Source organism: Benincasa hispida, chromosome 9, assembly GCF_027475165.1.
Source record: "Benincasa hispida cultivar pf3 chromosome 9, pf3_genome.v1.1, whole genome shotgun sequence".
NCBI lineage: Eukaryota > Viridiplantae > Streptophyta > Magnoliopsida > Cucurbitales > Cucurbitaceae > Benincasa > Benincasa hispida.
Genome location: NC_143486.1, coordinates 56,659,009 through 56,723,095, shown reverse-complemented (window position 1 = coordinate 56,723,095; position 64,087 = coordinate 56,659,009). Strand labels below are relative to the sequence as shown.

The following is a 64,087-nucleotide window of genomic DNA, read 5'->3' as shown; positions in this document are numbered from 1 at the left end:
GCTATTTACTCGAACTTGATCCATTTTTGTGCCTTTATATAAAGTTCAAGTATTTATGTAATAGCCATGGATCTTAGTTTATTGGATTTAGACTATACGAATGCAATTTAAAGATTCAATAACAACTTTATCGAAGAAATTTTGAATAACATCTTTATTGATAATATAATGTATTTAACTTTACAAACTACGAGTTTTAGGATACACAACCCAACAATACTTCGATTTGGACGAAAACTCCAGTGGATAAATATATACATATATATACAATGTTGAGTTACACTGAAAGAATAAAAAGTATAAATACAATAAAATAGGGCATCAGATACCCAAAAATTCTTCCACTTGCCCTAGTTACAAATATCTTGTAGACCTAGTCCTACTAGGTGACCCTCGAACACTTTAGCCGAGAGGGCCTTCGTAAATGGATCAGCTAAGTTGTCTTGTGAAGTTATCTGTGTGATGATCACGTCTCCTCTGTGTATAATCTCCCTAATGAGATTGTACTTCCGCTCGATGTGCTTTCCACATTTATAGATTCGAGGTTCCTTTGAATTTTCAACTGTTCCACTATTATCATAATACAGAGTGACGGACAGGTGTATATTTGGAACCACTTCCAAATCATTGAGGAACTTTCTAAGTTATACTGCTTTTTTTGCTGCTTCACTTGCAACTACATACTCAGCTTCCATTGTGGAGTCAACAATACAACTTTGCTTGATGCTTCTCCACACAACTGCTCCTCTATTCAGAGTGAATACTTACCCTGAAATTGACTTCCTTGAATTAATATCGGTTTGGAAGTCCAAATCAGTGTATTTAGTAAGGTTCAAATCTTCAGCACCATACACGAGCATATAATTTCTCGTTCTTCGAAGATACTTAAGAATCTTCTTAATGACAGTCCAATGATCATATCCAGGATTGAACTGAAACCTGTTGACTATTCCAACTGCATAGCATATATTAGGATGTGTACACATGGCATGCATTAAACTCCCTACTGTTGATGCATATAGAATTCGTTTCATATCCTCAACCTCTTGAGGTGTCTTAGGACTTTGTTTTTTAGACAGATGAATTCCATGTCTGAAAGGCAACGTTCCTTTCTTAGAATTTTGCATTTTATATCTAGACAACATTTTGTTTATATAAGATGCTTGAGATAGTTCTAAAGTTCTGTTCTTGCGGTTTCGAACTATTTAGATTCCGAGAACATACTGTGATTCTTCCAAATCTTTCATTTAGAATTGCGTAGCCAGCCAATTCTTAATGTTAGCTAGAAATTCTACTTCATTTTCAATGAGTAGAATATCATCAACATACAACACCAGAAAAGCGATAGTTTTGTTAACAATTTTCTTGTAAACACAAGGTTCGTCAACATTTTATTCAAAGCCATAAGATTTGATCGCAGTTTCAATCTCATATTCTATTGTTTCAACCTATAAATGGATCGATTAAGCTTACAAACCTTTTGTTCTTGACCTTGTTCGAAAAACCCTTCTGGTTGAGACATATAGATACTCTTATCAAGATAGCCATTCAGAAGTGTTGTCTTGACATCTAGTTGCCATATTTTATAATCATAAAATGTAGCAATGGACAAGAGTATTCTTATTGACTTAAGATTATAATCCACTAAATGATGTTAATACAACATCGCACAGCTCAGAAGTACTTCTACTCTTCACTCATATCTAACTCTTGAAGTACTTTGACTCATAGTACGAAGAGAAAAATAGATATATTGATCTTGACTCTTGTTTATAGTAATTATGCACACGAAAACAATAAGGTCTAATGTAACTTCTTTTGCCACAATCATGATAGATTGATGACTTTCTGAGCTTGCTATCATTTCTTAAAATATATTAGGAATTACAAAATTTAGATTAATAATCTTAAGGGGTTCACGTTCTTTGACAAACTCAATTTGTTTTCCTTTACCTGAGGCTTGACTGTCAATATTGTTTTTTGAACCAAAGAAACCAATACCACACATATCTTTCGAGGGCTTACTTTTAGACACAATTCGCTCAAGACTAACAGTACCAAAATTCAACATCCTTACCAATTTGCACATAGAGTCTTTCTCTACCTTGACTTAGTTCAATTCACGTTTAAGATTAGAAGTGACAGTCATGAGCCTGACATTGTCTGCAATGAGAGTCTCTATTCTAGTCTTTTGAGCATCTAGGACTTTAACATCTTCACACAATTGTTTGTAAAGGTCGATATGCTACTGCAACAAAAGAATTTTAGGCCTCTTTAATCACCACTAAATTCAGGAAAATTATGTTCTTGAAGTTTGTATTTTGAGCTATCGAAAAAATGCAGCTGACAAGAGCTCGAATACCCTTTTTAGATTCACTGCTTTTATCTGACTCTTCATCAGACAGAGTCAAGATATAGCTCTTGTTTTAACATTTGAGAAAGTTTGGACATTCAGATTGGTAGTAACAAAAACTTTCACATTCTCCGCATCGAAACAACTTATCTTTATTTTGAACACTTCCTTTGATTTATCCATGTCTTTCTTTAAAAAGTGGGATTTTTGCATGTTAAATAGTCAACTACCACTTGTATTAGGAATTCGAAGAGAGTAAACACCAGGTCTTCTCTCAAAGCATTTGAATACACGAGAAAATTGTTTGGGCAATAGGGAAATTGCATCAGTAAGGCTATCCTCGGAATCTTCAACATTTTCAGAGGATTGGACATCAATAGCAAATTGTAGTGTAATTTCTTTATTCTTCTTGTCAAACTTGTCATTAAGAGACATTTCAAAGGTAAATAGAGATCCAAAGAGATCATCTACTTTCATGGTGGTGATGTCCTGAGCTTCTTAAATAACATTCACTTTCACATCGAACTTCTTAGGCTGATCTAAGAATTTTTCTTACAAGTTTTTCCTCGAAAATCTTTCCTCCAAGAGTAAAATATTCATTGACTATGTCAAGTAAAAGCACGTTAAACTCGAAAATGATTAATCCTTAAGAATTTTAAAATTTTCAAACTATGCGGTTAATAATTGGAGTCTTGACAAATTGATTTTTGAGGTTCCTTCATGAGCTAGGATGTTCCAGGCTTCTTTGGCTAACACACATGTATTAATCAGACAAAATATGTTTTTGTCCACACTATTAAATATGGCATTAAGAGCACGAGTTTCCAAGAGAGGCTTTGTTTGGGCTAAAATAGGTGTCGTTAATTCAACTTAACCCAAGACAAATGAAATTTATAATGCTCAAACAACAACTAAAACTAACACATAGTTATAGCGGAGTAAGAGGCCGATCCACGAGGAACCTCTATTAATTGGCAAGATTGTGATTATTGAATTCCAAAATATTACAAATGGGGGGTTTGTTTGTTTTGAAGAAACTAAGTACAATTAAAGTAAAAGCAATTGTAACAAAAACTCTCTTTTTTTTTTAGTAAAGAATTAATAGAGAGAGATTCTTGAGAAATCTTTATTAACTATGTTAATTCTATCATTGATCTTGAACAATTACATGAAAATTCAACATCCCTAATCCAATAGAGTAAAAATTCTAAAGACCCGATTAGCTAATTAACATGTGCCATACCACTTAGCCCTAATCTAAGTAAGAAACACTTTGATTCAACAAATTCATGTTCTTTTTTTAGATTTCTTTAGAAACTAGGATTTTTATGATTATGACATTCAAGAAACACATTAAAGTAAATTTAAAAAACGATTGTTTGAATGCTCTAAATTAAGAAGTTCAAGAATTAATTTCCGAAAGAAGGTCCTAATTAAACCAAGAAATCTTAATTTTTGCAACCTATCTTACTATTATGCAACAGTGCCAATCAAGATTTGCATACAAGAAATTAATAGAATCAAGGCGTCAACTTTTTTTCATTAATTTCTATTCAAATTCAATACAAGAACGTTCAAGAATGTAGAAAATTCAAGAAAATACACAAAAGATCTCAAGAACTTAAACCTAGACTAAAGATTTTCCAAGAAATTTACTTATCTAGTCATAATTTTGAGAAGACTTGAAGGAATTCATTGAAGAAATGATGAAATACATGAAGAAATTCACAAAAAGACTTGTGAATTTACATAAAATTCGTCAAGACAAAAGTAAAATTGTTGTTATTCTCTCTAATTTTGATATGAAATTTCCCTCTCTATCAAAAAAATGAAATCTGCTTCCTCTTGAAAATCTGGAAAATTGAAGCTTTTAACTTATGAGGGTCACAGCATTGCAACCCTAGGCTGACGCTGGATCCAACGCTTGGTTGTGCAAAGGCGTGCACGCATTTTACTTTTTTCCGTCAACTTCCAGAGTGTTACAATGCTAGGTATATCGTTGCGACACTATGCTGTTTTTTGCAACTACTGTCTTCCAACATTGAGGTAGCATTAGACTTAGTTTTATTGGGAATGATGCGACACTCCGAGAATTGTTTGAGGCATGTAGATTTGAATCATTTGAGGGTAAAATGATAATTTGCCATTGTCTCTTCTTCATAGTTGTTTTTTTGTCTAATTTGACTCCATTTAGCTCTAAACTTCTCGTAATGACTCCAAATGTATTGAGGTTGGATTTTACCTACAAAATAGACATTTTAAGCAAACAATTAACATAGAATTGAAGGATTTAACACTACGAACATAGCTCTTTTCAAGACCTATCAAAATACCCCCAACTTAGCTATTGGTCGTCCCGAGCAAGTTGAAAACTAAAATCATTCAAGCAAAATGTGAATTTGTTTATTGTTTATTGAGATTATTCAAACTTCCATTCATTTATTCAAATTGTTCATATGCTCAATTGACTTACAAAAAGATTTGATTCTCATCTCTTTTCTCAAGAATTAAGGAAGTAATGATACAAGCATGCATTTAGAAATTTTAAAATTTTGCTAACAAAAAGTTGAAACTTATTTTTGAAAAGAAAAGGTATTTTTCTTGCAAAGTCATAAAAGAAAAGACTACAAAATTTAGTTTATTTAAAGGCCAAACCTAGGGAAAGGTGACATTTAACTCTCAATTCTTTTTTGCCCTACACTGGTTCAGTCGGTCTAAGATATACCTAAATTGCATTGGCGAGAGGAAATTTGAAGGCAAGTATGCCTTTTTAAAACTCACGCACATAAAACTTAATTGGCAATTCTTTTACCTAGAAGGATAGCTTTCACCCTCACACCATCGGGAACCTATCACTCTTTTCTCGCGGGCCCTAACAAGACATGATGGAGGTAGCACTTTTCACCTCTATCCATGCACACACATACACATTAGTGAAAATCATGTTATTTTGATTTTGCAAGCTTGCTTAATTTTTTCTTTTAATGCTAGCAACTTTTTTCTCTTTTTTTTTAGAAGGCCCTATTTTATCCTCTTTGTCTAGACTTGCTACTCTAACAAAGTGGTTGTTCTTAGACCAAAAGTTGTCCTATCGAGGTGACAAAAAAAATTAAGTAGACATGATATTTCTAAAAGTTTTAAGATTCTAAATAAATCTAAAAGCTAGGTATCGATTTTTTATGAAATTAAAAGGAAAATAATTTTTCTTTTGAAAAATGTTTCAAATTTTAAGAGGTCTAAAATTTTATTTGTATCTTTATTAAGAAGAGTGCATCATCAAAATTTCATTGATAAGAGTCAAGAAATTGTGTAAAAATCTAATGAGAATATAAAAAATGAATATGATTCTTTTATTGTATCTTTTTATGCATTCATTCATTCATGCATTTATTCATTTATAGCAAAATGAGTAAAGAGTCATTTTAAGAATCAAGAAATCATGGAGTATGCACAAAGAATATGAAAAATCATTCTTGATATGGAAAACATATTTCATTGGGAAGTAAAATGTAACATCCCGCACATTTTTTTTTAGTAATAATGTAATTTCAGTAACTTTATTATTTGGAATTTCAGTAATTGTTATTAGTTAGAGAACATTTTTGGAATTTTGAACTTCAAGTGTAAGTGCGGGAATTTAATTGTAAAATTATTCAAATTAGAAATTGATGGCAGGAATTAATTTTCTTTTGAAATGGAAAGAAATTTAATAGTATAAAACGGAAAGGAATTAAATGTAATTATATTTATTTCCTTTATTATTATTATTATTATTATTTTATAAAAAGTCAAACCCCACCCACCTTTTCTTCCTCACGTTCGTGAGCTCGTCCGACGCCGCCCAAAGCCGCCGCGTTAGTTTCTTCACGATGACCTTCGTCCACCACTACTCAAACGTCGTTCGCTTTTGCCGTCACTGGATCTATCTATTTGGATAAGATTTCTGCCGTTTGGGTTTGTTTTCGACTGATTCTTGAATACCCATTTACTTTTGACATCAATTGGTTGATACCCATTGTGTTTCAACTTTGAATTCAAGTTTGTGAAGGTATTGAGGTGTTGTTCAGTGAAGTTGGAGTTTTTTTAATGAGTTTTGGTAAGTTTTATGCTTTGATTACCCTCTTGTGGATTAATTTTGGTTGTTGAGAAGTTTTGGTAAAGTCATTTGGAAGTGATTTTTTTGACGAAGCTACATATGGATAATTTATTTGAGACATTGGTAGTGAAGTATGTATTTGATTCAAGCTTTAATCATGTAAGCCTAATTTCAAATTATGATTAGGGGCTTGATTCAAAAATTTCATTCAAGATGAAGAAGAATTTGGTTTGCTAATTATTTGGGCTTAAAATTGGAGGTTTGGAAGGTAAATTCGAATTAGACCACACCTTAGGTAAGGTTATTTGAAAATATTTTGTAATATTTGGGTGTTTGGAATTTGGCCTTAACTATTAATTTTAAAGCTTGGTTTATGTTTAGGCTTGATTAAGGATTCAAGAATTTCACAAAGATTCAATTGCTTTTTGGTTCGACCTAATATCAAGGTAAGTAATCTTACTACTGGAACTGCCCATGGGCCAGGCAATAGATGTATGCTAGCATGTTAAATGAAGGTTATGACAGAATGACAGCATGAAAGATTGATAGTATAACATGATTAAAGTATATTCCGTTACAAGATCTAAATTATTTATTTATGCACATAGACATTTAAATGCTAGTATGAGATGGTATGTGCTTCCATGGTTGTATTTGATCTTGAGGTATACATGTATATTGTAGAACCATGATGTTGAGGTATATGTGTATGTTGTAGAGCCATGATGTTGAGGTTTATATGTAAGTTATAGATTCGTACAGTGATGATTATGATGTTGAGACTGTGCAAATGTTCTTACTGATTAGTTAGATGCCCATTAGATTTTGTGTCTCCTTCGAGATTCACCAGTTTGTGTCTCCTTCGGGATTCATCAGAGGTAGTAGGCATACTTAACTACAGTAGGATAAGACTTAGTCTCCTTCTTGTTTCATGTGCATATGTATCCCATGAGGACTAGAGCAGTTTATATGTTTCACCAGAGGTAGGTATCTAGAGGACATAGATGCCTAGCTTGACCCCAGTGGTGGAGTTACTTATTGAGTATTTTATATTCATTCTTTCTCATGTTGTTGTTTGAGGTAAGAGTAGGGACGCGCCGACGAATGACAAGCGGAATCTTTGATCGAGCCATTGGGACCAGTTTTTATGCTTCCGCTCATAAGACTTAGATTTCCTTCATGTTCTTGCTAAACTTTCAGTTTTGATAGTTGAAACTTATTATTAACAATTGTTTTTCATACTTATTTATTAACCTTTATGATTTATAGGTACCCTATTATTGTTTTTAATATTTGCATTTAATAAAGAACTTTTAAACTCCCCTTATCTATTTAGCATTTATTTCATCATAAAGAGTGTCGTTTTAAGTTCCATGTATGTTTGTATTTTAGAACGACCTAACTTAAGTCCTAGGGGGTCGGTTCGTTACAGTTGATATCAAAGCCCATGTTTTGGGTTCTGTAGACTGACTTACTATGTAAGTCTAGATTGTCTTTGAGGCCCATGAACAGATTCCTCGTCATCGCCAGGTACGTCTTATCAATTACAAGTTTTATGATAGTTGTGCATTAAAATATTTGTTTAGTTTAAATGCACTAGTTATGTTCTAATGCTAGGGCAGTGACTCGTTAGAAGTTATTATAAGAGGATTATCAGATACGACATTACAAAAGGAGAAAAATAAAATAGAGTAAATTATGAGGTCACTTGGCACTAGTTAATCTCATGGAAATTATGTTAGAAACGAACAAATATATACCTCAGTTCAGCAATGTTAAAGGTTGATGAAACTATGTAGAGTTATGACAATTTAGGAATGAAGGTATTTAAATGTTTAAGCCAAAGAATAAAATTGTCGACACAAGAATTGATCAAGGACTAGTGTTATGTTTTGTGTTGGATAGTGCAATCGGTGGTAGTATAAATACACAGGCCAGTGCTCAAGTATAAGGTTAAAAGTTGTTTTATGAATAAGGAGGAAAAGAAGAAATAGTCTATAGATTTATTAAAGGTTTTGAGATATTAAATACCCAACATTTTGAGAAGAATTTTAGAAAGGATTCATAAGTCATAATCATTTGGGTAATACTACGACTTGATGAACTAGGTAAAGTATGTGTAATGATATAAAGAATTCTTTTGGAATATCTAGCTAGGTAAATGTCATTAAAGGAAGCTGAAATAGTTGGACATGACCTTGGACTTAAAGGGGTTAAAGCAAGGTGTTATTTGTTTAAGTTGAAGGATTATTTTAGTATACCTAGTAAACCCAGAGCCTTATTGTATTAAGGAGATCGAAGTTAGACAGACTTGAAGAAACAAAAGTCTTTTGGAGTTTAAATGTATGCAAATTGGTAAAGAGAAATTCTACAAGATGGAAATTCTTAGTGAGAGAGATAAGATTTATGGAGGAGTTAAGTAAAATATAATTTAGTAAAGAGATTATGTTCCACATGGAAAGTGGGAAAAAAAAGGGAGGCGTCTCGAATTTAGTGATTGTATCAGAGATAAGTGTGAATGAGAGAAAAGTATCCAAGAAAGTTTACTCTTTTGGAAAGAGAGAGAAATTTAATGTGTTCGAAACTCCTAGTTAAGCATGGTTTGAAGGCTTGATAAGAGGGGTTACAAGGTATTTGTTTTGGTGTAAAAGAAGAATACCTCATTATCATGTGGAACTTTAGGACAATATATGTTAGATGGAAAGATAGCTTATGTAGGTGATTGGTATGGAATTTTGTTTTAACACAAGAATCTGTTACCGAAATAGAAGGTTGAGAAGGGATAAGTTAATGTTCGAGAACTATTGATATGGTATGTTGAGGCTTCATTAGTTAAGACGTAAAACATTGATGGCATTAGTAAGATTTAAGGGATTTTGACTTTGTGTGCAAGTGTTGGAAACATGAACTAGCAAAACCATCAATTTGATTGAGAAAAGAAAATAATCCAACTCGAGGTAGACAATAATGGTATATGTACAAAAGTAAGTAAGTTGGATCTTCCAATATAACCATTGGTATAAGGGATAGACTTGGCAATAAAGTTGAGTTGATAGGAAGAAGTTACTAAAAGTGGATTTGGAGCATTACAAGATAGTATGTATTCTCTTGCATGGGCAATGAGTTAACTAGCTTTAGGGAGTACGAGTAATCCAAGCTAGGACTTATGAATCAAGAAGGTTTTATCGTTAAAAAAAAAATGACTTCAATGATCAATTACGGTTATTATGAGATTATGAAAATGTGTTATCAATTGACTTATGCTTTAGCATCCAGGGACTTCAAAACCTCATTTTTGGGGGGAATTCTGGACTCGTTCGCAGCGGGGTCTAAGTAATGATATGTGATTGTTTCAAGCCTAAAGAATAATATGAGGATGGCTCAAGCAAGTTTTATAGCTCATGATAGCATGAACCTCATGATGAGTTTCTCATGAATGTGAGACTTAATTAGACAGAGTTATTCTCAGACATGTAAACCCTAGGAAAGACATCACAGTTGGCGCTTCTAGAGTAGAAGCAGTTTTCAGTTGACTAGATTTGTTCTGGTACGTATCTTCAAATGACGTAATATATAGTATGACCAGTTTCTTCACTGCACATATGAAGTTTTCCTTGTGACATGGTAGGCTCAGATATATGTTTTTAGTATATAAGACTTTTTTAACTTCATGACCGTTTTCACAGTTCTCAGCTCGGATGTGTAGAAGTGTTGCTAATTTTCAACATCTTAATGTTGGATTTTATGTCCTAAAACTCGTAGTTTGTAAATTAATAAATATATTATGTTTTTTTTTTCGATAAAGTTGTTATTGAAATTGTAATCTTGAATCCAATAAACTAAGGTTCCGAGGCTATTTAATGTAATTTGAACTTTATGTAGTGACATAAATGTGGATCAAGTTCAAATATATAGCCAAAATGGTCTATAGTATATGAATAAGGTTAGGCGCCTTATTCTGGGGATACTATGGATGCGGCCCACTTTGTAGATAGTACAAACGATATGATTCTGAATCGTTCATATAGAGATATGTGAGTGGGGGTATCCTATGTAAAGAGTTTACATAAGATTGAACCATGAAATAGTCACTTTTTACATTCTAAATACCGTTTTATGTATAAAACTGACTATTTCGTTAATTGATGACCTAGGTAACTTAATCTTAATCCTGAGCTAACTATGAACTCCTGTTCACTCAGAATTATCCTTAGATCTGCATAGGTGAGGGCAGCTCAATATCGCTGGCTCAATAAGCCTCCCATTTCAGGGGTAAGATCGAGCGGATAGCTGGGAACATAGGGTGCAAGACGGAATTCACTCCTACCCATTATAGGGACAGTAGATAGGTTGTTCCCTTTAGTACTGAATCCAGGTCTTGAACAAGGGGCCCCACCCTCTCCTTGGCCCGAGAGGGATTCGGTTTATAGGTTGGACCTTAAACCAATTGTTCATTAGAGGATCAGTGGAACTTAAGAAACAAGATGTAATCTTGGGGGTAAAATGGTTTTTATGACCCAGCCGAGATTACGAACAACCTGTGAAGAATTAACTTACTCATCATGGTTATATCAAATGGACACAAATATATCTATAGTGAGGGGAGTGCAACTACGGGACTTTAGTGGAATGACCCGTTAGTTAACGAATGTTGATTAACTCCGTCTAAAGAGTTTAGCTCGCTAATCTTGGATCGTTGGAGTCCATAATCTATAGGTCCATTAGGTTCCCCTACTAGCTCATATGGAATAAACTTAGAATAGTATGATAGAATAATTTGAATTGTTCGAATTAGGTGGAGAGAGAGAAACCGACAAGTATATGTGATATAGTGGTCGGGTCTTTTTTAGCTTAGAGATACAACTTTAATATTTAAATGTGATTTAAATATCAAGAATATGAATACGTTCATATTCGGAAGCTCGAAAATGATGGAAATGGTCAAAGTTGTAAAAAGTCAAAAAGTTGACTTTTGACTTTGAAAAGTCAAAACTTTGACGACCTTATACTCAAATGTGATTTGAATTTCAAGAAAATGAATGCGGATTCATGCTCGGGAGGTCAAAATTAGTCAACATGGAAAAAATCATAAAAAGTCAAAATGTTGACTTTTTGGTCAAAGTTTGACTTTGACCAAATGACTATTTTGCCCTTTGACTATAGTTAGTGGGAAAAACCAAACTTTTATTGGATAATTCCACTAACAAAATAGTGGGCTAGATGTTGGCTTATAGTGGAGACATTAAGCCCACTAAGTGGGTGGATTCTAGATGTTGGGTTTTTGTGAAGATTTTTCACACAATTGTTGTATGCCTTTTTTCTATAAATTAGGCTCTTCTTAGTTAAAAGACTTTTGCCATTTTAGAAAAAGGGTGCTCTAAATTTGGGCTGTAAAATCCTATGTTCTTTGAGTGAAATAAAAACCCAAACTCAAATTCATCTTATTTTCCATCTCTTTTCTCTCTCTCGGTTCTCTTCATCCACCGGGTCCCACAACTCGGTTCTGAGTCCAGAGGATAGTAGGTCAACTCTAGTGGTGGTCTGAAAAAGTTCGGATCGAGATTCAACGAGGAGAAACGGTTTTCGGGGGCTTCAAAGATAGTATCCTACACTTTTTAATCCACTGTTTTTTCCTTCATGATGCATGCTTATTTCCTTTAATTTAAGTGCAATTAGAGTGTAATTAGATCCTAATTCCGCTGCGTATGTCTCGAGTTCCATCACGTGGTATCAGAGCATGTTAGAATTACTCTCAAATGCTTTTGGTGGGTGTTTTTTTTCCTATCTATTCAAGTGTTGAATGAAATGGGGACTAAAGTGGATTTATTATGATTTTGGCATTTTTTCTCTTTAAATTTCTTATGAAAATTTGTAATTGTTCACTTTTTTATGAGCATTAATGTGTAAAAAAGGGTCTGTAAATTTTTTGGAGTCATTAGAGTTGAAATTAGGCTATAATTTCTTGATTCCGGGAGAGAGAACAACATCAAAATTGAAGAGGAAAAAACTTACAGACTCGAATTAGCTTCCAGACCCGAGAATGACTCCCAGACCCGACTCGCAGCCCGGTCCGGTTCGGAGAAGACTCGCGGCCACCAGCTGTCAACAAGTTTCCGACCCGTCCAGCGACCTGCTCGTCCGGTCACACGCGCCTGCTTTGCACGCCTGCCCCGCCCCGGATCCGATCCGTTCGCTCACTCCGCTTCGTGCAGCCTCGCACGCCCGTTCACCCGCCTGCCCGAGACCCGATCCGCGACCCGCGCCTCTGTTGACCGCCAGCGAGAGTTGACCAGCCGGTCTGACCGGCCCATTTGACCTGGTTGAGTCGGTTTGACCGGTTCAGCTTGGTTTTTGGTGTTTTCGGGCCGGTTCGAGTGATTTCTGAGCGGTTCCTGAGGGTTCAAAGTATTTGAAGCCGGTTCAGGGAAGCTGGTTGCTGAATTTTGTAATAAATTAGTTATTTTTTTGTTTTTAATGCTAAAAATGGGTCCAGTTTAGTGTTGTTTACTTATTATGCATGTGATGTATAATGTTGTTTGATTATGTGTGCATATAGTATGCCATATAGTTTTAAAAACCTACCATAGGAAAAACATGTGACATGCATTTGTTATATCTTATAAGTGTTATAAAATATATACTATGCATGCTTAGTTTTAATATAAGTGTTATATTAAAGCATGTTTGATTGAAGGAAGCATGTTATAGATGAATGCTCTAGGGTTATAATTGTTATAAAATAACCTAGACCTCTAAAATCTATAATAAAGATAAGATGCATGCTCATTTAGGGTTAACCATCGAGCAATCCCAATTTTCATAGAAAATAGGTCGATTTCTTATAAAACCAAAGTTACAAGAAAACTCACCCGGAAAGATCTTGGCAAAAAGTTAGATAAGATGACTAAGGTTGAAGGTTTTTAAGTTGATGGTTTACAAAACACCTACTACCTGGAGATCAAGCCGGCGTCTGAGTTAGGTTAAACCGGTTTTATGAGCATGCGTGAGCGGTGTGAGGTAATAAAATTTGTTTATCACCTAGACATCGTAGGTTAAAAATCCAGTATAAAAGATATACTCGGATGAATCACCTAGACTTAGGATATGTTTTAGTTAGCCGAAATGTATCGCTACCCTAACCGTCTAGAACACTTCAGTTGGAGAGAAGTAATGTACTTTTAGCTTTAGCATCCCTAAGAGTTCACACTGTGAGATTCATGCTTGGCTTTGGGCCGCCCTGGGAGCGGACTCCATTTGGAGAGTGTTTGCATGAGTCAATACCAAGGTGAATAGGGGAAGTTGTTTATAGTAAGTGGGAGAAGGAAGTGTGTCAACATATCCTACGGTCTCTTCCATTAGGTCGCACCGTGAGATTCCTATAATGCGCCTGCATGTCTGCCCTGGAGCGACCTTACCAATCGGAGGGCTGTATTATAGGATTCGGAACTCCGCGAACTCTAGAAATAGATAGGGTCTCTCAGGTCCATTTTCATTCTTGTCTTTCCAACTTTGGGAGCATAATGATTTCGATCTTTGAGGTCTGAAAATGGAGGGTCACACTTACGAGAATTACTAAGTGTTAATAAATTCTTGACCAAAGTAGCGATAACTAAGTTACTATAGGAATAAGAGTTATTCTGGTGATAGTATCTAGTCAAGATAGTCTTGGTTCAACGGAGGAATAGTCGATCACCCCTCGGTGGAGATTATTCTAAACCATTGAAATATCGTTGCAAAATATAATAATGAAGGGTACATTATTAGTTTTTTTTGCTAAACTTGATTGGATTTAACAGATTAATATTTTTACTAAAAATGATATGTTTTTCTTTTCAGCATGACTAGCTCTTTAGATCAACTCTTAGCTTCTGAGAAACTAAACGGCGATAATTACTCAACATAGAAAAACAATATGAATTCAATACTAGTAATAGATGACTTGAGATTTGTCTTAACTGAGGAATGTCCTCAGGCCCCTACCTCGAAAGAAGCACAAGGTAAATATGATTTACTAGTTGCTAAGACGTGTTTAGTGGAGGATGATACCTCAACCTGGATATTAGATTCAAGAGCCTTTACAAGCTTTATAATAAAATGTATGAACATATATTAAAAAATTCCCAACTCTGAATTTGAACATTTCAAATTCAATTTAATGGAAAATTACCTCATTACCCTTTACAAGCTAGGAAGGGAACTTCATAGACCTACAGATCAGAAGCTTCGGCGACGTGAGATTAATTGACTAAAATCATTAACCAAATTAATCAATATTCGTTAACTGTGGGTACACTCCACTAAAGGCCTATAGCTGCACTCTTCTCACTACAGATATGTTTCTGTGTCCATGAATATAGACCAATAATAGCAAGTTAGTCCTTCACGAGTGTTCGTAACACCAGCTTGGTCAAATTACCATTTTACCCTTGGGTTACCTCTACATCTTTAAGTACTAGTGCTCCTCTAATGAACAACCTGTTTATGGTCCAACCATTAAACAGAAACACATCTCGGGCCAGTGAGAGGGTAGGGCCTTTTGTTCAAGTCCCGGAGACACCATTTAAGGAAACACTCATCTATGTACCCTGAAGTCAGAAGGAGTGAAATCCATATTGTATGATTATGTTCCCAGCTACCTACTCGATCTTATCCCCAAAATGGTAGGCATATTGAGTCAACGAATTGACCACTCTCACCTACAAATGAAAGGACAATCCCTCGTGAACAGGAGTTCATAATGTACTTAGGAGTAAAACTAAGTTGCCTAGGTTATCTTATTGAAATAGAAATCTAACTAGTCAATGAAGTTACATCTAATGGTTACTATTTCGTGGTCTGGTCTTATGCAAATTCATTGCACAAGATACCCCCACTCACGTGTCTTCTACACAAATGCATTGAATCACTGCGTTTGTATCGAATATAAAGTGAATCGTATATATAAAGTAGATCGTATCCATAATGTTACCAGGATAAGGTACCCAACCATATCCCTATACTATAAACTTTTTAGGCTGTATCTTGAACATTGATCCTTATATGTCTCTATATACAGTTCAAGACTCATTAGACAACCTAGGATGTTAGTTTATTGGATTTTGGGGTTAATAAGACAAAATTAAATAAAACATCAGTAACACTTATTGATAAAAATATTAATAACTGTTTATTAATGACGGTCATTTAATTACATTCACTATCTACAAGTTTTAGGATATAAAACCCAACACACAGAATATTAGAACAGTAACAAACAATCAAATAATAAAGACATCAAAGTTTAGAAATCCAGTTCGGTGAAATACCACCTACGTCTGAAGGACAGTATGCCCAGGAAAGATAACTTCACTAATATTAATGTTAAGCAAATACAATCTTGTACTTATTTGTAACAACAACACGATTATAGTGAAACCGTAAAGCTTAATCACTTAAATGATCAACTAAGCTCCCCTTAGATGTGGGACTCCCTCTTATTTGAACTTAGGCTCCCTCCAAGTGTGTGAGTATTGGTGAAAGATTACTTAGACTCCTCCTAAGCATGAGACTTCCTCTAAAAGTGACTTAAGCTCCCCTTATGCAAGAAATTGCCTTTCACCAAGACTTTTATCTCTCTCTCAAATGAAGACCACTCCACTTGAGTACTTTGATCCCCCTAAGTTTGAGAATCTCTTCTCAAGATGTTACGAAGCAAATCAATAATAGTTGGAGTAAATCCCCAGACTTACAGCAACACGACCTTCAATTCTAAAAAATTGACACACTTGTGAAACTCTCATAAGACAACAACACTTGTTACTCTTATAGAAACGACCGACCCTCGAAGACCCAACAACATCTCCTTAAATATGCATGACGGAAACCCATTGAGCAACCTTAAATTCCATACAATCGCGTTCGAAAAAGGAAAGAGATCTACACAAGACGCAGACAAAATTTTGTAGATAAGGAAAATATATTTTGCATAATCAGCACTTTCAGAAACAACCATTAAATTAAAACAACAAATACAGAAACAATCTAAATAACAACTACCCACCTTAAATAAATATTGTCAATCCAAAATCTCTAACGGTCCTCTCTGTCTTTTGTGTGAAGTGTTGAGAAATCGTAAAAATGTACTGGACGAGTATGGAAATTACCAAAACATCCATTTTCTAGCATTCATCGCTCCATTCTTGTGAAATATTTAGGAGTGATATTAAAATTGTTAAAATGGCTTTTTTCATATTCAAAATTATCTCGAGACACATTTTAATAATTTAAAATCAATTTAATGTTTGATTTTACACTTTTGAACTCGATTTTCTCATACCATCAAAACTAGTTTTCAATAGTGAAGGACATGTTTAAAATGATTTTGAACAGGAAAAATGAGGTTAATACAATCTCAAGATCTTCTTACTCTCAAATGTCACTGATCTTCATTTTCATTTCTATACATTCTATAATGCCATGGAAGTTTCTCTGGGACAAATTTTGATGGGCATTCCTTTGGTAGGTGTTGGCATTGGATCTCTGATAAAATGGTCATCCAAAAGTAGCTTCCATGTGAATCGGGTGATCAAGTAATGGATGGTAACAAGAGTCTCAACCCTTGCAAACTCATTCCCTGGACAAATTCTCGGACCGCCGCCAAATCCAACGAAGCAATACGGCGGAATCGATGCTGGATTGTCGAACCTATTTGGGTCAAATTTCAATGGTTCTCTAAATATGGTGCCATCCAAATGAGTCACTGGTGATGCCCAAAATATCTGAAATCCCAATAGTGGTTGGATGAATATTTTTATTAGATAAACATGAAGTTTCATCTCAAATCGAATTGACAACGAGATGAATAACTCACTATATCCTCGACACTTTAAATAAAAAAGACAAAAATTTTACTTACTTGCCATCCTTTAGGAATAAGGTAACCACCAAATTCAATGTCATTCATAGCCTTTCTGAAGCCTCCAAATATAGGTGCTACCAACCTTAGGGTCTCTAATGCAACTCTCCATGTATACTTCATCTTGGCAAGATCTTCCCAAGTAAGCAACTCTCCACATTTCTTACTTCTTGCTATCTCTTCTTGTTCTGTAACCACACACCACAAGAAACCAAATATGGTTTAAAAAATTTCCACCTTGCATTGTATGCTGAGAATGGGTGAGTTTATTACTGCCTACAGTTCCTTTACAAATGAATATTTTGTTTAAACTGCTTTTTCTTCTTGGTAAAAATATTGAGTTTCTGTTTTGCATTCTCCCATACCAATTTGTAATGAATTCTAAAACATGAGTTTCCTTGGGTTTCTACTAATTACTAAAGGGAAGAAGAAAAAGAAAAACACCTTTTGATCCTTAAGTTTTGAGTTTGGTTTCTGTTCTAAGGATTTCAAAATATTATGTTTTTATCGATGAATTTTGAGCTTATTTTTTATTTGGTATATATGTTTCAAAATGTTATATTTTTTACTCTTGAGTTATGCGTTTAGTTTTCAATTAATATTTAGGTTTCAATATTTTAAATTTTTGTCCTTAGTAATTAATGCTACCTTTTAGTTTTTGGCTTGAACCTTCAAGTAACTAGTTTTAAATAATTATGATTTTTTAAAAAAATTAATGTTAATAATAATAGAAAATTAGTGAAATTACTTAATTCTTTTATATTAACTTACAGAAATTAACATCAAATGTCATGAGTATAAATCTTAAAACCTAAAGACCAAATAAAAACAAAACTCGAAAGGTAAAAATGAAACATTTTGAATCTATTGAGTGTATGAGATAATTAGGAGAATACCTTGAAGAACAGCTACATAAACAGTTGGATTATTAGCCAAAAACCTCATGATGAATGTAATGAGAACTGATGAAGTATCAAATCCAGCAACCATTACCAACATAATATTGTGCACAATTTCCTTCTCAGTCAATATTAGTTCATTTTCTTCATTTCCAATGCTTAGCAAACAAGTGATTAGATCTTGGTGTGAGGAACTTCTTTTTTCTTCTAATTCAACTCTCTTTTCATCCAACAGTTCCTTAATCATCTCTTGGATTCTCCTACTTGCACGTCGGCTTTGGTTGTACCTCGTGAACGGCAAGTTTATTGGGATCGACCATACGCCGCCTATCATTACTCGAAAGCATTCTATCATCCTTTCTCTTCTCATACCTTGCTCAAGACCAAAGAGAAGAGAACATACAATGTTGAAGGTGAGAGTCTTCATCAATGGCAATACCTATGCCCATAACAAACACCATGTCAATTTACAAAGCATCCTAATATGACATTCAACTTTCAACTTTTTACATTAAAAAAGAGAAAGAAAAAAGTATCTCATAAATGTAATAATACTTTTTTTTGTTGTTAGGGTAAAGTTTAATAAGACATTCAACTTCCAATTTTGTAGGCAGTGAGTCCTAATTTATGGAACAATTTTTAAACCTCTAAACTGTAAATAAGACTCATAAACCTTTTTATTAATTATTTCATAAGTTTTCCTCTCCTTTATTTCCACTACTAATAATTTTTCTTCTAATAAATTGCATACTCGTTTGTTCTTTCATCGCATCTATCTTTTTTCATAAAATAAAAAATTTCTACTTTAAACCAGTTTTATATAATTTGGATTATCAAATTATAAATTAAGTTGTTGTAGTATAGTGGTAAAGGATCCGTTTGACTTCCCAAGTCGCGTTTTTCTATTATTTATTTTTTAGAACATAGGAAGGATTAATATATGAATTACAATGTGACGTGTTTCAAAAATTATTTTGAGTGGTTATTAATTAGCTTATTTTCAAAATTAAATACTTCGAAAGGTAAATCAAATATACTCACAAACTAAAGCTCCATTTGTTCGTTGGTCTTGATTTTTTAAAATTAAGTCTATATATTTTTATCTTTAAATTTCTTTTTTTTTGTTGTCAACTAAAAAAAACGTAGCTTTAAAAACTTGTTTTTTGTTTTTAAAATTTCATCGAGAATTCAACCATTAAAATTAAGAAAGATGCAAAATGAGAAGAAAATATACTCCCTTTTCAAAAAGGAAAAACGAAAGATGGAAAACCGAAAACGGAAAACGAAAAACAAAAGGGTAAGTAGCCTCATTTTTACAGTTTCCGAATAATGCAAAAGAAAAGAGAAAAAGAAGGTACTCACAGTAACCTGTTGTTTGCCCTGCCAATGCATCTTGATATGTTTTCTAATTTCTTCATCCATTTTCCCCACATATTGCTTCAAACATTCCGGCTTCAAGAACGAAACCAACGCATTTCTCACACGCTTATGATCTTCTCCAATCAGTTCCAACAAATTGCATTCCCCCAAAATTGCCCTAAGAGACTCATTTTGCTGATTCGAAATTCCGCAATCGCCGCTGAAAATCAGCTTGTGCCCGCTCTGCCCTCCGACGAACACCGTCGGTTTTCCGAACAGAGTTAGCTTCGAGATCGCCCCATACTTTCTCATCCTCTGCTGCGCCCATTCTTCTGCGGTGTTGCTTCGCATGGCGCGGAGGAGACTCAGGCTTTGCCCTATGAATGGAAACCCTAGCGAACCTGGAGGAAGGTTTTTGGATGATTTTCTTCCTGTGAGAAGGAAGAGGAAGATGGGGATTAGAAGAGAGAAGGTTGTTATTAGGTAAATGATCATGGTTTTGCTTTCTGGAAAACAGGGGAAATTGTACATGCTTTCAAGTATTATTATATATTCCTCTCAACTCACAAGAGGTCATTTATGTTTTGGAGGAATCTCTTACGTCTAAGTGATAGGCATCTGTAGATTAAAGTGCCTTTGTAGATTTCAAGGATACTAGGTATGAAGTTAATGTCTATCTAGGCTACGGAGTTTAAAAATGAACACTTAATTTTTTTAGATTTAAAAAATAGTTTTAAATGGTCCTATGTTTTTAGACTGTTGGTTGACTAACGAAAAAAATGATGTGGCCTCTAGATGATGAGTTAGGTAGCCCATTTAGCAAAATTATTAATTTAATATTATTAGTGTAATGATATGGCCTACTTAGAGATGTCCATTTAACCTACTAGGCCCCGTCGAGAATGGGATAGAGAATCCCCAACCAGATGGGGAATGAGGGAGGGAGAGGGGAGAATTTTCCTTGTAGCTAGCCCCGTGTCACGATCATGCTTGTCCAAGGCTTATTACCTATGATTGCATGCCCATTTCAACCCCTTTTTATCATGCTTACATGTTATGTATTTTATTATGCAAGTTAGTTTACTTGAACTTTTCTTTGTAAGTGACCACCCACCACTTTGCATATGCAAGGGTGAGATTTAAAAAATTCTTATAATATACTATATGGGGAGTAAGATTAATCATCATACCTTAATATCCAAAGTTGTAAGCTATTAAGTTGTTGTTGTCCCTTTATTGCTTTATAGGCTTATAACCAACATTCTTTTCTCAAACATACTTTCAAACGTTTGCGAAAACCTTTTCCTCTAAACTCATTTTCTAAAACCATTTTCTCAAGAAACGGGACTAGAGGTTGCAAGAAACACCCTTTGTGCCACCATCTATTTGGATTTAGATTGGCTGGCATGTTCGTAGGTAGGAACAAGTGTCGCACAATCACTCTGAGACCCTTATGAGAGGGCGATAGTGATAATCGGTATTAGAGCCAAACAGGCTCACAATGTAAGAAAATAGTAGACATGTCGGTGATGAAGCAACTAAACAAGTACCATGTTTATAGACTGGTTGAGTTTGAAGAGCGGATGCTCTACCTAACAGAAGTCCCTAATAATCTTCATTTCTTAGAGACTCGATTGCAAGATATCTTTGAGAAAACCAATGAAATCGATGTGGTAGCTAACCGCCTAGATGGAATGCTCATCAAAGAATTGATGATGAGGGTCAGAGCCCTCGAGACGAGACGAAAGCTACGAAGAATGGTAGTTTTAAGCAAGGTAGCTCAACGGGCTCTATTTCCCATATGGAGGAGTGCATTGAAGAATTAGACAGCTCCCAAAAATTAATTCAGATGGTAACTAATCTATCTGAAGACTTTCGGTGGGCTGTCGATGTCACCAAGACCAAAATTGCAAATATGAGTGCATGAGTGAACCTCACCATCTGTGCCGTGGGAAACTAAGCCCCATCTGGGGTTACAATTCAGTTTAATAGAATAAAGATTCCATAGCCTAAATCCTTTTGTGAGGCTCAATATGCCAAATCCCTAGAGCACTTTATTTTTGACCTTGAGTAATACTTCAAGGCCATGAACACAATGATGGAAGAACCAAAATTCACGTTGGTGACCATACATGTAGCTGAAGATACCAAGTTATGGTGGAAATCACGATTTATAGATATTCAGGGAGGGCATTGTATGATTAATACCTGGGATAACTTGAAGAAGGAGCTCTGTTGACAATTCTTTCTAGAGAATGATGAGATTTTTTCATGGTGGAAACTTCGTAAGCTAAAACATACAAGCAACATCCAGGATTATGTGAAACAATTTGTAGGATTGATGTTGGACATGCGTGATGTTGAGTATAGAGATATGCCCTAGGATACATGTCTCATCAGCTTTAGTGAAAATAGGAGATTGTTGGGGTTTGTACCCTAAAGTCTTATAGTTAATTAATTATTTAATATAGTATTTAATTCAATTATTAAATATGCAATAATGAATTATCCATTAAAGTAAAAATTCAAGGTTATTTTGTGAAACTTAAATAGTACATAACCTAAAGGGTCTATAATATATGGATAATGTTAGGTGTCTTATCCTGGTAACACTACGAATACGACCCATTTTGTAACTGTTACAAACAATGTGATCCAAATTCATTTATGTGGAGATGTGTGAGTGGGGTATCTTATACAAAGAGTTTGTATAAGACTGGACCCCAAAATAATTAATCTCTCTTTGTAACACTGTTGATTGAAAAGATTAACATTTCACAAGATCATATATAACTCGATCTCAATCCTAAGTGAGTTATGAACTCCTGCCTATGAGGGCTCATCTTTTGATTTGTATGAGTAGGAGTGGCTTTAGTCGTCGATTCAATAATCTTACTATTTTGGGGACTTGACTGAGTGGGAGTTGGGCACGTAATTACACAAAATGGAATTTAGTCCTTCCCGCCTAAGGATAAGTAGATGAGTAGTTCTCTTAAGTGCTAATTCTAAGTCTTGAAAAATGGGGTCCCACCCTCTTACTAGCCCGAGAGGGACTTGATTTACGGTTGAACCATAAATAGATTGTTCATTAGAGAACAGTGGTCCTTAAGGAGTAAGAGGTAATTATAGGGATAAAACGATAATTTGACCCAGCTATATTTATGATCAACTTGTGTAGGATTGACTTACTTGTAATGGTTAAATCCATGGACATAAAATATTCTACAGTTTATAAGAGTACAATTACGTGTGCTCCATAGTTAATGAATGTTGATTAATTTAATTAAAGAGTTTAATTAATTAATCTCGGATCGTTGGAGCTTATATATACCATTAGGTTCTCCTACTAGCTCACAACGAGTAAAACAAGGACCAAAAGTTTTGAAGAATTTGAAATATTTAAATTGACTTAGGGAGTTTATGTTAATTATATATAATATAATCAATATAATGTATTTAGATACATTATAATATAAAATTTATTTTGAATGAAATTCAAAATTAAACTATATAATATGAGAGTATTAATATGTTTGAATAAGATTCAAATGATAAGTAATATGAATTAGATTCATATTAAAATGGCAAGTTAAAATCAATGTGAATGAGATTCATATTAAAGGTATAGATTATGAGAGAGAAGTGTATTTGATGATTCAATTATATGTTTAATTAAATATAAAATACTTAAGTAAATACATTAATTAATAAATTTAATTATCAATTAATTAATAATTAAATTTAAATAAATCTATTTAATTTAAATTAAATAATAAATTAACTCCCTTGCAGTTGTAGGGGAGTGGGGAGATTATGCAGAGTGGGGAATTACTTCCAGTTTCTCCTTGAATTTGTAGAAGGTCTGCAATATAAGTTGGTTGGTTTTTTTCTAAACTATACGTGAAACAAGAAGAAAACCTCTCCTCTCTCTCAAGCATTGAGTTCTCTCTAAACTTATAGAGAAAATTCTCTGCAAAATAAACTCCTATATTCTCTTTCAACAAGGTTTCCACAAATCGATCATTGCCAGAGAATAACAAGGAAGATAAAGTGGAGGTGTCCAACGTGTAGAGAAGAAAAAATTGTTGTACTATTCTATAGTGTGAAGACTTGAAGAAGACTGAAGAACAATTCTTCAAAGGTAATATTTCTCAATCCAATTGTATGCTTAACCTTGTAATTTAACAACATGTGATGTTTTGTATTTAATTCTATAAAATTTCTTTTTCCAATAAAAAAACAAAAGTGATAAAACACTTCCGCTACGGGATTCAATCCCTTCACGGGATATGTCTGAGAAAGACAAAGTTTTCTGTTTTGTTAAAGGATTGAAATCATGGGCAATGACTAAAATGCCTACCATTGTTTAGACCAACATCAAACAGTTGAATGGGTTAAGAATGATCTTAGGCCTCCAGTTAAAGAGGGGCCTTGCGCATGACGAACCCACATTCATGGGTATCCCTATTGAAACAGTAGAAACCATGGAAGAGAATGTCCCCGAAGACATTCTATGTGTCTTGGAAAAGTATCGAGATGTTATGTCGGATAGCTTACCTAAGTCCTTACCTCCAAGGTGGGGGTTTGACCATGAAATCAAACTGTTACCAAGGGCAAAGCCACATGCGAAGATTACCTATTGTATGGCGCCACCTGAATTAGTAGAACTCCAGAAGCAACTTTGATGAGTTGTTGAGTGCAGGGTTCATTCGACCAGGAAAAGCTTATTATGGAGCTCTAGTGTTGTTCCAAAAGAAGAAAGACGGAAGCCTTCAACTATGCATCGAATATCGAACCTTGAATAATCTCATAATTTGGAACAAAAACCCTCTACCTATCATCATAGATTTATTTGACTGCCTTTATAGCGCCAAGTATTTCTCAAAGTTAGATCTTTGATCAGGGTATTATCAGGTGCGAATCACCAAATATGGGACATTTTAGTTCCTAGTATGCCTTTTGGTCTTACTAATGCGCTGGCAACCTTCTACACACTAATGAATCAGGTGTTCCACGAGTACCTCAACAAATTCGTTGTAGTGTACCTAAACGACATTGTGGTTTATAGTAAGATTATTGAAAACCACCAACATCATCTTCAATTGGTCTTTGAGAAATTAAAGAAGAATCAATTGTTTGTGAAGAGAGAGAAATGCTCATTTTTTTAGGAGCGCATAAACTTCCTTGGCCATATGATTGAGTGTGGCTGAATCGACATGGAAGAAGGCAAGACTGCTACCATATGAGACTGGAAGGTGTCGACTTCCATGAAAAAGTTACATTCCTTTCTTGGACTAACCAATTACTATAGACGATTTGTAGAGGGAGTCTAAAAAAGGCCAGGGCCCTCGACAGAATTGTTATAAAGGATAATCAATAGGGTTGGAGCCTAGAGTGTCAAGTGACTTTTGAAGACTTGAAGAAAGTCATGATGGAGGGCCCAGTCCTCGGAATTTCTAATCTAACTAAATCCTTCAAAGTCGATATTGTTGGGATTTGTGCCCTAAAGCCTCGTAATTAATTAGTTTATTAATTTAACTATTAATTATACAATATTTATTTATCTATTAACTAGAAAAATCCAAGGTTATTACATGTAGTCTTGAATAGTATGTAGTTGACATATGGGTGGATCACGATCAAGAAATAACCTAAAGGTCTATAGTATATAGATGTGCGTCTTATCCTTGTGACACTATGGATAGATCCACTTTATAATAGCTAAAACTGTTTGGTTCAAACCGTTCATGTGGAGGTATCCTATACAAAAAGTTTGTAGAAGACTAGACCGTGAAATATTTAGTTTGTCTTTGTAAATCCGTTAATTGATGAGATTAATATTTCATAGGATGAACATGTGCGACTCGATCTTAATCCTGAGTGATTTATGAACTCCTATCTGTGAGGTTAGTCCTTTGATTTGCAAGGGTGAGAGTAGCTCAAGTTGCTACGGGATTCAATCTCTTCACGTGATATGTCCGAGAAGGACAAATTTTTCTGTTTTGTCTAAAATGACTACCGTTGTTCAGACCAACATCAAACAGTTGAATGGGTTAAGAATGATCTTAGGCCTCCAATTAAAGAGGGGCCTTGTGCATGACAAACCCACATTCATGGATATCCCAACTATAATTGTAAACAATAATTATATTGATAATATCCATGGACACAACTTGTCCTATAGTGCATAAGAGTTCAAACATGGGTTTTTAGTGGTGTGCCCTGTTGTTAATGAATGAAGGTTAATTCAATTAAAGAGTTTAATTAATTATTCTTGGATCATTAAAACTTATAATTTGTAGGTCCATAAGGTCCCCTTTCTAGATCACTATAGACCAACAAGGATCAAATATATTAGTCGTGCCTTCACCTTCCTCAACTCTCACATGCGCTCACTAACCTCTATTCACTAGGGCTATCGCGCACCTCACAAGACCTCCAATGCATGTTTCCCACACTTAGCTAAATTTTGCCGCCCCTTAACCAAGCTTACTATATTTTTAAGTTTAGCCCTCAAAAGTCTTGTGCTCAATACTTAAGGTACTTTCCACCTCTTTTAATCAACCTCAAACTACTTCTTATGCCAAGTCTTTTTTAATCTTATCTAATCAAGCTTGGCTTGGGTTCCCTTTAGTAAAACTCGAGGGTTTACAATTACTACCCCCCTTAAAAGAATCTCGTCCTTGAAAGTCGATGAATACTTATGCACACAAACAAAACATCAAAGTTTTATTTATAAATAAGATTTTTGATTTTTCTGACACCTTGGGCATCCAGATTCCTTAATGGATTCCGACGTGTTTACTCCTGGGTTAATGATTTGGTGTCCCAAATCAATGTCTAAGTAAGGGTTATTAATTTCGATGTTTCCTCTATTTCCCCTAGAGTCAGTGCTGAAAGTAGCATCACTTGTTCTGGATTCTTGTTGCCACCAGGGTCTGCCACACTAATACATATCTCTACATTGAAAGTCATTTTTAGGTTATATACTTTAGCTAACTCCTTCTATTGTTCTTAGGGTTTCCTATAACCCTATTCCCAAAGCCTGTTATGAGCTAGCCAAAATCTGCATATATATATTATTCCTAAGGTTTTTCTAGAACCTTATGCTCTGATACCAACTTGTCACAGAAACAAAGTTTGAAAGAAAGCATGATGGTGGCGAAAAGTGTCCCCTAACTCTTAAAGAAAGACATGATAACGTTTATCCATTCCCTGATTCTATTGGAGAAATAAATCATTGAACTGTTAGAGTGTAAGCGATCGGAGCAATTAGGGAAAGACAACGACCCCAACTACTGCAAATATCACTGAGTCGTTAGTCACCCAGTTAAAAAAAATTTTGTGCTGAAAGAGCTAATCCTAAAGTTAGCTTGTGAAAAGAAGATTGAGCTAGAGCTGGATGAAGTGGCTCAGACTAACCACGTTGCAGTTGTGGCAACTTCAAGTGTTCAAACACTATCTGCGTCTTATGATGAAAGAGAAAGCTTGATCTAGTTTGGGACCTTAGAGCCTATAGTTGTTCGATTCCAACAAGAGATTTTAACGACAAACTCCCAAAGAAAGATGAGTCTGTTGAAGATAACGAAAAAGGATGGATCCTTGTGACTCGTCGAAAGAGAGAAAATTCGAATTCCACCTAAAAGAAGTTATTCTTCCATCAAAATTATAGAAGAGGAAATAAGGTCAAGAGACAAAGAAAAAAAGAGGACATGGAAGCCTAAGCCTAGTAAAGAAGGAGACGAAGAATTCCCTCAACTTCAGCGGCCAATGACTTTAGTTGAATTCTTCCTAGGAAACTTCCTCGATAATCGTCTAGAGGAAATATTAGAAGTTATTGCATGTCATGTTGTCAGCATAACGAAAGTAAAAAGTGAACATATAACTGTTGAAAAAGTCGATGATTCAAAAGAAACTGAGCAAAGAGCTTCTGTCTTTGATCGTATCAAGCCTTCAACTACTCGATCTTTAGTCTTCCAAAGATTGAGTATGGCCACAATGGAAAAAAGATAACCAATGCTCAACGTCTGCTTCCACTTGAACTTCAGCCTTCATAAGACTAAGTATCTCCATGCCAAAGAAAGATCAGCCTTCAGCTTCTGCTTTTAATTATCTCAAGATGACAAGCGATCAACATAAAAGAAAGATGGAAACGCCGAAGGCAAAACCATTTCATGAAGAAAACAATGGTGAAAAGATTCACAGTCGTATCCTTTCACATATGAAGAGGAAATTATTTATTGATATAAATGCAGAAGATTCCTTGATGGTGAAGCCAAAACTCATCATACTGATGAATCCTACAAATGATGATGACGATTAAAGTTATGATGAAATAAGAGCTTCTGAAGTTTAAATGTAGAAGTTCCTTATCACAAGAGCCTAAACTACATGTTGCTCCTGCCCCCCATGAGCTTAAAAGGTGAATGGTAAAAAAAAAACATTTTTTTTAACTATGTTATGACTTGATCCTTGTCATTGTAAAAGGTATGTAGGCAACTTGAAAGAAACTTTAAATTCAATCCAGACAAAAAGATAAAAAAAAAAAAAAAATTCCTCCTGAACTACGCCATGATGTGATCCCTTTCTTCAATGATACGCAAGCAACTAAAAGAAATTTAAGTTCAGCCCATAAAAAAGAAGTGGCATAATCATCCTACATGTGGTGCTACAAAAAAAATGATGTTGTTCATCTCTACTTGCCCCACAACAAATTGAAGATGTTCATCTCTACTGAAGGTAACACAACAAATTGAAAATGATCATCCCTACTGGGGGATGGCAATCGTTTCTTTCGAATATCTGTTTCCAATTTCCAATCAACAACGGGGAGATCTATAGGACATACATGAACACATACTTCACAAACAATGCATTTATCAAATTCAAAATGGATTCGACCGCGGAAACGCTCCGATGCGATTAATTTTTCGTAAGGATATTGAATAGTTACAGGCAAACGATTTACAACACAACAAATTGAAGATGTTCATTCCTACTGGGGCAATACAAAAAATTGAAGAAGCATGTTGTCTGCACAATACTACATAGGTTGGATGTGTACAATAAGGTTATCTTTAGAAAATTCAATCATCTTTTCGTTCACTCAAATAAAGAAGCAATGTTGGACGTTCCTTACTTCAAGTTCGAAGCATCACTCATCTATAGTTCAACTCTTCATCTTCAGCTATAAATGTTCTTCAAGATCAAGTTTAGAAGTTTTGTCGATGCTTCTTTAAATTCAAGTTCAGAGAATTCGCCGATGCGTTTTAAAATTCAAGTTTGAAGGATTTGTCAATGCTACATCAAATTTAAAGCTCAGAGACTTTGTTGTTGCTTCTTCATCTTCAAGTTTAAGGCATCCTTTACCTTCAATACTGGGGCTTTCCTCTGAAGTGGCATTTCATCTTCAAAGTCTGGTATGGCTCGTTTCATTTCACTTGCTCAAGATTGGAGACTTCGACGATGCATCTTCAAAATCAAGCCTGAAAGATGCGCAGATGCTTCTTCAAATTCAAGTTCGAAAGATTTGTCAATGCTTCATCGAATTTAAGATCAAATGTTTCGTCGATGCTCCTCCATCTTCAAGCTCAGATGTTTCATCGATTCTCCTCCATCTTCAAGTTTAGAGGTTTTGTCAATGCTCCTCTAACTCCACGAAATAAGTTTCTTTGGAAATCTCATGTGAACAATGATTACCTAACAAACCTTATCATTAACCGTGAAACGTGTTTTGAAGAGAACTTTTCTTTGTGGGTGTCTCTTAATCTTTGGTGTAAGGAGGATTTTTTTAATGATGCACGATAGTTGATTGCCATCATTAACTTATAAAAAGTTGGCTTTTTCATCTAAATCTTGGTATTCTTGATCGGAATCTTCCTTTTTTGGATGGTTAGAGTTCTCCTTTGAGGATACTCGTTGGAGAGCTGTCCTTGTTGACTACACCTCAACTTTCCTAGTGTGGGTCTGTTATTAGGGTTAGATGTTTTTTTATGAGAAGTACCTTCATTTGTCTTACTTGAGGAGGCTCTTTTGTTTCTGTAGTCCTCTCTTCTTGTGGATGAGTTCCTATCTTGGGAAGTTGAGGCCTTATTGAAGTCAAGATTGCTCTTCTTGCAGGAAATTTGTTGTTTATCCCACGCGTTTTTTTTTTTGGAAACTCTTTGTCGGTTTGGGGTTGTCGTCTTCTTCTTCAACCTTGGTAGCTAAAGAAATGGTGTCAGCAAGATAAGCAATGAGATGTAATTAACTACCCTTTTGATGTCTTCTCTTAAGCCAAAAATGGATCTTGCTAATTGTTATTGTTCATTCTCAGGTAGATTGTTTTTTGCTCCTAACCAGTGGAATTCCTTGATGTACTCAACAAGAAAGATCTCCTTATCGACATTGTCAATATTTACTATACAACACTTGTTGATAGTTCATAGGGAAGAATTGCTTCTTCATTAGTTGTAGCATCTTGGGCCAACTACGAATAGGTGGCTTACTGTAATATCTACGATTGCCTTCTTGGCAGTGTTGGTGTAGGTAAAAAAATCCACGTTTTAAACCCAATCTAGGAATCTTTCAATGTCTATTCGTCTGTTAAATGGGGGAAGATCCATTTTAATCTTCTAATTCGGCAAGTCTTGGACTTCTTGGTCTCGAAAAGGTCTTCTTGGAGTTCTTGGATGTGTTTCTTGGATCATTTCTACTTCTTCTTCAGAGGAATACGAGTGATCTCCCATAAACAAGGCAGAGCTAAGTCATTTGATGTCTCTTGTCTTCGTTGTTGAGAGAAATCTTGCAAAGTATATCTCCTCACGATAGAATATTTGTGCAAGGGTTGATTATTGGCAGTGAGTGTTGAGACTTAGCTTGTTGAGTGAGATTCTCAATGGCCTTCGTAAGTGCAGAGATTTGCTTGTTGATGTTGATGATGGCAAGTTCAACATCACTGATTCAGCTTTCAGTGTTGGAGGAAGCTTCCACAACCATGGTGGATGAAGGAGCTTAGATCCAATTTGAAAAATTTTCACATCATAATGTGAACTTATAACTCTTTTACAAACTCTTTTATAAGCACAATGTGGGTTCACAATGAGTTATATATATATATATATATATTAATTATATACAATTTTTATTTGATATATACTTATTTATTAAGTTGAGATTAAAAGATGTTGTAATAATTAAATTTTAAGTTTTAGAAATGATGAAAATTAAATATTTTAATCTTATTTTTGTCACATATGAGTGAGATATTTAACTATTAAGTAAAAAAAAAATTTATGGTAGTGATTTAAGTTAAATATCTTTTTTTTTAAAAAAATCCAAACATGAAATTTTTTTTATGGGGATGGAGAATGAGATAGGTAGTGGGGACACAGATGGAAAAGTCATCCTTAGCACTACCCCGCCCTCGTGGACATCTCTAGATCTTTTTATCCTTTCCATATTCTCCATCTTCTATTTCAACCTTTTTGTACAAACCTTCCACCTCTCTTGTCATGACTTTTCTATTGTGACTGTCGCCAATCAATGAAGAATGAGGACCATCATTATCAGGTGAAGGACTGTCACACCCCGTTCCAGATTACCCTCTTAACCTGGATGGAGTGGTGACTACAGCAGTCACCAACCCTCTTGCTGGCACTTACTGCCTATCTAACCTGCAAATTTACTCAAACCTTGAATACGTATATTTCATCAATATACTAAACAAATTAACTCAGAACTTAACTCATTTACATTACAGGTTTCGTAGCATTGTTCATACATGAATATTACAACTTAGTGAGCCACATCTAGAATACTAGTCCCTATCTAACTGACACATGTGTACTAACTAATACAGGTCTTCAATTAAGCTTCCTTCAACTTGACTCTTTGAGTGGCAGAGCAGCAACAGAGAAGTCTTTTGGGAACTGACCGCTACCTGAAAGAAAAACATTTGAAAACATGAGCTAGAAGCCTAGTGAGTGATTAACATTTAAAGCATAACGTTCATACATAAATTTGATATTAAATCTGAAAGCTTTAACTAAAAACATAAACTTGGCAACTATTATTCATGTCATCATCAACATCATATAGCACTATTTTATGCTTTGCTGGAGTATACCTTAGTCTATTAGTCTAGAGTGACCTCTTGCTCACTGTTTATCATTCTTTATTGCATTACTACTTAACTAGGAAGGAACCCTTTTGTTCTCTTCCTAAAAACATAATTTGCAACCTTAGTTGAGAGAGAACCTTTACTCAATTCTTCAACGTCAATCCATAGTTAGTGTGGAGTGATCTCTACACTACCAATAACAAATTTTCTTACATTCGTGTGATTCTAGTTTAAGTACCGTCATACCTTAGGTACTACTACTCAAATACCTTCTCCGTGTCCTTCAATATCGAGCTGCTCGGATACCTTCTTCGTGTCCTTCAGTATCGAGCTATTCAAATATAAGATCAAGCTTCAGTACCTTCTCATCTAGTTCTTCAGTATTGAGCTATTCAAATCTAGGACTAAGCTTCAGTACCTTCTCATCTAGTCCTTCAGTATGAGCTATTCAAATCTCAGACTGAGCTTTAGAACCTTCTTATCTAGTCCTTCAGTACTGAGCTACTCATACTGAACTTGCATATTCTTATCTCTTAATGACTTAGTTTCCCAAAAGCATTTTATACTAACACATCCTCTTATTCATTGAAAAGCATAGCATAAACATAACATTAATATGAGATGCGTTGCCCGGTAACTATTTTGAGAATATTTGTCATAAATAGCTTTCAGTAAACATGCATTGCTAGACATTCATAAGCATTAACAAGTTACTTAAAACATTTAAAGAATTTAGAGTCACTCATAGCTCGTCGGGGCTCTTAACTGTTTATATGCCTCTCCTAGCTCCTCTTGGTCTGAAAGGACATAATTCCCATTTAGATTCCTTAGAATTCTCGTCAAAATGCTTGAGATAGTTTACGTACTAATGAAACTTCATCAACAAAAATCAGCATTACTAACGAGATGATCATCATGAGCGAGATCACCCTCATGAGCGAGATTTACCACTTCTAGCGAGATTTGCCACTTTTCAACGAGATTTTCATCCTTAGCGAGATCCGCCTCTTCCTTATCTTGCTCTCGTTCTCGCTCATTTTTTTATCTCGCTCTCACTCACTATGGTGAGCTGCTTGCTTAATCTTCCCAAGCAGCTGCCTGCTTACGCACCGATTTTCTGTTTCAACTTCAAAAATTCATAACTTAAAATCTAGAACTCTTTTTAAGAAATTTCCTTCTATAAACTTGTTTAGAATTGAGTTACTTTCTTACCTTAAACTCTCAGCCTCAAATTCCTTGTAATTTAGCTTGGAGCTTCCAATCTTCACTCCGAGCTCTGATTAATCCGAGAATCTGTCCCTTCTGAAAATTCTTCACTTTTTATTATTCTCCGTATGAGATCTTTCTCCGAAAAAACAATATCAAAAACTAGATTATTCCAGCTTTCAAACGGCACCGATCACTTAATTTTCTCAAGTCATTTGCCAAAACCGAGCTTCTAAAATTCCTCTCCCTTTTATACTTCCTGCCGCCTCCCTTGTTCAATGGTCAAACCACCACCTCATCCAGCACTTAGTGCTTCCGGCCAATTCTAATTAGTGAGTTTCTTCAATTAATTTGTTTTTCCTTCCCTTCCTTCATAACCCACATTAAGCCTTCGCCTCATAGCATAACTTTAGCGTGCATCGGGTTTCAACACCTTACGCACATCGCATACTCCATCGTTTAGCGCCTAGCGCCTATCGTCTAGTGCCCAATGCCAATTGTCTAACGTCTAACACCTATCGTCTAGCACTTATCATGCAGCTCATCGTCTAGTGTTGATGCCGATCGTGCAGTGCCACTTACGCTATCGTCCAACGCATAGCGCTATCGTTTAGCGCGATCCTTCGTATCGTCTAGCGTCGGGCTTTACCGCTCGATCGCCTATCGCATCGTTGAGCTCTGTGCAATTACTACACGATCGCTTACCTCATCGTGTAGTGTCATTTACTTACTAGACGATTGCATACCCAATCGTATAGCGCCGCTCATCTGTTACACTATCGTCTAGTGCCTTTGCTTACACACACTTGAGGCTACCGCAAGCCTTATCAACACAACATGCCTTTCAACCCATGCATTCATCCTTAGTACCAATGCATGGTTTATCCTTGCCTTTAACACTTAACCTCTACAAGCCTTGGTTGCTACATATGCAACCCCATACGTCCACACTTCTCCATCAATGCATGCCTACACTTTGCTTCCATACTTAGCCAATTTTCACTTGTTATATTATCTAAAACTCACCCTTGACTAAGTATTTCCAACACTTAGAATTTTCTTCCCCCATCTACCTACTTTCTTTACCTCCTTTCATAATTTTACTTAACACGCTTGTTACTCACTTATGTAGGAAAAATGGAGTACAGGGTTTACAAGAACGATGGAGAAGCCACGTCTTTGTCCTGATCCCAAGTTTCCTTCGTTCTTGAGCTTTGATTTGAAAAAAAGAGGAGGAAAACACTTTTAGTTCAAGTGTAATGGAGTTGAAAAACATAAGCAATAAAGTCACATTTACCAATTCATAATAAAAATTGATATAATTCTAATAGGATTCCATCGATAGTTCAATTGTAATAGATCTGAATCGCAAACGTAATTGGATTATCTTTTATCATGTTTACTTAGAATTACGAATCTATCATATTTATTTTTATATTAACGTTTAACCCTAACAATAACTGTAACAATAATAGTAATGGTGAAGGTAAATATGACAGATTCATAATTCTTATACTATTACAATAACAATATATATAACTATAACGATATACTAGGACCCACATATTTTTTTAAGTATAATCAAATTGAGCACCATCTGTTCCTCAATCAGATTATGCATTTTGATTACCAATTTGGAGGTGAGTCCCAAAGTTTATTACGATTACAGAACACAAGTAAAGGTTATTGGGGACAATATTACACGTGTTCTATTAGTTTTGGAAGGCAGTAATTGGTTTAGATTTGTTAGCTCTCTTCTAACTAAGCTTGTTTAGATTTAGTTAGATTACACCTACTTTGCTACTCATGAATTATGAGGAGGTTTTCTCACATAATTGCTTCAACAATTTTTCTCTATTCCGTTTCATGTACAAATAAAGCCCATTTGAGACATCAAATGCGATCATTAAATGCCTAACACAATGTATTTTGTCAAAACAATTTTTGAAATGAAACCAGAGGCCATGGGTGGAAGGTGATAAGGAAAAGGAGAGGGAGGCCACGTCATTAAAAAGAATAAAATTAAATCAATAATTTTTTTTTTGCCAAAATCACCTACCTAAATAATATGACTATATCATCTTTCTCTTAGTCAACTAATGGTTCAAGAAGCCTCAGAGATCATATTTCAAAATTCGAGTACTAAAGTGTTTGTTTTAAAATTTTAAGAATCATATAGATATTGACTTCAAACCTCAATGACCAATAGTACATTTTTCCCTAGATTCAATTATTTCTTTGGGAGAAAATATACTAGCTATCTTGAAATTATGCAAATGAGTCATCTAACCCAAATTTGGTAGTGCTTTTTATAATTTAGAAACAAGATGCTGAATGATTTATTGAACATTTCGGCTACAAAAATTAAAACGTCAGCAAACATGACTCTAAATATCTACTAATTGGCATAAACTTCTGTTGGACCGGTATGATAATTTTATAGGGGTGAATAGAGTTTAATAAAATCAATTAAAATTTTTTCTCTAGTGTGTGGACCCAATTAAGCAAATTAATATACTTTTGGCTATCAAATAATTAAAACAATAATTTCATGCAAAATAATTCAATAAAAAAATTAAGATATTAAAATTAACACTTTAAGTACCTTATTTAATTTTCATAATAAGATTGGTAAAATAAATATGCAAAGATAATTTCAACCAACCTAAATAGACAAATGTGAGCAATTAATTTCAAGTATAGATTGTAACAATTAATTTCAAGGATAAATTGTAACAATTAATTTCATGCCAATAAAAAATAATTAATAAAATAATTACAAAAATAAATAAAAGATGAATAGAGAAATTGACACCATGATTTTATAGTGGTTTGGTATAACCGGCTTACATCCACTTTCCAAGCTTCTCTTGGGTTTATCACTACAAATTTGACTCTTTCCACGGCTTAGAGTCAACTGGTACAACGTTCTTTTTTTTGGGAGTAAGAACAAATCCAATCTTTTTCAAGGTTGAGGATCAAACCGTTACAATGGTTTTTTTTTTCGGGATCAAGAGCAACCCTTACAATAGTTTAGAGAAATAAATAGCACACTCGACAAACTCTCTAAAAGAGCGGATTTACAAATTTAGCACTCTATGAATCAATCCTCACAACATAAAATATCTCTCTCAATAAGAAGAGGAAAAGAAAAAAATTGAAGCTTGGAGAGAGAGAAGACAACAATCGTGGCCTAATGAGTTATGGAGGATTGAAAATAATAAAGATTGTTGTGATTTGGAAAAGAATATGAGTTTAAATAGAGAGAAAAAATTGTTGAAAACCACACTTTATTTGGACCATTGGATATTGGAAAAGAAAAATTAGTGGTGGAGATTTTACACTTAACTAGCCGTTAAACACAAACAAAATATAATATAATAAAATATATTTTTTAAAATCGACTGTTAGACACAAACATAAGATAATGTTAAATTCAATTTCTTTTTAAAATCAATCCAAAAATCAAAAGTCAACCATGTGTCACTCCCCTATTTATCCAAGTGGCACATTCCAATCAGTCCATTTTGATTAGAAAAATTTTGCCACATCATCAGTTCGAGATTTTTATGTTAAGTTGTTTCAACCATATCTTCTTTGTTTGAACTCCAATTTGAGTGATTCAAATTTCATTGGAATAACTGTTTCAAACTCTATGCAATAGACACTTCAAAACACTCAAATTGTTAATGAATAAAAGTAAGTTTGTTATCATTAAAAAATTTGTTAATTAATTAATTTGAGATTAAAAGTCAAAATGCCAACAACTTTCTCTTCAAAGGTCAAAAGTTCAATCTCTCACCTTCATTCTCGTCTTAGTTGTACTCAACCAAAAATATATATATACATACACACACAATACATCACATGAGATTTTGAAAATCAACTTTCAACCGAAACACTCCTCTCAGAATTCATCTCAAACTCATTCATTTTCTTTTTATATAAATATATGTGCTGCATTTTACATTTTTTCTTTGATCCTTACTTTTGAGAATTGTTATTGATTGAAAAAATGTTTGACAAATGACAACCACCATGATGACAAAAGAAAAAACAAATCCTTGTGAACATAAATGACAATTTGCAAATGTCAGCATAGATTTGTTTTTCAGCTCCCTGTAAGTTTCATTTCAGTACTACATCAATGGACAAAAAAGATGATGACAAACAAAAAGACAACAAACAGGAATCGGTAACAGAATCCAAAGGTTTCCCAGAAAATTTGATTCCAAGAAAGAACACGTAAAAAGGACAGACTCATTGAGCAACAAATCAGAGCCCGGCCAAGAACACGTTGAAATAAGAACTCTAAGACTATCAACCCCAGCTGGTTTATATTCAGTAATGATCATTCAATTTACACGTCCAACCTTTTCAAAGTTAGCAAGAAGAGATATCATTTGTATACTAATACATTGTTCGAGTTTCTAGTGTGATCCAATGCATTTCCATATCGAATATCGAAAAATGTATTTGAAATCATCACTCGGCCTTGGGAGAAATATGGTTACCACCGGTTGCGAGCTTGTACAGGTAAAATAAAGTCATGAGAGCACTGCAAAATAAAATAGTCATTAGAGAAATACAAAATAAAATAGGATAATGATTAGATCCAGTCTAAAATGCACCCAACCATGTGCATCCATCTTTTTTACACAAAAAATAAAGAACTTGATTGGGCTCCAACCGGGACTTTCAATTTGGTGTTTTCATGTCATACAAGAAAACCAGATAACTTCAGTATACTAGAAGCACTTAAAGTTTGGACACTCAGATATGGGTTATAAGTGTAGAGGTTCCAAATTGAGGGGGTGCTCCCGAGTTCGCATCTTTGGAAAAGGGCAAAGTTTTGTGGATGCATAGTTTTTTTGTGCCGGTGTTTGACTCCAGAGAAAAGATTCTTTAGAAGGGTGAAGATGTTGGACAACGAGTTTTGGGAGGTGGTGAGGTTTCTCGTAGGTTGTGTTTTGATACTCCCTTTATATACACACACACATATGTATGCTCTTGTATATTCTTTCATTTTACTCAATGAAAGCTAATCTTAAAAGATAATAATAATAACAACAATAATATAAGTTACAATAATGTGATAATAACATCAGCCATCAAATCCATTGTTTCGATACGCAACCAAAAACAAAAGGTACATAGTTCAGATAGCTGAGGTTACCAGCAAAGAATTATAGGATAAATAGTGGCATCACTATGTTTTTTCAATCAAGATATGAACAACAGCACAAGAAAATATTTGCTTTCATTTAAAAGAAATTCTTGAAGTGAATTTAGAAATAGATCAAGTTACCTGATTCCGGCTACAACTCCAGCTGGCATGATCTTAGAAGTCTGTAAATAGCGCTGTCCCATCACCCATGTGAGTGCACCGCTACATACTGTTGCAAATGCATATACATCTTTATCACTTCATTTAAATTAAATTCAATGCTAACTTGACATGGAAAAGTGATGGATCATTAGTTAGAAGAACTCTTGAAAAACGCAGAACATTTTGGCATCAGGAAAATACCGTTCTTGTTCAAGAAAACAAACTTCATTCAAAGAATGAAATGATTGAATACAAACAAAGCCAAAGGAAGTACTAAAAAAAGATCCTTCAGTTGGTATGTAAGAATATTATTATTATTATTTATTTTGTGTTTTTTTGGTTAAAAAACCAAGATTTCATTGATTAAAAAAAGGGCATACAAAAAACAATTCTGAATCTTAAAAGTAAACCAGGAAACAGAACTCAAAGGGAGACGTCAAACCAAACCACCTTCCACACCTCACCCGCTCTCTCAACCTCCTAAGAGTGTAAGAATATTATTGTCATAAAAGGTAAATTTTACTAAGTAGAGGCTCTGGAAATAAAAAGTTCCTATACAAAATAATTTGGATAATTTTTCTCATAAAAACGATCTAGTCCTGTTCGCAAGGAGAATTTAGCCTTCTTTTGCCTTCTTTTTTTGGGACACAATATACAGCAGTAAAGACAGAAAGCTGTTAAGCATCAGTACGAGAAATCATATGAAGCCAAAGATACTTAAGAGGTGGAGCCAAAGACTACTACCAAGGGGGAGAAAACCCATACTAGTGTTATAACCTCATCATAAGACCTTCCTTTCCAAGGGAAAACTCCACCACTATATGATGAAGAGGGAAGGACACATTTCTTTTCCTTAAATTCCCATGCCCAAAACCCCAAAGTCCTAAAGAACCTACAGCCATGTCAGGATCTTCCGGGGAAAAATACCTTGGCAGTTCCACAGGAAATTCTAATACAAAAAAGAAAAAGCTCCAAGGATGCATAAAAAGGATCGTAAAATATTTGGTCGAGTCTCCACTCGGACGACTTGCTTGAATCTCTCTTAAAGTAGCCTTCTTTCCATGTCCTAAAAATTCCAGTTGGAGTTCGAGGTGTAGAAGCACTAAGCATGACTGTTGTAGAAAAGGAAGAAATGCAGTGAAAAGGAGTGAAAAGGAGTTTTAGTAAAAAAAAACATTTCATTGATGCAGGAAATCGGGGGAGAACCCAAACACTTAAAAGGTGATTACAATAGAGAGCCAATTATTGACTAAAAACGAAAAACTGTAATGATCGAAAGAGTGCTTTGTTTTGCACCAAGAAAACCCACTTCATAAATCTATTAAAAGAAGATAAAAAGAGTTGGAAGCCAGGATATCAAAAATAGAATTAGGACATGTGATAGACCATCCAAAAGTCCCCAAAACAAAATGCCAAAAAGTATCAGCATAAGGGCAATGCAGGAACAAGTGAGTTGGAAGCCAGGATATCAAAAATAGAATTAGGACATGTGATAGACCATCCAAAAGTCCCCAAAACAAAATGCCAAAAAGTATCAGCATAAGGGCAATGCAGGAACAAGTGAGTTGGGACAGCATGATGGGGACACATGAGACACCAAAAAGAAGAAATAGACATATTAGGCGTACGGTGCTGTAAACAATCAATTGCATTGATGGCACCCAGACTAAGCTCTCAAAGAAAGTTCTTAATCTTTTTAGCATAATGGTCTTTCCAAATAACTGAGTAAAGATCTGTCAACAGAGGATCCACTATGCCAACCAAATCAGCCATAAGGGATTTAACTGAAAAATCCAATGAGGGGTCGATGGGCCATATCCATGAATCATAAGAAGTGCACAATCTAACAGAATCTCGAACTCAGTAAGATTGCACCGTAATTGTAAATCCCAAGCATTGGTGGATGGAATCCACACATTAGTCATAGTAACCTCTTGGTGAAGAGCAAGAGGGTATCAAACAAGAGGTTAATGTGGCTAATGACAATGTTAGAAAACCACCTGACAATAATTAAGAACTGAAATATATTGAAATAACATTAATAGGCAGCGGCGCACTACCTTACCTATACAAGGAAATAATATTAAAGAGGTTGCTGAAAATATGGATCTCATTGAATCTCAGATAAAAGAAAAACGCAAGTCAATAATTCTTGAAACAAGTCAATCGGTCCCCCTCTCTCTCTCCCTATACTTGCAAACCTTGACTGAATCTTCTTCAGTTATGGAAAAAATAAATTCCCCTCCATCTCTCACAAATCAAACGGTAACTCCTCTCCCCCACATACTTACCAATTTTGACCGAATCTCATTCAGTTATGGAAAAGGTAAATCTCCTTCCTTCTCACACCACATTTGACCAAGCTATGGACCCACATTCTGCTCCTTTATCTCTTTCCGAATCAACCAAAAACCCAAGTCAAAATTCTTTGCCCGAGTCAACCACATCATTTAGTTTCCAAAACCAACTTAATAGCCCATCCAATTCGTCATCTCCCTCCTTCACACAACCCTCTCTCTCCACAGTTACTTTTAGTGCGGGTCCCACCACTTCACAAGCTGGAACTTTGCATTCTACCTCAACCAACAAACCAAACCTACCTTTTATTGGTTCTGATACAGAAGCTTACCTCTCCAGCCCTTCCAAAGAAACTGATTCTGTTGCTCAACCCCTTGACATGACCATTTTTGGTGATTAGCCGATACTACCCACACGCCAATACATACTCTTCCCCCTCTTCCACCAGACCTTAATCACAAACAAAACCTCTCCCTTTCTCCCTCTGTCAATCACGAGCCCATTCCCTCTTTCCCTGCCCTTCACCAACAATCTACCAATCACCAACCATCACCCTCTCTTTCCTCTTTACCCATTAGTCTTCAAGATTTGGCTTCCCTTTTGTCCTTACATGGCTTATGCGTGGCTATTCCTTCGATCCCTCCCTCCAAAACCAAGAAAATTAACAATACCAATAATAAGAAACCCAAACTTCACATAGAATTGCAAGGCTTTTTTTTCTACAGTCCACTATAACAAAATTGACACTTTGGCTATTAGGGAGGGCTCACCTGAGCATCAATGAAATTCCTCACGTGAAATGTACAGGGTCTTAATTCACGGAAGAAACGTGCTTTGGTGAAGAAGTTAATCCAACAACACAACCCCAGTATTGTGCCACTACAAGAAACAAAGCTGTCATATGTTGATTCCTCTTTAATCAAATCTATTTGGAGTTCTTCATTCATTGGGTGGACCGCTCTGGATGCTATTGATTCGTCAGGGGGTATTCTTATACTTTGGAGTGAGCCCAACTTTACTATCCTTGAGGTTGTTGAGAGCCATTTTTCTACTTTGATTCATGTATCTTTATTTGATGGTTTTAAAGCCAGTTCATGGCCCTTCTGATAATATTTTTATATCTGACTTTTGGCAAGAGCTTGATGATTTAGCTGGTTTGGGAGGTGAAAATTGGGTCATTGGTGGTGATTTCAATGTCCCTAGATGGTCTTGGAAAAAGTCACATGATAGAACAATTTCCTCTAGTATGCGTGCCTTCAATCAATGGATTATGGATTATCATTTACGGGATATTCCATTATCGAATGGTTGTTTTACTTGGTCGAGTTTCGGTCCTACTCAATATCTATCTCTACTTGATCGGTTTTTGCTTACAGAAAATTGTCTTTGTAAGTTTGGGCCTGTTACTCTTGAACGACTGGATCGCATTATATCAGATCATTTTCCTTTGGCTTTATCTTCCGAAAGTATTGATTGGAGTTCATGCCCTTTCAGATTTGAAAATTCCTGGTGCCTTCTTTCCGTCCCTTGGTGGAGAACGGGTGGAATTGTCACCCGCTCCTGATTGGCCTGGATATGGTTTTATGATGAAGCTTCAGGGTTTGAAAGCTATTGTCCGGGATTGGAATACCAATTGGAGCAATGAGGTTACTAATCTTCATTCTCGTCTCACGGTTAACCAATTTAAATGCTCTGGAAGACAATGAGACCCTTAATGGGGAACAGCTTAATAGATGTTGTATTCTTCGTGAACATATTGAAACTCTGACTATTCAAGATCATATCCATTGGCAGCAGCGTTGTAAGCTGAAATGGCTTCTCGAGGGTGATGAAAAACACACGGTTTTTCCATAAAATTATTGCTGCCCGACACCGTAAGTCCTCTATTACGAAAATTCTCTCAAGAGATGGCACGAGTCTTTTGACTTCACAGGATATTGAAGCTGAATTCTTGTCTTTTTATTCATCTCTTTTCAAAAAAGACATGGGTCAGTGGTTCCTTCCACTAAATCTTCAATGGAATCCTCTTTCATTTACTCAAGCCATCGATCTCGAGCGTCCTTTTACTGATGATAAGGTATTTGTTGCCGTCTCCTCTCTTGGTGTTAGTAAATCTCTTGGTCCAGATGGTTTTACGGCTGAATTTTTAAAATTTTTTTGGGCTACTCTTAGATCTGATATGATGTTAGTCATTAACGATTTTTACAACTCTGGGATTATTAATGTGAAAATGAATGAGACTTATATTTGCCTAATTCCCAAGAAAGTTGACTCGGGATCTATTTCTAATTATAGATCTATTAGTCTCATTCCCCGTGCTTATAAAATTATTGCCCGTGTTTTATCAAATCGCTTGAAAAAGCTTCTTCCTTTTACCATTTCGCCCAATCAGCTTGCTTTTGTGGCTAACAGACTTGATGCTTCCTTGGTGGCGAATGAGCTCATTGATGATTGAACTTCTCTGAATAAACCAGGGGTTGTCTTAAAATTGGATCTCGAGAAAACCTTTGACACGATTGATTAGGACTTCCTTGATTACTTCAGGTAAAAAGTTTTGGTTGTCATTGGCACAATTGGATCAGAGGATGCATTACTAGTGCAAACTACATGATCATCATTAATGGCCGCCCTGTGGCAAGATTATTCCCTCACGAGGCATAAAACAAGGAGATCCTCTCTCTCCTCTCTTATTTATCTTAGTAACTGATTGTTTGAGTCGTCTTATTGACCATAGCTCAGCATTGGGTCATATTAGTGCTCATCCTATTGATCATTCAGATTTTACGCTGACTCATTTAGAGTTTGCTAATGACACTTTGTTGTTCTCTACTGCTGAGCGAACTGCCATATAGAACTTGTTTGACATCGTCCATATTTTTTAGTGTGCTTCAAGCCTTAAAATCATTCATGCTAAGAGTGAGCTTCTTGGGATTCATGTCTCTGACTTCTGAATTTGATTGGTTGTTGCGTTCTTTTGGTTGCAAAAGGGATTTTTGGCCAGCTTCTTATTTAGGGCTTCCTTTGGGTGGTAGTTCTAAATCTGGTTTGTTTTGGCAGCCTGTGATTGAGAGGTTTCAGCATAAACTCCATAATTGGAAGTATTCATATATTTTGAAAGGGGGTCGTCACATGCTCATAAGCTACTCTTTCTAGCCTCCCTACATATTATTTGTCTTTGCTAAAGGCTCCTTCCTCTATTATTAACTGCCTGGATAGGTTGGTTCGGGATTTTTTTTGTGAGGCTCTCGTGGTGATGGTAGTGTTCATAATGTGAATTGGATGGTTTCTCAGCATCCATTATTGGGTGGTCTTGGCATTGGTAATTTTAAACATCGAAATTTGGCTCTTCTTGCAAAATGGACTTGGTGGCTTTTAACTGAATTTATGGAGGAAGCTTATTGTTGCTAAGTATTATTCTACTGATTGTGTTTGGCCCTCCTCTGTCACTGGTGCTTCTTCTAAATCACCATGGAGGTATATTTGTTGTCTATTGAGTTGATTGCTAATCAGGTTAGTCGCCATATTGGGGATGGTTCATCTACGTCCTTCTGGAATGACTCATGACTTAGTTGTGGAGTCCTTTCCACCACTTATCCGCAACTTTTTCGTCTTGTACAACATCCTGAGGTTACAGTTGCTAATGTTTGGAACTTGTCGAAAATAGTTACTTTGCCCTAGGGGTCTTTTTGTAATTTTCTTATGGGCATAGGGTTTCCATCTGTCTATTTATTTGAGCAAGTCTTCCTGTATTTTGTATCACTTCAATAATAAAAAATAAGTCTCTATCGTGGTTTTTTCTCCTTGGTTCTAGGGTTTTCCACGTAAACCATTTGTGTTCTTCTTCTCCTTCATCTTTTATTTTCATCATGGTATCAGAGCAATGCGAAGAAACCCTAGCCGCCATTGATGAGTCCCCTTCGACGACCAACTCTGAGATGGCTGCCACAATTAAGGAGGCTGACCAACAGTACCTGGAGGCTGCTTTACCGTGTCTTCTTCAACAATCAGTGTCGGATAGACAACCCCAGCTGTGGAGACAACCCAACCGATCGATTGTTAGACCGGATCGCGCTCAGCCGTGGATCGTGCCCAGCTCTTCGACGGCACCCAGATCGCACGTGGTAAGGATCGCGCCCAACTCTTCGACATCGCCCAGTCGTTCGATGCCTAGCTGTCAGCTCAACCGTGGATCGCGCCAACCCAAATGGCCTCGAACCCTCGGCTGCAGATGATGAGCCGCGTCGATCTCATCGGCTCGACCAGCCGCAGAGTTTCCGTTGAGCAGCAGCCACCGCCGGTTGGTCCAGCCATGTCTGATAGCAGCGGCGCAACTCACAGCTTCAATTCGATAGCTTTGAATGGAGATACAGGCAATGGGTGGTCTATGGGTGTTTTCCCTATTGAGATTCAAAGGCGATTTGCTTATCTTCAGCAACAGATTGTGGATCTTGGAACAGTTGTTGGCACAAACCCACAAAATGCTCAACCAGAGCCAACCAATCTTCAGTGGTATTCCGAAAATCAGGTAAATTCTTTTCATACTTTACCTACTGTAAATTTGTTGTCTGGATCAATGGGAAATTCTACAAGAATTATTATTGGAGAAAAGCTGAATGGCCAAAATTATTTCTCCTGGTCACAATCCATCAAAATGGCTCTGGAAGGAAGACAAAAATTTGGGTATCTAACTGGAGAGATACCAAAACCTAAACCTGGTAACCCCCAAGAACGCATTTTGAAAGCGGAAGACTCGTTGTTACGATCAATTCTGGTGAACAGCATAGAACCCCAAATAGGCAGACCATTACTTTATACGGCAACTGCCAAAGATATTTGGGATGCGGTGCAGCAGCTGTATTCGAAGAAGCAGAATGCATCCCGTCTATATACCTTACGCAAGCAAGTCCACGAATGCAAGCAAGGGACCATGGACGTGACATCATACTTCAACAAATTATCCCTATTATGGCAAGAGATGGACATGTGCCGTGAAATTATCTGGAAGTGTACACATGACGGGACTCAGTATTCAAAAATTGAGGAAGCTGATTGAGTGTATGATTTTCTAGCTGGGCTAAATTCAAAATTCGATGGTGTTCGTAGCAGGATATTAGGCCAACATCCTACGCCGTCTCTTATGGAGGTGTGTTCTGAAATACGCTTGGAAGAAGACAGATCTAGTGCGATGAATAATCCAATAGTTACATCTACTGATGTTGCCGCTTTTGCTACTAAATCCTCTGGACCTGACAGTGATAAGAAACCTCCACCTGTTTGTGAGCACTGCAAAAAGCCATGGCATACAAAAGACCAATGTTGGATGCTACATGGGAAACCTCCAAATAATAGACGACATCAGTCACAGGACAAGTCCAGCCCTAGACGAACTCTGGTGAGCGATTGGACGAGTGACAAAACTCAGGCTCAAACTCAAGTAGATGGTCAAAATAACTTAAGTGTTGTTGGGATCAATGCTATTGCACACTCAGGTACGACTCATTCCTTCGGTCTTATTAGCATTAATGGTAAAAAAAAAACCTTGGATTGTGGATTCAGGAGCCACAGATCACCCAACTGGTTCTTCTGATCACTTTATATCATACCACCCGAGCGCCGACAATGAAAGAATTAGAATTGCAGATGGGTCCTTTACCCCTATTGCAGGAAAAGGACATCTCTCTCCTTTCAAGGGTCTAGTATTGCATGATGTGTTTCATGTCCCTAAGATTTCATACAACTTATTATCTATCAGTAAAATTACAAGAGGCTTGAATTGTCAGACTGTTTTCTCACTTGACTCTGTTTTATTTCAGGATCTGAGCTCGAGGACGACGATTGGCAATGCCTGGCACGATAGGGGGGGCTCTATTTCCTGACTGATGATACTTCTTCTAGGGATTGTTATAGGACTAGTTTTATTTCTTTAAATTTTTCTACTGCTGAGACTGATTTTATGTTATGACATTACGGTCTTGGACATCCTAATTTTCAATACATGAAGTATCTATTTTCGCATTTATTTCATAATATTAATATATCGTCCTTACATTGCGATGTGTGTATCCAGGCCAAACAGAGTCGTGTCCCTTTTCATTCTCAGCCTTATAAACCATCTAGATCTTCTACTCTTATCCACAATGATGTCTGGGGTCCATCACCAACCACCACTTCTACAAGCACGCGTTGGTTTGTCACCTTTATTGACGACCATACAAGGCTTAACTGGGTTTTCCTTTTGGCCGATAAGTCTGAGGTGTCCTCTATATTCTAGCAATTCTATGCTACCGTGGAAACCCAGTTCAACACAAAAATTGCAATTTTGCAAAGTGACAATGTGCATGAGTTTGTTAACAACTCTTTCTGGGACTTCCTAGCTTCTAAAGGGATTATCCATCAAAGCTCGTGTGCCTACACTCCTCAAATAGAATGGAGTAGCCGAGAGGAAAAATAGGCATTTGGTAGAAGTCGCTCGTTCCCTTATGATATCTACCTCTCTTCCTTCCTATCTATGGGGGGATGCTATCCTCACTGCGGCCCACCTCATCAACCGCATGTCTTCCCATGTTTTAGACCTTCATACTCCCCTTGACTGTTTCAAAGAGTCGTATCCCAACACCTGACTAATCCCAGACGTACCACTCCGAGAGTTTGGTTGTGTTGTCTTTGTTAATACCCACAGTCCAAATCGTACGAAATTTACCCCTCGTGTCCAGAGATGTGTCTTTGTTGGGTATCCTTTCCATCAACGTGGGTATATATGTTATCATCCCTCGTCTCGAAAATACTTTGTTTCCGTGTATGTCACCTTTCTTGAGGATCAACCTTTCTTTCCCTTTAGTCCTCTTTAGGGGGAGAGTCCTAGTGAAGAGGCTAATTAGTCCATGTATTCCGTTCCCTTAGAATTGTCGGTTGAACCTGAACATGTTGATCCTCCAGGTATGTGCATTCCTGCTTGTGATATTGATGATTGTGTTGAGACTAATACTTGCAGAATGGATAAGGATACAAAAAGGGGTGACAGTGCTGAGAAAACAGAAGGAACTGAGGAGGATGAAGAGACTACTAGAAAGAACAATACTGAGGAAATAGCCCCAGAAAATGAAAACAGTGCAAGGGAAGGTGATTGCGTGGAAGGTCCTTCTAAAGAAAGGTTCATGGAACGGACGACTGATTGCAGTAGGGAACTTGGAAAGGAGGAAAGCCGTGATGCGTCTCTCAATCTTCCCATTGCTCTGAGAAAAGGGACTAGATCATGTACGAAGTTTCCTATGCATACTTATATGATGTACAGTAACTTATCTCCCGAGTTCAAGGCTCTCACTACCAGCCTAGATATAGTGGTGGTTCCAAAGAAGTATACATGTTACCATGGAAACTCCTGAGTGGAAGGCTGCCATTATGGAAGAAATGAGAGCTCTGGAGAAAAATGGGATATGAGAACAGGTTGTTCTTCTTGAGCGGCACAAGACGGTTGGATGTAAATGGGTTTTTACTGTTAGTACAAGTCTGATGGCATGATTGACAGATACAAGGCTAGACTTGTTGCCAAAGGCTTTACTCAAACCTTTGGTATAGATTACTCTGAGACATTCTCCCCTGTAGTCAAACTCAATACGATCGAGGTGTTATTATCAGTTGCTGGTAATAAAGATTGGCCTCTTTATCAATTAGATGTAAAGAATGTGTTTCTTAATGGAGAACTTGAAGAAGAAGTCTATATGAGCCCTCCACCCGGCTTCAAGAACCAATTTAAGCACTAGGTTTGTAGATTAAAGAAGTCGTTGTATAGGTTGAAACAGTCTCCAAGAGCTTGGTTTGACAGATTCACTACATTTATTAAAGCACAAGGGTATAATCAAGGGCACTCAGACCACACGTTGTTCACAAAGAAGTCTGGTTCAGGAAAGATCGTAGTGCTTATTGTTTATGTCGATGACATTGTGTTGTCCGGTGATGACAATGTTGAAATTATGAGACTTAAAACAAAGATGACCAAAGAATTTGAAATTAAAGATCTGGGAAAATTGGGTACTTTCTTGGGATGGAGGTGGCTCGGTCGAAGGAGGGTATCTCAGTCTCTCAACGAAAGTACACTCTTGATTTTCTCAAGGAAACAGGAATAACTGGGTGTAAACCAGTGGACACCCTGCGGAGTATAATGCAAAACTGATTGATACTAACAATGGAGCTCCTGCAGTAAAGAGAGATATCAGTGATTAGTCGGGAAATTGATCTATTTATCTCACACTAGACCTGATTTATCATATGCAGTGAGTGTTGTCACTCAATTCATGCGGGCTCCCTACGAGGAACATATGACAACTGTTGAACACATTTTACGGTATCTGAAGACTACTCTTGGTAAGGGCCTACTGTTCAGGAAGTCAAATAAACGTTGCATTGAAGCATATACTGATTCAAACTAGGCTAGGTCTGTTGTTGATAAAAGGTCAACGTCTGGGTATTGCACTTTTGTCTGGGGCAATTTGGTCACTTGGAGAAGTAAAAAACAGGAGGTAGTTGCCAGAAGTAGTGCAGAAGCCGAGTACAGGGCCATGGGTTTAGGGATATGTGAAGAAATCTGGTTGAAGAAAGTGTCTACAGATCTTCACCAAGATAGTGAGCTTCCGATGAAATTGTTCTGTGAAACTAAAGCAGCAATAAGTATTGCAAACAATCCGGTCCAACATGATAGAACCAAACATGCCGAAATTTACAGACATTTTATCAAGGAGAGACTGGACAATGGAAGCATATGCATTCCCTACATTCCTTCTAATCAGTACGTTGCAAATGTCCTTACAAAGGGGTTGTTGAGACAGAGTTTTGATTATTGTATCAGCAAGTTGGGTCTTACTGATATCTACACCCCAACTTGGGGGGAAGTATCGAAAATAGTTATTTTGCCCTAAGGGACTTTTTGTAATTTTCTTATGGGCCTAGGGTTTCCATCTGTCTATTCATTTGAGCAAGTCTTCTTGTATTTTGTATCACTTCAATAATAAAAAATAAGTCTCTATCATGGTTTTTTCTCCCTGGTTCTAAGGTTTTCCACGTAAACCATTTGTATTCTTCTTCTCCTTCATTTTTTATTTTCATCAGAACTCATCTATGACTACATGGAATTTGGACTTATGTCATAATCTTACTGAGTTAGAGATTGCTGAGTGGGCCTTATTATACCTTCATCTAACACCTATCCGATTGCGTGCTACTCCTGATACTTGGTTGTGGCCTCTTGATCCATCTTTGGGCTTTATTGTTAAGTCTCCTATGGCTGATTTGGAGGGTGATATGGATTCAGACTTGATTGATCTTTATTCAGTGATTTAGAAGGATAGATATCCTAAGATTAAAATCTTTCTTTGGGAATTCAGCTAGGGTGCCATTAATACTGCTGATCGTTTGCAGCGTCCTATGCCTTATATGTCTCTTTCTCCATCTTAGTGTCATATGTGTCACAAGCATGCTGAAACATCAGTTCATCTACTGTTCTTTTGTTATCAGCATTTGGAACCTTCTCTTGCCTCTTTTTGGTTGGTATTTCACTTGTCCTCATGATATTTCTGATGATGCTTTGGCCTCGGTGTTAGTGGGACATCCTTTTGGTGGAACTAAGAAGGTCATTTGGTTGGCTTTTATCCATGCTGTCCTTTGGTGCTTATAGGTTAAAAGGAACAGACAACCTTTTCATGATACATGTTTTTCTTCTGCTCGATTTTTTGAGTTAGTTTTGTCTATTGCTTTTTCTTAGTGTAAATTAAAGCACCCTTTCAATCATTTCAGTTTATCTTTCTTAGTCAGTAATTGGCAATCTCTATTGTAGTTCTTCGGGGTCTTCCCCTTATTCATATCAATAACAGTTTCTTTTACCCAAAAAAAAAAATATATATGTAAATGATCAAAAACTTAAAAGATAAACCAAGTATAAGGCACTTGGAACCTCCCAGCAATCCCCTCCCTCTATTTATAACCAAATAGACTAACTCCCTGACTAATTATCCTTATGCCCTTGCTAATACCATAGTACTCCTACCCAAACCCCTATAGTTCCCTTCCAGAGGACCAATGAAAAATATGGACACACCAGCGCGAATGAGAGTATATTGGATCTCTTTTTGACATTTTCAAAAGTTTACAGCCATCAGACTCCTCCCGTTACATAGACTCTAGACATTACCCAGCAAAGAACCAAGAAAGCTAACTATACGGTAATGGAATTTGAGAAGAGAACAAGAAGTGATACTGGTCTAAAGCAGCAGGACAAGAAGAAGAAGAAATAACTCGTGTTCAGCAAGTTCTCATAAATTGTAGTTATAGATTCATAACAAGATTTCCTACTAATAGAATATAAGAAGGTAATGATTTGAACAATCCCAGTGATTTGCGGTTTTCTCCGCAATAGATTACATAGGGAAGAAAAAAAAAAAGAGAGAGAGACAGAGAGAGATACACACAATACCTCGAATGAGTTTGCTCACAAGCGTCTCAAATGTGAAGAAACAAGAACACTCAAAACAGCAAAAAGAAATTAGAAAATAATTGACACATTTGACTGGCAAGGATCCCATTGTTTAAGGTTCTATAACTGGAAAAAATATCAGGATCAATAGTTGCAGACAAGATCTTCAACCCCAGAAAAGCAAAAACAAGATCAAACAAGAAAAGATGAACATGGAAACAGAAGTTACAAAACAATAAAATACCTGTCTCAAGAATCAGAGCTAAATAGGAGTTCTTCTTCTTCTTGAAAGCTCCCAGGCTCAAGTATCCAGCCAGAATTAAAACCAATCCAGTACCCACACCTCCAGCTAGCGATGCTGTGCTCCCTTTCCTGAGGTAGCCAAAAAGGCCACCACCAACTAAAATCAATCCATAAGGGATTGTGAAGCAGAAATCATGCATTTTTCCAAATTGGGTTTTCTGAGAATATCAGATTTTGAGCAAATCCTTGTTTAATTTCACAGATCAAAGAGGAATGAGGGAGTTTTCCAATTCTTCTCAACTGCCTTATGAGCTGTATGGCGTGTGGGACGCCACTGGTCAAAATTGACTGTCCACACGCCCTCAAACGTATTTACCAAACTACCCCTACCTCGTCTTTCAAAATGACGTGGTTACCCTTGCTACGCTACGCCCCACGGAACGACGCTGTATAGAGTTTCTTCTTCACTACCTCTCTGCATTCTGCAAGACTGCAACTTCAGTATACCCTCGTCGAGAGAGAGCTGCCGATGATGGCGACTCATTTCCGAACCCGGATCAGATTTCCAGATCACTCGAATAAAAAACCCAGTGGGTATTTCTTCTTCATTTGCCGATTTATCTCCAAATCTCTGTCTGAAAGCAGTTACGATCCTCCATTTACTCCTGTTTCGAAGCTCCGAAAGGCAAAGAAGAAGACCCACGATGGAAATTCGAATTCAAACGAAAAGCCTACCCTCCCACTCCAGTCGGATCTTCCTTTCGACTTCTTCTACTCCTACTCTGAGACCAATCCCTCAGTTAACCCTATAGGCTATCGAGAATCGCCTAAATTCTCACCGTTTGGACCGGGCCGGCTCGACCGGAAATGGACTGGAACTTCGGCCCCTGCGGTGGTGGAAGTGAAAATAAATGAAGTGTTAGAGGAGAGGAAACGGATTCTTGGAGACCCATTATCGGAGGAGGAAGTTGCAGAGCTTGTGGAACAGTATCGGCATAACAATTGCTCTCGGCAAATCAATCTTGGTATATACGACATTAGTTTTTCAATCATTTTGATGGCTTGGGTTTTTGTCATGTTAATGGGAGGAAATTTGGTGGTAGCTGTATGGTTGAATACCTTTTCCTTACTTGTGATATTCTATATTGTTCTTCTTGTCTGTCATGATCATAAACTGTTCCTCAGAACTTTTTTGAGATTGAGAAAGAAGGAATAAAGGGTTTGAGTGGTTGGTTATGCATTTGGCTTATATAGGAAAGGGGGGAGTTACTCATAATATGTTGGATGACATACACAACCACTGGAGAAGGGCTGAAGCTGTGAGGATCAAATGCTTGGGAGTGCCAACTCTTGATATGGACAATATATGTTTCCACATTGAGGTTTGATTTGTTTGAACTACATCCATTCCTCACGTATCCAACATAATTTTGTCTTGTTCTTTATTTCAAGGTAGACTTTCACTAGGAAAATACCTGATGTGAGCTATAGTTTCTTTCTAGGACAAGTCTGGTGGGAAGATTATATATCGACATATCAACATTCTTCTTTTATACCGTGGTCGAAACTACGATCCTAAGAATCGACCAACTATCCCTCTTATGTTGTGGAAACCTTATGCGCCAATATATCCAAAGCTTGTGAAGAATGTGGCAGATGGTTTGTCGTTTGATGAAACAAAGGAAATGAGAAACAGAGGATTGAATTCCCCTCCTCTGATGAAACTTAGTGAGTAAACTCCAAACTTTTCTTTTTCTTTTATATTATAGCTCAAATTACGTATATAATCCTTATGATCGAACCTTTGTTTAAGATTTCATTATTGTCCTTTGTGATCCTTGTGTGCAAGCTCAGGTTGACTACAATCTTTATTTATTTACAAACTTTGTATGTGTTTAAGATATGAATAGTAGAATGGTGTTTGTAGTTCTATGAGGCTGAACATTACCTTTTAATTTATTTTCTGTAGCGAGGAATGGTGTATATGTTAACGTCGTGGACAGAGTGAGGGAGGCCTTCAAGTTCGAGGAGGTGGTTAGACTAGATTGTATCCATATCGGAAGCAGTGACTGCAAACAGATTGGTGTTAAATTAAGGGTAACTGTTAATGCTAAGTTTGTTTGTTTGTTTGTTTTAATCTAAAGATTAAAGCATAGAACTCCTGTCTAAGTTGATTGAAAACTTTCAATCCTAAATTTCTACCAACAATCCAGGATTTGGTACCTTGTGTGCCCATTTTATTCAAGGATGAGCAGATTATTCTGTGGAGAGGGAAGAAAGATCATGAAGAGGACATGAACTCATAGATGGTGAATGGTTTCTCTTCCAGCATAATCAAATTATACTGTATACCCATTTTGTTTAGGGTTGAGCAGATTATTCCATGGATTGTGAAGAGACGAACTTGAAAGGCAGAGATAATGTAGACTGTAATGGTGCTACATATCTTAAATGAGTTTTGGAAATTTGTTGATTTTCATTTCTCAAAACCCCTTGTGTTGTATTGTTGAAGTTGAGCATCTCGATTAAACTTGTAGTCGTAGCCCGTAGGGAAGTTTATATCTGATATTGGCTGTGAATGAGATAAATGTTTAATATCATACTGATGACTGACAAGATAGCTTGAGTAGTGGCCAATAATGATAATTGATACGCTATAATATATCAATATACATTATATATAGAATAATGAGTCCTAGTAAAACTTCAGGTGTAGATGTAGATAAATGAGAATGATGGAAAGCAACTGATGTAACTAAGATGAAATATATGCACACACCAACTATATTTACATTAGAAGGGTAAGGAATTTCGTTCGAAAGCGGAAAGGATAAACTAAGTTAAGTAGATCCAAAGGTTTCATCTAAACTTCTTCAGTTGATGATTCTTCTCAGTAACACAGCCAGAAGCAACCAATGAGGTTATCCATGCTTGATCAGACTTTACTGGTTCATCATCATCATTTCTATGCCAACTCCAAAACGCATGAGTTGAGTTCACTATCTTCAGTTCCCCGTGACCAAAACTAGCTTCCCGAAAAACTGACCATTCAGGCTGTGAGTTGTACCTATAAAATACAACAATCCTCTTAATTCATACTTATTTTATCTTTGAATGAAATATCTATTTCTCAATGTTATTGTGTTCAGTCCTGTGTCCAAACTTAATCAATGTCATTCATTTCTAAATTCAAAACCAAATCCAGCAAGAATCCAGTGCATGGGGCTTACGATATAAATTTGCATATTACTATTTAAATTTTATAAGTAATATGCATTTCAGAAATTTACCAATAAAGAACAAAATGAATTTTTATGCATGTTTTATGGACAAATAGAATTTCTAAGAGTTCTACGAGTAAAAAGAAATAAAATGTAAAGGTTGTAAGATTTAAACAACTGTCAAAAAATTATAAATTGCAGAATATTTGAACTAAAGATAATTGTAAGATTTCTTTTCCTTTTTTAGGAGAAAATTTATGACTGAGAGATGATAACGGGAAAGAGATATAGAAATAAAAAGATGAAAAACCAATTATAAGTTGAGGAAATAGAGTGATCCCATACTTGTGAGCTAAACCTTCTCGGTTTCCTCCATCTCCAATAGTTATATGCACAGCGCCGCAAGGATCGGATTTTCCAGCATTCACACGTTTCTGCCATAGAGTGAAAATGAATCAAAGGATACTCGAGGAGAATAAGGAAGTCAGCTATATAAAAAGGATCAAAATAATTTACCGAGCGTTCATAAGCATGGACATGACCAGCAATTACTAGGTCTGCACCAGCTGCATATAACAACGGCTCCATGGCAGTCATCATATCTGCACCTTCACCTTGATGAGCTTTATTACTATTGTACCATGGCACATGGAATACCACTACTAGCCAGGGTGTTCTTTCCCTGTCCACCTTTCCAAGATCAGCCTATTGAACAAGAAAATTTCTCAGGCCAGTAGTTATATCATTTCTCATACAAAAACAAATAACATAACAAAACAAAGCAAGCCATAACAAACAAACAAGGGATTCCTGGTAGTGGATTGAATCCAGAGGAGAATTGAATGGTCAAATCCAATGGCACTAGTTGGGTTGGACATTTTTAACTATTAGAAGATGCCTTCTACAAAGAAGTTAAAAGCTCACGAACCTTCAACCATGCATATTGATCTGAGGATTCATCATAATCCGTGTACGATCCAAGCATAATCACATGAGTTCCAGCAACTTCAAAAGAATAATAGAGATTTGAACTTGATCCACTCTCCTTAAATGGCATCTTCCATCTTGCATTATAGGAGTCAAATGGAGGCTTCAATATCAATAAGTTCTCCTTTTCATGGTTCCCTTGAGTTACCATCCAAGGCCTTGCACTTGCAAGCGGCTCCACAAGCTCACCGAATGTATCCCACAGGTGCTGCAAGTAATCGGCATAGGATAGGTCACCTGGAAGCAGATGTACATCATATTTGCACAGATCAATGTGATCTAATGTTGACTTAGTCCATCCAGTTTGACCTAGATCCCCTGCCACTGAAAAAGTAATTGGCAACTGGGAAGGAGGTGTCTTCAGTTGAAACTCAGAACCTTCCCCTCCACATCGGTAATAATAAACAGTGCCAGCCTTTAGAGGCCCAATTACTGTATGGTGTATCTTTCCTGACTTGTAAAAAATATAACTATAAGAGGTGCTCTCTCCTTGAGAAATAGAAGTATATTCTCCTGGTGATGTTCCATATTCAACATAAGAAGGAGCAGAATGATCGTTAGTAATCCATGTGACTCTCATATGCTTGTCTCCTGCTAGGGAGATATGCACCTGCAAGGAAGTAGTGAAATATTGAAACAAAAGGAACTCAAACAACTCTAAAAAAAGGGGGAAAGAAAGAAATGTGGTAAGTTGATAGGCTGTGTTACACTCAATCATTCATCCGTATTCTTAACACTCTCCATTTATGGGCTAACCTACAAGCGTAAGCTAATAAGTTTCGGCATAATCATCATTTGTTCATATTCTTAACCAATCTATGTCAATAATCAAAACTAAAAACGTTACCAAATTCAAAAGAAAAAGAAATGATGACTGTTCTTAACCTAGAAAGCCGACGAAAGTTTTTCACAAACAAACACACAGATGAACAATAATAAATACATAGATTTAACTGGTCCCAGAAAATTGACAAAAAGCAACTAGAATTACTGTACAAAGAGAATTCTATTTAGGAGCGATTTGCGTAGAAGAATCAAGCTACAGAAAAATCAAGCATGGCTATGAAATGGATCTTCAAAAACCCTATACAACAACGACACAATCTCGATAGCACAAAGAAAGCTCAAGAAAAATGAAAATGAAAACCTGGTGGGGTTGAGAAGATGATTTCGAATTCCATGGAAAATGCAGAGTTTCGCGTGGTTGAGGACGAACATAATCAGCTCTTGGAGTGGAGATGATTGACAGGAAGAAGAAGAGGAAGAGGAAGATCGTTAGAATAGCTTCCATTTTTCACGCGAATTCGTTTGTTTGCTATCTAGAATTTCTTGAGAACACAGAAGAATCAAGAATGATTGAAGATAAATCCAATCTCTTTTTTGAAAATTGTTTGTTTGTGTGAAAAGAAGAACAATTTGTCAAAAGATTGTCATTTAGCTTTTGTCTGCAAAAGTAAAAATTGTCATTTCTCATTCATACATTATAGTGGAGATATCCCATCCGTCACTCAAATTTTGGACCACTCAACTCAAAATGAGTTTGATTCAGTAGTATTGATATAAATTTTCAATTTAAGAAATTAAAAATTCAATTTCCTATCTCAACGGTTGTGATAAAAAAAGAAAAATTTGGTAATCTATTTTCTAAAATAGAAACATTAAGGCCAACAAAAGCTTAGTTCGATTGGCATAATGTTCATACTAAATATCGTGATTTGAGGTTCGATTCCTCCACCTTACACTTTAATTAAAATAGAGATAGAGGAAAAATAGAGAGAACGATGAGATGAAAAACTTTAAACCCAAAAGGGCAAGACCATATAGTCTAGCAAAATGGTTCGTTTGGATAGTTTACTGAAGTTGTTGAGAGTTGCATCAATCTTCATTATAAACTTTCAATTTCTATTGATTTGAATAATAAAAAAATAAAAAAAATAAAAAAAAGCCCATATGAAAATCATCATAAATTCACTACTTTCAGTAAAATCAAGTTTGGAACGAAATTAAATTAAATTAATATAAAAATTAATTCATTAAATAATTTTGTCAATGCTACCATTCCAACAAAAATTGAGCTCTAGTTTTGTTTTTATTTGAAATGTTATCTATTTTATATCATATTTATGCATTATTACAATGAAAGCATGAGATTAAAGGAATACTTCTCAGGTTATAATAAAACTATAACGATCAGATTCCTTAAGACTTAAATTAAGTGTAACGATCCGCCTCTCTAGGATTTAAGCTAGGTCATTACTATAGACATGCATGCATGAAATTCAAATTGACATCTTTTTGTAACTTAGTAAAAACCAAATAAATGGACCAAAGATAATTAATTTCATTAAAACCAAAATAACTGAAATTCAAGTAGTAGGGTACCCACAAAGCCATAAAATAAAACTAGAAAATTTCCTTAAAAAGTCTAAACCACAAATACCAAATCCTTAGGTTTAAATATCAAAACTAAAAATAAAAAACATAAAAAACCTAAAAATATGAGCGAAAGCATATGACTGGTTCTAATGGCTCGATCATGGATTCCGCTTGTCATTCGTCGGCGCGTCCTTAACCTTACCTGAAAAAAAATATATGAAAAGGATGAGTATAAAAAACTCAGTAAATAACCTCACTACCGGAGTCAGGTTAAGCATTTATGTCCAAAAAATGTTGTTGGGATTGGTGTCTTAAATCTCCATGTAATCTCGTAGTTTGTAAACTTTGTATAAATATATTGTTGTTAATAAAATAAGTATTATTTTATAAGCATATACTCAATCCAATAACTAAGATCCGAGGTTATTTCATGTAATTTAAACAAGTATGTAGAGACATACAAGTGAATCTTGTTTAAATAATAATCTAAACGGTCTGTAATAGATGGATAAGGCTGAGTACTTTATTTTGATGACAATACGGATACAACCCGCTTTGTAGGTGTTACAAGTGTTGTAAAGTGATACAAATGATTTGATCCTGATCATTCATGTGGAGACATGTGAGTGGGGGTATCCTATACAAAGAGTTTGTATAAAACTGGACCATGAAATGATTAGTCTCTTTATATAACGTCGTTAATAATAGAGATTTACATTTCACTAGGATGACGATGGGTGACATGACCGAAATCTTGAGTGAGTTGTGAACTCCTGATCATGAAGGCGGTCCTTTGATTTGTATGGGTGAGCGTGGCCAGATTGCCAACTCAAGAAGCCTACCAACTAACTCCTTCCCTTATGCAGGGGCAAGTAGATAAATTGTTCCCTTAAAGGTTGATTCCGAGTCTTGAACATAGTGGCCACACTCTCTCCTGGTCCGAGATGGACATAGTCATAGTTAGACTATGACTTCTTGTTCATTACAGGAATCAATGGTACTTAAAGAGTTAGATGTAACTATAGGGACAAAACAGTATTTTGGCCCAACTTTACTTACGAGCAATTTGTGAAGGGTTATCGCACTGTTGATTGGTTATATCCAATAGACACAAAAATTAATTTGTAGTGCAAAGAATGCAGCTGTCGGTCTTTAGTGAAGTGATCAGCAGTTAACAGATGTTGGGTAATTTAATTAAAAAGTTTAATTAATTATTCGAGTACCATTGAAGCTTCAATCTACAGGTCCATAAGGTCCCCTCTGTAGCTCAACAGGGATTTAAATCGAGGATTAATTTGAAGTATTTAAATTAATTAAGAGAATTAATTATATGTGATATAATTAATTAAATTGATCATATATGCGATATAATTAATATAATGTATTTGATATATTACAATTTAAGATAATATGAGAGGAATTCGAATATGATTCAAATACCAATTATATGAATGAGATTCATGTAATTAAATATAAATATAATTTATCTTGAGAGGAATTAAATATTTGGATATGATCCAAATATCAATTATATGGATGAGATTCATATAAGTGAATTTTGTTGGGTTGTGTCCTAAAACTCGCAGTTTGTAAAGTTAAACACATTCTATTATCAATAAAGATATTATTCAACATTTCTTCAATAAAGTTGTTATTGAATCTTTAAATTGCATACATACAGTCTAAATTCAATAAACTAAGATCCATGGCTATTGGTTGAATACTTGAACTTTATGCAGAGACATAAAGATGGATCAAGTTCGAGTAAATAGCCAAAATGGTCTATAGTATACGAATAAGGTTGGGTGCCTTGTTCTAGTAACACTATTGGATGCGGTTTACTCTGTAACGGTTACGAGTTTTGTAAAGATACTACAAACAAAGTGATTCTTATTCGTTCATGTATTGACATGAGGAGTGGAGGCGTCCTATGCAATGAGTTTGCATAAGATCAGACCAAGAAATAAGTCACTATTACTTTATAGACGTTTTGCTTAGATAACCTAGGCAACTCAATCTTAATCTTGAGTTAACAATGAACTCCTGTTTATTCGGGATTATCCTTAGATTTGCATAGGTGAGAGTTGGCTTAATAGCGTTGGTTTAATAAGCCTCCCATTTCAGGGGTAAGACCGGGTAGATAGCTGGGGATATAGGGTGTAAGACGGAATTCACACCTACCCGATTTAGGGATAGGAGAAAGTATTGGGGTTGATGCCCTAAATCTTGTAGGGTCCTATAGTTTGTAAACACGTGTATGAACAAACAGTTTTGTAATTTATAATATGAGATATTTTATTCACTTCAGTCTATGAAATATGAGATATTTTAGTTGCATTAACCACAAACCAATAAACTAAGATCCATGGCTATCGTTGTAATTTAAGCATGTATGTGGAGACATATAAGTGGATTGTGCTTTAAGTGATAACCTAAATAGTCTATAGTATATGGATAAAGGAGGGAAACCTTATTCTGGTGACGCTACGAATGTGATTCGTTTTATAGAAGTTACAAGTGTTGTAAAGTACTACAAATGGTCTGATCCTGACCATTTATATATTAGACATACGAGCGGGGATGCACTATACAAAGGAGATTGTATAAGACCAAACCACAAAATGTTTAGTCTCGTTATATAACGTTGTTTATGACAGAGACTTTCATTTTACTACAATGTCCATAGATAACATGACCTTAATCCTAAGTGAGTTAGGAACTCCTGCCTATGAGCGTGGTCATTTGATTTGCATGGGTGCTAATGGCCAGATTGCCGACTCAAACCTACGACTTTGGAGATTCGTCTGATTAAGGAGCTAGGAACTCAGCTACACAAGAATAAATTCAATCCTTCCCCAAAACAAGGATAGGTAGATAAATTTCTCCCTTAAAGGCTGATTCTGAGGCTTGAACAATGTGGTGCCACACCTTCTCTTGGCTCGAGAAGGGTTTACTCATAATGGGACTATGATGTATTGTTCATTAAGGAATCAGTGGTACTTAAGAAGTTAGATGTAACTACAGGGAAAAAACGGTAAACTGGCTCAAATGTACTTACGAGTGATTTGTGAAGGGTCATCGTACTGTTAATTGGTTTTATCCAATGGACACATAAATATATCTGTAGTACAAAGAGTGCAGCTGTCGCTCTTTAGTGGAGTGCCAGGCAGTTAACGGATGGTGGATATCGTGATTAAAGAGTTTAGTCAGTTATTCACGTACCGTTGGAGCTTCAAGCTACAGATCCATAAGGTCCCTTTGATAGCTCAATGGATTCATGTTGAGAATCAGTTTTTGGGTTAGTTTGAAGTGTTCAAATTAACAAGAAGGAATTTGATTATATATGATATAATTAAATTGATTCAATTATATGTGATATAATTGATTTAATGTATTTGATACATTATTTGATTGGAGAAATTAATATAAATATAATTTATATTAAATGTCATAAAAGAGAAAAAGAACTATGGTTTATATGTTACATATGATGTGATATTAAAACTATGGGTTTTAAATACAATATGATAAATTAGTTATTATATTTATTTATAATAAATTAATTATAAGATAATTGATTTCGTTTTTCTCCAATAACCGACTTAGTGGTTGGTTATAGACAGTTTTTGGCAACCAAATAGATAAAAGTGAAAATTGTTTTAATTTTCAAGGATCCACACGTAAATAGCAAAAAGTTATATGATACCTTTGAGAGAGTAAGTGATCGATCGAGGATACTATACGACAGTGACTCACTTGCTAAACGATCGAGTACACAAGTCTATACGATAGATTTCTTTCTTCTCCCATTGACTTGATCGTCTACCCGATCGTCCAGTTACTCCTTCCCTTTTCCAAATTCATATAGAGCCCACATCTCCTGGATTCTCATACTGAGAATACCAAGGTGGCCTCATGGTAGTGTCAAGTTTCTATTCGAGGGTCGAGGATCGAGTTTCACTCGTTGCTGTTCGAGGATTTTCCAGAGGCGTGTTACGTTTGTGCTATGGGATGCGTTGCTGAGTTCGATCGAGGAAATACTATAAGAAAAGGTTCTTCAAGGGTATGTTTACTCGATCCCTTTGTTTTTCCTTTGTAGCATGTCGTAATTTACTCATTATGCATAACTGTTGTTGTTTGATTGAAAATGTCTTATTCTTTCACAATGGGGTTTAGAACGATCTACTTCTGCTCATTGGTTCTCTAGATTAAGAGTTCTTTTAGAAAAGTTGTTCTCTTAAGTACTGAATCCAAGTCTTGAACAAGGGGTCCTACCTTCTCACTGGCCCAAGAGGGATCCGGTTTAGTGCTTGAATCATAAACCAATTGTTCATTAGAGGATCCGTAGGAACTTAAGGAACAAGACGTAATATTAGGGGTAAAACAACATATTGACGTAGCCGCTATTACGACCTGTGAAGGGTTGACTTACTGGTTATGATTAAATCATATGGACACAAATACATCTATAATGAGGAGAGTGCAACCATCGAGCTATAATGGTGCGACTTGATGATTAACGAATACTGATTAATACAGTCTAGCCAATTAATCTTATATCGTTGGAGCTCATGATTTGTAGGTCCATAAGGTTCCTCTACTAGCTTGTAAAACAAGAACACCTTGAATTATTAAATTAAGTGAATTTGGATATCAATTTGAATTGTTCATATTGAATTTCAATTTGAATTCAATTTGAAAATGTTCAAATTGAAATTAGGGTTTGAATTTGAATAGGTTCAAATTTGAATTAGGGTTTGTATGATTATATTTGATATAATTAACGTTTAATTTATTGAAATTAAACGAAATTGGAGAGTTTATAATATTTAAATGTTGATTTAAATATTAATTACATGAATAGGATTCATAGGTATGTGATCAATTTAATATTTGATATTAAATTAATTAATTAATTAAATATGTTTAATTAATTTCCAATTTTAATCCAATTTAAGAAATTGGATTTTGTTTTTCAAATTTGATTACTAATGAATTAATCAAATCAAATTTTAGTTAATTAAATAATTAACTGAAATTTGAATTTAAAATTTGAGAAAAATAGAAATTTTGTAAAAATGGAGAAAGTGGGGTTTTCCAACATTTTCTCCATGCATGAGGTGTTCTTCATGCAATGACACACAATTCCACTTCCTTCTTCAAGCAGCTGCTGGCAATGTTGTTGCTGATCAATGCCTGCATGGAGAAGAGTGATAAAACACTTTGAATTGAAGAGGAAGAAGGAGTGCTTTGAGCTAAGAAATGAGTTTCTGAACTCAACTTCTTCTTCCTCTCAAAACCCAAAAAACTAACTTCACAAATTCACTCAAATTCGAGTTTCACCACTCAAATTCAAGGCTGAGAATAGTAAAGAAGATCTCTTGGTGGTTCACTAACAATTTGGAGCTGAATTAACATGAAGAGCAGCTTGGATTTGGGAGAGTTCAACAAAGGTAAGTTCATTTTGAAACCTTCTTGTGTTTTTCTGAAAATGCATGCTTTAAAACTCAAATTAAATGTAATTAGAGTACTTATTGATTCTATCTGTTTCATTGCATGCTTGTGTATTCCATCAATTGGTATCAGAGCGTGATTTAAGCACTCAATTAGTGTTAATTTGAGTTTTGGTGGGTGAATTTCTAAAATTGCATGTTTATGGACTAATGTGGATGTTTGCCAGCTTTGGCATTAGATTTCTCTTTGATTTCCAAGTTAAAGTTGTAATTGGCTCTTGTTTGATGAGCTTAAATGTGTGCTTTAGAGTATATAATTTATTTGGAATCATTAGAGTCCAAATTAGGTTGTAATTTGGAGATTGAAGAAAGCAAGGTCGAGGAAATTTTTTTGCAGAACTACTTCTGTCCAGGCAGCGTTGCAACGTTGTTCTTTGTGGTTGCCTAGATTGTGGTGTTCTTTCTACAGTGTCGCAACACTAGGATGCAGCGTCCCGACACTATTCATCCCAGCCAGTGAGAGAATGACTGGAGCTAGCAAGATCGAGTGAGATTTCGAGCGAGGATCGAGATTTTGATCGAGCGAACGAGATTCTGGTTGAGTAGCGAGTTTCAATCGTTGACCAAGTGAGGAATCCGTTTTGAATTGATTTGACTGAGTGAGGATAAACGACGATTGGTTTTCTTCAATTCCAGTCTGGTTCAGCTCAAATTCGGTCCGATTCATCCATTTTTGGACCGGTTCCACCCATTTTGATGCCTTGGAGGTTCGGTTCGAGCGATTTGGGTCTTGTTTGGGTTGGTTCGAGCA

The 64,087-nt window shown here is 35.9% G+C and overlaps 3 protein-coding genes and 1 pseudogene across 4 annotated transcripts; 1 reads left to right on the top strand and 3 right to left on the bottom strand.

Annotated features, from left to right (window-relative positions):
* Positions 1–16,733: 16,733 nt before the first annotated feature.
* Positions 16,734–20,708, bottom strand: LOC120086515 (cytochrome P450 716B1-like; annotated as a pseudogene). The gene is made up of 4 exons (XR_016531798.1): positions 19,605–20,708; positions 18,240–18,681; positions 17,344–17,531; positions 16,734–17,206 (listed from the first exon to the last, which is right to left on the bottom strand). The product of XR_016531798.1 is annotated as a cytochrome P450 716B1-like (transcript).
* Positions 20,709–37,103: 16,395 nt separating this feature from the next.
* Positions 37,104–51,685, bottom strand: LOC150033953 (protein FATTY ACID EXPORT 5-like). The gene is made up of 3 exons (XM_090318018.1): positions 51,241–51,685; positions 38,216–38,303; positions 37,104–37,465 (listed from the first exon to the last, which is right to left on the bottom strand). Exons 1-3 carry the CDS (start codon positions 51,437–51,439, stop codon positions 37,393–37,395), a joined length of 360 nt encoding a protein of 119 aa, XP_090174144.1. The 5' UTR covers positions 51,440–51,685; the 3' UTR covers positions 37,104–37,392.
* An 83-nt stretch (positions 51,686–51,768) lies between these two features.
* On the top strand, positions 51,769–53,839 carry LOC120087294 (RNA-binding CRS1 / YhbY (CRM) domain-containing protein). Its single transcript, XM_039044242.2, has 5 exons — positions 51,769–52,264; positions 52,494–52,621; positions 52,742–52,967; positions 53,209–53,336; positions 53,453–53,839. Exons 1-5 carry the CDS (start codon positions 51,769–51,771, stop codon positions 53,543–53,545), a joined length of 1,071 nt encoding a protein of 356 aa, XP_038900170.2. The 3' UTR covers positions 53,546–53,839.
* Positions 53,840–53,866: 27 nt separating this feature from the next.
* LOC150033952 (purple acid phosphatase 18-like) lies at positions 53,867–56,996 on the bottom strand. Its single transcript, XM_090318017.1, has 5 exons — positions 56,595–56,996; positions 55,389–56,057; positions 54,977–55,165; positions 54,806–54,894; positions 53,867–54,306 (listed from the first exon to the last, which is right to left on the bottom strand). Exons 1-5 carry the CDS (start codon positions 56,736–56,738, stop codon positions 54,099–54,101), a joined length of 1,299 nt encoding a protein of 432 aa, XP_090174143.1. The 5' UTR covers positions 56,739–56,996; the 3' UTR covers positions 53,867–54,098.
* Between the last annotated feature and the right edge of the window lie 7,091 nt (positions 56,997–64,087).

Excerpts from the sequence above, each read along its gene's own strand:
- LOC150033953 (XM_090318018.1), bottom strand. The coding sequence starts at position 51,439 with ATGCATGATTTCTGCTTCACAATCCCTTATGGATTGATTTTAGTTGGT. Across the intron at positions 38,304-51,240 it reads AGCTCTGATTCTTGAGACAG|TATGTAGCGGTGCACTCACA; the intron begins GTATTTTATTGT and ends CATTTGCAACAG. Across the intron at positions 37,466-38,215 it reads GGAGTTGTAGCCGGAATCAG|TGCTCTCATGACTTTATTTT; the intron begins GTAACTTGATCT and ends TTTATTTTGCAG.
- LOC150033952 (XM_090318017.1), bottom strand. The coding sequence starts at position 56,738 with ATGGAAGCTATTCTAACGATCTTCCTCTTCCTCTTCTTCTTCCTGTCA. Across the intron at positions 55,166-55,388 it reads ATCAATATGCATGGTTGAAG|GCTGATCTTGGAAAGGTGGA; the intron begins GTTCGTGAGCTT and ends CTTGTTCAATAG. Across the intron at positions 54,307-54,805 it reads CGAGAAGGTTTAGCTCACAA|GTACAACTCACAGCCTGAAT; the intron begins GTATGGGATCAC and ends TGTATTTTATAG.
- LOC120087294 (XM_039044242.2), top strand. The coding sequence starts at position 51,769 with ATGATGGCGACTCATTTCCGAACCCGGATCAGATTTCCAGATCACTCG. Across the intron at positions 52,622-52,741 it reads ATATATGTTTCCACATTGAG|GACAAGTCTGGTGGGAAGAT; the intron begins GTTTGATTTGTT and ends GTTTCTTTCTAG. Across the intron at positions 52,968-53,208 it reads CCCTCCTCTGATGAAACTTA|CGAGGAATGGTGTATATGTT; the intron begins GTGAGTAAACTC and ends TATTTTCTGTAG.